Source organism: Mchenga conophoros, linkage group LG12, assembly GCF_057382185.1.
Source record: "Mchenga conophoros isolate Kocher_MC1m ecotype Shallow Benthic linkage group LG12, M_conophoros_male_GT1.1, whole genome shotgun sequence".
NCBI classification, from domain to species: Eukaryota; Metazoa; Chordata; class Actinopteri; order Cichliformes; family Cichlidae; genus Mchenga; species Mchenga conophoros.
In genome coordinates this window covers 9444932-9505879 of record NC_140537.1, presented here as the reverse complement: position 1 = coordinate 9505879, position 60948 = coordinate 9444932, and the positions used below count along the sequence as shown (strand labels likewise).

Genomic DNA, 60948 nt, shown 5'->3' with positions numbered 1-60948 from the left:
GATGAGCTGTCGAATTTGCGCTGATAGGGCGAGTCTGGGCAGGTCCGAGTTTGACTATCACTCCCTCCAGTTAATACACGACACCACGGTTCTTCAGTCACAGATGGATTTATTCTTCTGTCACACTTCTCCTCAGAAACACCATAAAATCCACCGTCAAACTGTTATTACATAAAAGTACAGAATGACCAACATAAATATTACAAATAAACATTTAAACCCAAGTTAACAAATACGCGATAAACAAACACAGTTAACGTACCTCGCTGGCTGCACGTAACCGTGAGGGAATGAGTCCGCTTCAGGAACAAAACTTAACAAAAATAATTCCCAATTTCTTCTTCTTTGCAGCTTTCTTTTACTTTAAACTGCTTATTTATTCCTTCTTCTGCCTTAGTTAACTTATTAACTTAGCTTCTTGCACATGCTTTTTACTTCCCTTTACGTCACTTAAAAAGGCCTGTGTGCAACACAGAATGAACCTTAGTTCCTACCCCAAAAGGAACAATAAATAAAGAAAATAAATAACATAAATGAACACAATAAATTAAACAAACTGACATAATTTACATTTATGGCAGTTAAAGTGGCCTATAACCGTATAATGATTCAACAATTCTTTGATTGGAAGTATAAGGTGGCATAAGATAGTATAATAATCTCACAGGTCCCAGAAGCTGAACTGTGCAATGAAGTAAGTCGGACTACATCTAATCAATATCTTTCAACCTCATGCACTAGCTGAAGCTCCTTCCCCAGCACAGAGCTGACATTCCATGTCCCACAAGACAGTTTTAAAGGCTTGGTATCCAACTGCCAAGGCCTCTACCTCTCACCACCACACAATCCATTGAACCCCTATGACACAGAGGCCTGTACTGAAACTGGACCTAAGTGCAGAACCAGGTGCGGAGTTGGCTGAATTCATTTAAACAGACTTTCTTTTCTTTGCACCAAACACAGAGTAATAACTTGGTAAAGAAACATGGCGAACTTTGCTGGATGAGGGCTTTGGGCCTGGGAGCACTAGCGAGAAGGACTGAGTGGTTGCAGGTAAGGAGTGTTCTTAAAACTCCTCCAGGTGAATGTGGATCTTAACAGAGGGAGTAGCTTATGTTGCAGGTGGAGGTACTTTGAGAAAGGAGGTGAGATTCCAGGTGGGCTGAGCAGAGAGAGATGGCTGACCTGCGTTCCAAGAGATCCTGTGATCAATGGTGGCAGGAGGGCAGGCAGGTGTGGAGCAGGAAGCTTTCCAACAGGTGGAGCGTGAACAATAGTGTCTATGACCAGGAATCTGAGGAATGAGCAAAACTGAAGATTGGAAGCGATACATGAGAATAAAGTAAGTACAAGGACTAGAGACAATAGTTTGGAGCATGAGAGCCTGTTACCAATATGGGTTAGTTGACGAACTGGTGATGAAGAGACAGCAACACAGGTCTTATGTATCAAAGGTTGATACTTAAGGCAGTTCCTTCATCATGTTTATGCAAATTCTCATGACCACTGATCAATGGCCATGTTCCTTCAGTGCGCTGGTTTCAGTCATTATGCAAAAGTACTGTTTATAAGATTGGGGAAACCTGCAGTCAGCTGAGACTGAAGAAGTCACCTGGATGAGTGACGAAACGTTTCTCCCACTGAATATGCTTCGTCCAGATGAACAGAATCAACCTTTGGAGACTCCTTAGATAACCTTACTTTCTGGTGCTTAGAAATAACCTTAAGGTTCTTTACCATACAATATAAAGGACCCTGAGGCAACTGTTGTTGTGATTTGGCACTATATAAATGAAACTGAATTGAACTCAACCTTTGCAAAATGGATGAGTTTTATTTAGTTAAGATCAGTTATTGTCTCCCACTTTCTCTCTGTGGCTGAGTTTCCTGCCCAGGCACACTGAATATGGCACTCTAAAAACAAACACAAAAATCTCTCTCTCTCTCACACACACACACACACACACACACACACACACACACACACACACACACACACACACACACACACACACACACACACATGAAACTGACAATGAAAACAGGCAATTTAACAGTGAGAGCACTGAGAAGTATGTGTTTGGCCTTGTGTTTTTTATTCAGTAGTGAGAGCAACTCTATGAAAAGGGAATATAATGAAACATATAAAGAGAGCACACTCCAACTTTGACATTTCCAGTGGGTGATGTGTGAAGCCTGTCAGGTTTAGCTTTAGCAAATTGTCTTTATTTACATTAGTACTGCTAAACAATCCATTGTAAACCAATTTTGTGAGGCTACTGGATATATACTGCAAAGGCCTCTGCAGTATATACATCCAATTATATATCCAGCAAGGCATTTTAATTGGTTTAGACAAAGTAAAGTCTTCACAGGTGATTGAAATATAGTATTCCCTGGAGGGAAAATTGAGTTTTCTCACCTAAAGCATATAACATTTTACGATGTCCTATCTTAGCAATATTTACCTTGATCAGACACATTTGGCTTCAATTGAAACATCCACTAGTCGTGCACATCATATATGCAACAAGACACAAAATGGCTTTGAGATAAAAACCCTCTCGAAATCTATATCCATCACTGTCTGTTCTGCCGTCTTTTATCACAGAATGCTCAGGGCAATGGTAACACTGTTCTTGAATTTCACAGACTCAGATTCCTATTGATCTGTTAGAGCCCATGAGCTGATACTGCAGAGATTTTGATGTTGTGGACACTGCAACATCTTACATGATGATAAGCATTGCTCTTATTGTTATTATAATAGCTGTACTGCAGGGGTAACTCTTCTGACCTGTGGTTGAACCCACTGCAGAGATCAAACTTTATTTCAAGCAGAAATAAAATTTATGAAATAATTATAGAATTTTACAGATGGTAGCACACACAGTTTTTATTTTTAAGCATTTGGGCAATGATACAGTCTTTGTAATTTTGCTTTTGTACACCATCACATATCATTTTAAATCAAACATGCAATTGAAGTGCATGTTTTATTTCAAGAACTTAAAAAAACTATTGCCATGACTATTCTGGAGTCACACACATGTATATACATTGTCCCCCATTTTTAGAGGGTCAGCAGTAATTGGACTCAAAAGCAATTTTGTGGTCAGGTAAAGTTACCTCATTATACCATAAAAAATAAGTAGAAGGAAAATCTGGAATTGATTCCAAGCGTTGAACTAGCATTTGGTAACTGTTCACTAAAGTTGTCAATTTGAGGTTAAAAGAGATGTCATTGGAACTGAGGGAAGCCACCATTAGGCCGAAAATATAGCAAGAAAATTAGGACTGAAGAAATCTATGATCTGGTGCAATCTTTGTCCTTTTCTTGGTTAGGAAAAATTCCTAACCACAACATCTAACTAGGTCAAGAACACTGTTGAGGAGGTAGGCATATCATTTGTCCACAATAAAACAACAACTTCATACCTATAAATGCACAGAGGGTTAACAACACTCAATTCAATTCAATTTTATTTATATAGCGCCAAATCACAACAAACACTCTAACATTAAAGAGCAGGGAGGCCAGATTAGATGTAAAAAATATCTAAAACAATGTCCCTAGCTCTAACAAAAAAATCTTTGGACTAATAAAACCAAGATTGACTTGTACTGGAATGATGGGAAGAAAAAAGATTGGACAAGGAAAGGAACATATGGCACAAGAATATCACATCATCTGTTAAACATGGTAGAGGCATGTTATGGGATGGACATCTATGACTGCAGATGGAACTGGGTTGTTAGTGTTTATTGATGGTGTGACTGCTAGTAGAAGTGTACAAGGCTTCACTGCCAGAGGATAAACTGACCAAAGATGCTTCATAATACAAAAGTTTTTCTCAAAGAAAAGAAATTGGATATTCTTTAATAGCCAACTCAGTCAGCTAATTTCAACTCAATAAATCATGCTGTGTAGGCAGACAGACCCACAAACAGTAAGCAGCAATGGTTACAGTAAAGACTTTGAGGAGCATCTCAAGGAAGGATGTGCTTGAGTTTTAGATTTCAAGCAGTCACCGTATAGAGTCAGTTGAATTATGATCGTAGTCACACCATGGACAGGGACAAAGTTTAACACGACCAGGCTTTCTTTGCTTTAGCTGGCTTGACAAAACCTGAAACCCAAGCAGGAGATTACAGATATCACAGCAGTGGTTATCAACTTTCTCTGTTAAGCTGTACTTTCTGGCTTCAGAAGTTCAACACGTGAATGTACGTACACAATTACCCCAATTAATGCCACCTCTTCCAATCAGAGATGTTATCAGATGATGATGATGACAAAATGCTTGTTAAAAATCTATAAAGAACATAGAAAATGTTTACAAGTAACATCACAGATTAATGCTCCAGAAAATCATTAATCTTGGGATTTAGTGCATAGAGCGGCAAAGTAAACATTTTAAGTCGAGTTAATTGTTTTAATGCTGAGTGCATTCTCAGTGCTCCTCTTTATATCTAGGATGAGGTCTACACATTAGAGCTCTGAAACTTTGAAATGGATACATTTAAACATTAAAACTTACTGTCCAATAGCCTGTTAAAGAAAATGTAGAAATTACTTTGTCAGCTGATTAAAAGTGACACTAATTTTGATTGACTAGGCATAAAGTGTGTCTTCTGTGTTTTAGTACTGGCAATTCCAGCAGTTTACAAGAGGCTTAAGAGGAGATTTGAATCAAGTATTAATATTTATACATTTTCTGCATCACTGAAATGGATACACTCACATTCTAGTAACAATGCAACACACATTTTGCACATCATTCAGTGGTTGTAGTAAGGTACAGCTTAATAACTTGCACATATAAAATGTATCCACACAGCAAAAAAAAATCTATATTGCATTTAAAACATGCTGTAAACAGACAAATCAGTGAAAACGTGCCACTTCCTTTTGCAACAGTTAAGTTCGACACAGCCCACTAAGCCATTAATATTGCTTTGTAGTACACCGTCAGAGCCAGAGGTGGTTCTGTCTAAGAAAACAAAGGACAATGTGAGCTCACAATTACAAAGTTAGCCTGACCTGGGTTTTTTGGCCATCAACATGCATTTAGTTACATCATGAAAATATTTATTAGCATCATAGATCAAAGGACTCAAGGGCAACCCAAAATGTTAATGCAGACTTTAAAACCAGTGGATGATGACACTGTGCCTACCTCCATCTTCACCTCAGCATTGAAGAACAAACTCCTACACGGGGAGAAATCTTTAAGAAAAAAGGTTTGATGTTCACTTTGTGTATACATGTTGGCTAAAAACACTGCAGGCACTTGATGACACGCCCCATTATTCACCAAGAGATGATGAAAAAGAACAACTTAGTGTTGCCATTTTTCTCTTGCAACATTTGTATGAATCAAGTAAACATGATATTGTGTAAGATTAGAATGAGAAAGCAACCACTTTTATGAGTGAATCACAGTAGTATCAGTATGTCTATTCCTATTGGAAGCAAAGGAGAAGGTAATGTTTTAACCTATACAAGTTTACTGCTTTTCTTTTCATCTAGGTAGGTAGTCACATTTGGATGCATAACTGTTTGCTTATATATCATCGTCTGAGCAAAATGGCCTCTCTGGGGTTGGTGGTTTATGTGTAGGAAACATCACAAATCACCAATTAAAGGAGCAAACGTGTCTGCTAGAATTTACATTTTTATCTTGCTAATTTGTCAAACATGTCTGAAAGGACAGCTTAATTTTTTCTTGATTATATATTGTATTAGGCAACATTTTTATGGTCATAAATGATCTATGGGTATGTACTACAAAGAAATCTTTGGGAGTTTTAGAAATGCGGGCATATAAAAGCATTGGGGCTTTGGGTATAAGATGCAGAGGACCTTCAGAAAACAAAGCACACTACTTGGATAATACAAAGCACAGACTTCATTCCTACAATGCACAGAACATAAGTTGTTACAAGGATCAGAGACTATGAAAATGCAAATATTTAATCAGCCAATTACGGCAGTGTACTTTCTGAGATTAACCTTTTAACATTGAGTGTGTCATTGGTAACCTATCTATGGTCAGTAGGGTTTAGCACGAGTTAACATCCTCCCCTATTTTTGCATGTTTGGAACACCAAGATGACAGTACTTATATATAATAATAAAAATTGCTGATCGTCCCTTCTATTCATAAATCTGGTATTTTGCACCTTGTTGTAAAGCCTCCTAAATTTACATTCATGAAGTTGATGAGGGTTAACTGTAAACTTTGGGAGTGATATGCCTACAGTGGCTCTTTCTGTGTGTTCTTTATTGTGAGGGGGCTTACTTTACCAACTGAAAGAATTGGGCCATCATCCACTCCAGTTATCTTACATGTTCTTTCAGGCATTTAAGTGTTGTTGAGCTCATCAGTGCATTCCTTCTATTTAAGAATGTACCAAACTGTTCTCAAAGGTTTGCTGTCTTCAGCCTAATGATTCACTTGCATCAAGACCTTGTTGCACCTTATACTGAGAGCAAACACGAACAGCTGTGAAAATGGAGACAGAATATAAAAGATGCACGTGACTCCTAATGGATAATTCAGGCTTTTTTTTTTTTTTTTTTACATCCCTCGAAAAAACACTTTTTGCTGCATAATCAATTGTGGTAGTATACTGAAGAAAACAAAAATTGGGTCACTGTCCAAATGTCTATGACCTTGGTTGCATCTTCTAACCAGTGCTCCCTGTTAATTTTAATTTAATTTTTACTTCAGTGTAAATAGGCTGCTGGTACTGAAGGAGTTAGACATGTTAAAGTGGCTGACTAAAGCTGAAATAGCAGATGAGAAAAAAAGAAGCCTGATAGAAGGGGAGAAAACAAAAACTTGATTTTGATTTGCTCCTCAACTGCAGAAAGCAGAACTCCACTTCTGCCTCTTCGCTTGCTCTTCAAAAGTCAAGACACTGTTAAAAATCACCTCGAGGTTTTCGCTCACTGACTTCATACTGGAGTACACACTGCTGCCGAGATGATTTAAAATACAAAATCTGCCATGACAGTGTTATCGCTCCCTCGTTCCTTAGTGAGGAAGCTGCACTAGATCAGACAGAAACTACATTAGCTGACTTGTCTCTTGGCAGCTTCACTGGCCTCTTATGCTACATTTATGTGATGCAGAATTCACACTAAAACACCAACTGGGAGTAAAAAAAGGGAAACCTATACATTGGGACATTTTTTGTAGGTACAGCTGCACCTTTTTACACAACTTGGCGTATAGTAATTAACGTCAGTCAAGGCATTAGCCACACAGTGTTCAGGGGTGTGTGACATCTAAGATTTGTGTGTTTTAAGTCCTGTAACACAAAATCCACCTATTACAAAAACAAATCTGATAAAATCTGTATAACCTAGTCATGCTGTTTTAAAGATTCTTCTCTCTAGCTCATCTTGCCTCAACCTCCATGGGCTTCCGCCCTGTAGAACATGCCCAAAACACCTCAGCTAGAAGGCACTAAGGAGACAGCGATTCTTTGATCTGGATGAATAGCTGCTGTGCTCCAAGCTCTTCCCAAATGATATAGATCACCCCATCTCTAAAGGAGAGCCCAGGTATCCTATGGATGAAGCTTATTTCCACAGTCTCATTCTTTTTTCAGGATCCATAGGTTGGATTCATAGGCCATTGAGCAGGAGTGTAGACTAATGAATAAATTGAAAGCTTTGCTTCAGATATTGCCAGGTTGATTTGAACATCACTTTTCCCTTAAGAAATGAAATAATTTAAATAATTTAAAAACTGCAGTTTTATTACTCAAATTATCATTTTCTAATAATTAAAATTTGTTTGATGAACAAAAACATGTAAGTGTGACAATTACTCAAAAATTAAAGATCAGGAAGTGGAAAAATATTTTTTCATAGCACTATACGTAGTATGGTTAAATGTAAACAAATGATTTTGTCAAAGTTTTGTTCAAAGCTTTGTAAATTAATGGTATTTTAAAGATGTTGCAAACTTTAACTAGTGCTTTAGCTTCCCAGATACATCTACAAGAGGTTGAACAAAGGACAAGAACAGCTTCCATATTCCATAAAAATATGAAATCAATTCTTTCATTATTAAAAAAAAGTCATTACATTGTCAAATACCATAAAATACTGCAAAAATAGTCCAGGTTTGTTTATTTATCTTTTTAAAAAGTGTTTGTGTTAAATACTTTTGAGCTGGTTTAAGTTTTAACAAACCAATAATGCGTAAATAATTCTTGCTTTAATTTTTCCCTTCATCTTTACATAGGGGAGATCTCTAAATAATCCCTTCAGGCTTCTTTCTGCTCCTGCACTGTAATTATTGGCTTTTGTATTGTATGCAATTTGCATAGTTTTTTTTGTGTGTGTGTGTGTGGAAATGAACTAAACTAAACTAAAATTTTTAAGTCACCAACGACAATTATGTCTCATGGGGGTGGTTCAAATGAGAACTTACCCTCAAATTAGCCTCTGCTAGTCAGGCTCAGTAAGTGATTGCATGTATTATAGCCTCGAGAGTGACTCTAATTTTATTGAAGAGTCTGTGCAAACATTTTGTTAAGGGGACTGACAATTTAGACATTAGTTGTGTAGTTATGTATTTTCACACAATTAATTTTTGAAATTATATCATTTGATAGATCCCTCTTTATTTTGACTGGCATACATGGTACACTTTTTAAATACAGATCAGAGACTGGATACACATTACTGCTGGATCCAGCGCACTCAAATGCTGGTTGGCCTTTTAGGGCCAATTGCAAAAGTAGATTTGATACATGCATCACATATTCTCATATTTAAAATTTCCACCTACTTATGTGTTTGCATTTCTGTATTTCTTAAATAAACCAAGATACACCCTTGTGACAAAAAAAGTTTTTAGTTAGAGCGTACTTAGTTTTTTACAGGTCTGCACAAAGTCCTGTGAAAAACAAAGTACACTTGTTTTTTACCTGACTAACACATTCAAAGGCTTCAAAGGCTAATATTGACAATTACATTAAGTTTATGTAGAGTCAAAATTGACAATGTTGGCTGTTGTTTTTCAAGACCTCTTCAGTTCATCCTGTCATGCAGTTAATCAATTTCTAGCCCAAATCCTGACTGATGGCAGTAATGAATGCTTGACTTTGTCAGAATTCGTGGGTTATCGTTGATCCACCAGCCACTTGAGAATTGATCCTCATATTGGCTATTGGCTGCTGAGGATACCATTTTTTATTCCTGGCTGTGTTCTTGGACAAAATTGTACGTGAACCCACTCCATTGGAATGAAAAGCAACCCATCCATCCATCCATCCATCCATCTTCATCCGCTTTATCCGGGGCTGGGTCGCGGGGGCAGCAGCCTAAGCAAAGAGGCCCAGACCTCCCTCTCCCCAGCCACCTCCTCCAGCTTATCCGGGGGAATACCAAGGCGTTCCCAGGCCAGCCGAGAGATATAATCTCTCCAGCGTGTCCTGGGTCTGCCCCGGGGCCTCCTCCCGGTGGGACATGCCTGGAACACCTCACCCAGGAGGCGCCCAGGGTCATCCTTGTCAGATGCCCGAACCACCTCAGCTGGCTCCTTTCGATGTGGAGCAGCAGCTGCTCTACTCTGAGCCCCTCCCGGATGGCCGAACTTCTCACCCTATCTCTAAGGGAGAGGCCAGCCACCCTTCGGAGGAAGCTCATTTCTGCCGCTTGTATCCGCGATCTCGTTCTTTCGGTCACTACCCACAGCTCGTGGCCATAGGTGAGGGTAGGGACGTAGATCGACCGGTAAATTGAGAGCTTCGCTTTTACACTCAGCTCCCTCTTCACCACGATGGACCGGTGCAGCGTCCGCATTACTGCAGCTGCAGCCCCAATCCATCTGTCGATCTCCAGCTCCCTTCTCCCATCACTCGCGAACAAGACCCCGAGATACTTGAACTCCTCCACTTGGGGCAGGAACTCATCCCCGACCCAGAGTGGGCACTCCACTCTTTTCCGGCTGAGAACCATGGCCTCAGATTTGGAGGTGCTGATCCTCATTCCCGCTGCTTCACACTCGGCTGCGAACCGTTCCAGTGCGAGCTGGAGGCCCTCACCCGATCAAGCCAACAGAACCACATCATCTGCAAAAATCAGAGATGAGATTCTGAGGCCACCAAAGCGAAAGCCCTCCGCCACTTGGCTGCGCCTAGAAATTCCGTCCATAAAAATTATGAACAGAACCGGAGACAAAGGGCAGCCCTGGCGGAGCCCATCACCCACCGGGAACGAGTCCGACTTATTGCCGGCAATGCGAACCAAGCTCTTGCAACGGTTGTATAGGGATCGAATGGCCCGTAGCAATGGGCCAGACACCCCATATTCCCGCAACACCTCCCACAGGACACCCCGAGGGACACGGTCGAATGCCTTCTCCAAGTCCACAAAACACATGTAGACTGGTTGGGCAAACTCCCATGCACCCTCAAGTATCCTGGAGAGGATAAAGAGCTGGTCCAGTGTTCCGCGACCAGGACGAAAACCGCATTGTTCCTCCTGTATCCGAGGTTCGACTAACGGACGAACTCTCCTTTCCAGCACCCTGGCATATATGGCGTTATTTTTGTGCCACTATTCTGAGCGGACGTAAAAAAAAAAATTGAGCGCACGTAAAAAAAAATTGCAGGTGCAAGTGTTGCATTTTGAGGAGAAATTTATTTTGAGCTTACAAAAGCTGAATTTGAGTGAACAAAATTCATTGCTGCGTGCAAAAAACGTATTTCAGTGTTTGCGCTTATCCATATACACACACAATAGCACCCCCTCTCGCTCAGTTTTTTCATTTGCGCTTGCTCGCAATGTGTTGCTTGCGCTCACAACATTCTCTGCTTCGTACGCTCAACTCTCTGTACACCGTTATAAGTGTGCCACAAAACCAACCAATCACAGACTTGGTTTCAAAAATTCTGATTGGCTCTTACGGTCTCCAATCAGCTGGCTAGCTACTGCTTTCCGGAAACACTGTCCGAAATGTAGCTAAATCCAGCTAAAATCTCTTAAACCCCAATTTGCGGATAATATCTTTAATCATTTTATTTTAAAATATATTATTTTTTAAGACTATTGTTGGTGTAGTAGAATGTAGTTGCATCATACAACCATGCCAACTGACTAATTTTTCCAAATTATACTTGAGTAGCTCTCTTTTATGTCGTCGAATACTGAATAGCAGCACGAAAAGAGCATGTCCCGGCCACATGTAAGTAATATAAAATCATTTTGTTAATTATTATTCGCTTGATAACTGACGTTAGCTAATTTGCAAACTATGCAAACTTGAAAAATGATGTACCTCATGTAGTTTGTTTTATGGGTTGTTTATTTTTGTCTGAGATACATCATTTCATTGTACTTGTCCATGTTCCTTGCTGCTTTTAACAGGACATACTGAGACAGCAAATGATGCATAGACTCCTCTCTAAACTGAAAGCTGCTTTAAACCAACAACCACTAAATCTGGATTATTTGGAGTTCTTGACTCGTCATGAGCTTGTTCTGTTTGAATCTTTCTCTCAGCAAATAGGCAGTCTGTCAGAGATTACAGAGGCTCTACAAAACGTTCATCATCTGGTTCAGTGTGAAATTAACATCAGCTCTGTGGCCATTATTGAACTGGAAACAGAAGTTGGTCTGGGACCTGGCCACCCCAAAATCGTACTAGAGAGAGAAAGACTCAAGAATTTGTTGGACATTCAGCTGCCAGTCAGCTGCATTGCTAAATGTCTTGGTGTTTCAAGAAGAACAATCTACAGGAGGATGCAAGAATTTGACTTGTCTGTGAGAGGAACATACAGCACAATGAATGACCAAGAGCTGGACAACATCATATCGGCTATCAAAAATCAGATGCCAAATGCTGGCTATCGAATGGTTCAAGGACATTTGGTTTCTATGGGTCTCCGTGTTCAGTGGTGGAGAATGATGGCCTCCATGCATCGAGTTGATGCTGTAGGGATCTTCAAACGGATCACAGAACTAGGCTGTGTTGTGCGAAGAAGCTACTCGGTGCGAGGCCCTCTCTCCCTGGTCCACATAGACACAAATCACAAGCTAATAAGGTAAAATACCCACTTATATAGCTCTAACACAAGTTGGGCAGAAAGATGCACGTTATACTTTAAATCTGCTTTAATCAACCTTATCTGATAGGTCTTTCAGTGTATTTATAATATTTTAAAAAGCACTTGATAGAGTAATATTAAGTAAAAGGAATACAGGATGTGTAACAAAACCAGCAATATTGTTAATTGTAAATTTTCTTGAGCAATTATTTACACTTTGTATATCGATATTTTCCATGATAACAAGCCTATCAACACATAATATGTTAAGTGCTCCAGAAAACTTAAAAAAAATCATGACAAGAGAACTAAAATATTTAGTCTCATTGAACTTATAAACATATAAAAATGTTGATATTATTTTCAGCACACCTGACAAGTGTCCAGTTTAAGTCAGTGGCAAGTGTGCATACTGAAAAATTTATTTTCAATGTCTTACATGTTCTGCAAATCAAGCCTTAGTGAGATTGTTTTCCCTCTGAAACAGGTACAATGTTGTGATCTTTGGTGGAGTGGATGGCTACTCAAGGAAGGTAAAAGTGTAACTGTTATGTAGAATATTTGGTAGTTTTGAAATGAGAGCTTTATTAGGTTGTTTTTTTATGAACATCAATTATTCAGCAAGCCAACATAGTGGACGATTTGCAATTATTATTTTTTTAAATTTCTAATCAGTTCTTTACCAAAAAAGGTTAAACTAAAAGGCCATTTTCATTTTTTGATAAGTACTACCAATATTGATGTATAGACTACTCAAGCTTTGAATTATGGTTATGAACATAGAACCGTACAATATTCCTTGAACACTTATTATGAAACTGCATTATTAACTGAAAAACTATACATGATCTGAAACCAGATCTTTAATTTTCCATTTGTTTTTACAGCAGGTCCTGTACTTGGATGCAGCAACTAACAACAGGGCAAAAACTGCATTCTCATTTTTCCTGAGATCAGCCCAGCTTCACGGCTTGCCATCAAGGTTTTATGCCCTGATTTAATTTATATGCTAGCAACAAGTATCATTAAAGAAAACTTTAAAAATTCCTTAAAAATGTATTTTTATCATAGGGTTAGGGCAGATCAAGGAGTAGAAAACCTGGACATTGCACATTTCATGTTTGCCACAAGAGGAACAGGGAGAGCGAGTTTCATATCTGGAAAGAGTGTCCACAATCAGAGGTTAGTCTTTTGATGTTTTTTATATTATTATTGACTGCATGGGTAGATTGTTGTAGCAGTTCTGATATTGATTTGAAGCATGAAATACCTGAAATCCAAATTCAAATGTATTTACAGAGTAGAACGACTTTGGCGTGATGTCTGGATTGCAGTCACTAGCAAGTACCATGATATTCTTCACTCACTCGAGGAGGATGGCCTGCTTGACATTTCAGATGTCATTCATCTTTTTGGTGTCCACTACATCTTTGTCCCTCGACTCCGAGCAGATCTTGTCACCTTTGTTGGAGGATGGAATAATCATCCCCTCAGGACAGAAGGTGGTCTCACTCCTGAACAGCTCTGGTGTATGGGACATCTACAAGAGCTGGACGAGGGCGAGAGACTTGAGGTACCAGCTCATAATCTGATTTTTTTTTTTTTTTTTTTTAATTTAAATGTTGAATTTCAAAATTTTAGTTAGCAGTTAACTCTGCTCTTCTGAAATTAACAAATTAAAACACTTGCAGCACATCTGGGAGATGCTTCTGGTGATTTTATACATTCTTGCTTATCAATTACCACTAATCTAAATTACAGTAAGAAGAACATGAAAACAAAGGCATTCTTTTTAAATTGTTGTATTTTAATGGAAAAAACGCTTACACAAAATAACATTCCTCCCAAAAGTACCTATTCTGGAATAATGACCATTATATATGTTTGTGGATTTGAAGGAGCTTCGGGATCCAGGCATTGACTGGGAGAGTGCTGTACTGCAAGAAGAATCTAACAGCACAGTTGTGGTTCCTGAAGTTGAATGCCCACTGGATGAGGAAACCCTGGAGGGGCTTCAGAGAACTATTAATCCCTTGGAACATTCTGAGTCACACGGTCGTGACCTGTACATACAATTCTTGCTACAGGTGTCAAACCAACAGTGACACTTAACATGGACGTGAAAGTCAACGTTCTTTTAAGTTCTCAAATACTGGATTTCTTTGCTAAAACATTCAGATTACAAGTAGACAAGCAAACAAAGCACTTGCTTATTATCTATCAACGTAGGACCCTACACAAAGTTTTGAAGTCTTGTCATTTTCATGAAACGGCTACGAACATCTTAACAGCTAATGTTTACAAACATTTTTACTCATTTAGTTTCCAAATTACAAGACAACAATGTGTTAAACTCTGTGGAATCCACCACCATATTTAACTGCTGCACTCATTATGGTTTTAAACACTGTGTAAGTGTCCAGATGCTGCACTGGAAAAGTCACAGTACAAGTGCATGCACTCACAACTGGGTAACAAATGGAGTGATCTCCCAGCCGCTCCTTACATTCATGGTCAAACTTGCATGTTATTTTGAAATGTCTCTTTTCATCAGGAAGGATGGGAACATGGGACTGGCCGGTCATCCACTGTAGCACATGGTGGACAGCAAGAGACTCTGATTTTTCACCACCTGCACCGCCTGTGTTTCCATCTGTGATGTTTGAAAATGTTTCTGAAGTCTTTTCTAAATAAAAAGCAATCTGGATTACAATGTTTTAAATTAACAACTAAGAATACTTTCTAGTGCCCTGCATGTTAAAGCAAAAATATTTAACAGATGCATACGGTATATATACAATACTATAGGTATATACAGCTAATACTATATAGTACCTGATACTTCAATCTCCTGCAAGAAATCTTGCAAAAAATTTATGATCTTCCTCTCAGTTCTCTCCCTAGATGTCCCTTTTTCACTGAAATGTGGTTGGCAGCTCATCATAATGAAATCAGCGTCTGGCTGTAAATAAGGAAATAAAGTAGATTATATTATAGATATATTGTTCATTCAAAACTAATAAATAAATACAGGATAACTACAGTACAGATAAGTGGACTGTCTTTGGATCAGACTGAAGCTGCTATGTTAATACTTACTTTGAGGATTTTCCCAGGAACAAACAAACTGTGGCAAGCTTCAGGATTTACAGCCATCAGGTTCACAAGACCATACAGTTCCATGCCCTTTCGGAGCTGCTGTAGCATTGGAATCAGTCTTGTTGTAGAGTGTAAGACAATAGCACTTAAAAAAAAAAAAAAAAAAAGAAAAACTAGTTGGGGAGGGGGGGGGTTAATGATCTCTCTGATTTTTTCTCCCTTACCGGATCATGCTTTCCTTACTATCCATCTTTATCTGGTTTGTGTATCCACAGCTGACAATTTCATCAGCCCACATCATCAGAGACTGTATGTCTGCTGCATCTTCAACCTGGAAATGTATAATGTGAAAGAGGAAATACAGAAGGTTAAAAGTGTTTAAAAACACCATACTCATAATATATCATGTGCCAGAGCTAAACCAGGTGCTCACTTTGCGGATGAGCAGGGAAGATTCCACATCTGCAACATCCTCCTTAGACAGACAGCTGAAATCAACCTCTCCTGAGCAGAGGAAATTGTAGCACCATTCTTTGAAAAAGGCAGGAGATGGGCCTCCTTGGGCGAGGCTGACTGCAATTATTTCACCAACAGTTCTGTGTAGACAAATGATTATAATTCATTTTCAGGTAACATTTACAAAAATATCGGATGCGTATTAAATGTAATACACAAAGCTCGTATGTAACCAACCTGAAGTTTTCATTATCAAGATCGGTCAGAGAATACTTGGGGTTTTTGCCCTTGTTCTCAAGTCCTTCAAAGAATCTGCTTTCAATACCTGAAATCATGTCTTTCATACAAAAAATATCCGCATTTTTAAGTTATCCATTATTTATTGACACTAGGACAAAACAGGTAATAGGCAACTCACCACTCAAAAACTCTTTCCTAAGTGCTCCTGTATCCACGCCTGCCTCTCCAATGAAAACCACCCTAAGAACACTGGTGGGAGATGCAGCTTTTTTTCTCTGCCACTGGAGAATGCCTCTGTCTGGAAGGTCTTCTCTGTCCACACACAACTTAAATTCTGTTGTGGTGTCGACTTGTTGTTCAAGGCAACGCAATACATCTTCCACGCTTAACAAAAACAGGGTAGAAAACATCCTAAGCTCTCAAAGAAAAATAATCATCTTTAGATTAAAAGAGGCTACCACATTAAACGTGATTAGAAATTATTGCAGCATGTTCTGTGCAACAACCTTTAACAATAATTTAAAGTAGTGTGATCATAAAATGTTTTATATGAAATTAAACCCCAGGTATTGTGTAAAAGATCTTACACATAATTTTAACAAATGGTTCTGCATAATAGTGTGTATATGAATTATAATAGAGCAAAAAGTACCTGTCTGTTGTGCATACTGAAGTTTGAGCTGGTGTCCCTGTAGTTTGGTCATTTTCTTCAGGCACCATGCATTGAAAGCTGATGACAAAACAAAGTTTAAAAAAAATAAAATAAAAATACATATGTTTGCGTGGACTGTTACTGATTAACATTTTTTCATAAACGGCTGAAAAAAGATTACCTATCCCCACACAGACTCGCATGGACTGTGATCTCATCTTCAGGAAAATCCTTAGTGCATATTGGACAAATAACCTACAATTCCAAAAATGGGTACATGTTAGGCATAGTGGGAAAAAGATCATTACCGATACAAAATTCATTGTAGTTACTATGGTTTTTAATAATGTGCTAGGTTTACCTTGCATTTGCTTTTCACAATGCATAACTCCGATTCCTGCTGAATCAAAAAACAGTAATTGTGATACTATATTATTTAATCAAAATTGCTCATTTTGATTTCATCAAAATTGTCTCACCTCATCATCAGTCTCATCAGGAGAGAATTTTCCTTTGCACGTATTGATGTGTACTGCAAGCATCTGCAGAGGCATAACTTCATTACACTGGTAACATATCTTCTTTGGCATCTTTGAAAAGTGCTGTGAGTCGGGAGGTAGAGGAGATGTGTCTAATGTTTCCTGAAGAGGTACTATGTAAAAAGTGGATTTGCCACCTCCTGACACAGCTTTCAGTGTTTTGACAGAATATCCTTCTGTTTCAGGTGGAATTACAGTGAGCTTTCGTCGACCACTGCCACCTTTATTGACAGAAAAATAGCATAAACAATCAAGCAGCAAAAGTATCAACTACATAATCATAATGCAGTATGAGCACGCAAGAATGCCAAAAAAATACATAAAAACTGAATTAACAACAAACCTGTTGCCTTATGTAAGAGCCATCCTCCACAAAGATATTCCATTTTTGGAAAGGTTTCTTCCAGAAGTCTAGAAATCTTAGTTAAAAACACCGTTAAGCAGAATGGAACACTAAATGGACTGTGGCATATGATTCAGGCTAAATGCGTCTGCCAATGACTGATTTTAATACTGACTACACAAACTTACCTCTGCATGGTCACCATCTTCTGGAAGAGACACTGTTTGTCTCCCCATGCCAGCTTGTAGGAGTTCAAGCTCCTCAGCTGGCAAAGGTGTGTAGGATGTGTTTTTTGACAGCAAATAAAAACTGAGGCCTGTGGTCTTACTGCCTGCCTTAACAAGCTGCTTAGTAGATGTTAAACATCTCTTTTTACCACGGCTCAAGTGTGATTTGAAATATCCTGGAAATGATCTGTGGGATGAAAATGCATGAGTTTAAAAAATGCAGTGTTGCATAACATAAGGGTTATTGTTTAATAAAGTTATTAAATATGACATCAGTCCTTAATAGCACATTTTAATTTAAAAATCAATGTTGATAAATCCACAAACCAAATAACTTTAACAGAAAAGATTGCAAAAAGTTAAAATAAAAAAAACACACAAAAAAAAGCAAAAACCTTGTCATCTCTTGCTGGATAGTCAGATTTCTAGGCTCCGGCTGCCCACTCTCTGTTGGCCTCCCTGAAGGATTTGTGGATATGTTGTTAAGCAGCAAAGACACCAGATTTCTTACTGCTGACTCAACTGCACCATTACCCTAAAAAACATGATTAGGATACACTGCCTCAGTAAGACAACTACGCTGGTAATTACCCATAAGGCTAGCTTAAACTCTACAGCTGCATCTGTAACTACAATTTCACAGCATATTAAACAGAAAGGACAGCAAATTATTAAATTCACACAAAAAAAATTAAACTCACCTGATACTGTGGTGTAGTATTATTGGAGCCATTGTTTGATTCTGCCATCTCTTCTTTAGCTGCAGAGTAAATCAAAAATCCCTCTATCTGCAAGAAGCGAGGCTGAGTGGACAGTGTTTCCGGTGTCCAGAAAGCAGTAGCTAGCGAGCTGATTGGAGACTGTAAGAGCCAATCAGAATTTTTGAAACCAAGTCTGTGATTGGTTGGTTTTGTGGCACACTTATAACGGTGTACAGAGAGTTGAGCGTACGAAGCAGAGAATGTTGTGAGCGCAAGCAACACATTGCGAGCAAGCGCAAATGAAAAAACTGAGCGAGAGGGGGTGCTATTGTGTGTGTATATGGATAAGCGCAAACACTGAAATACGTTTTTTGCACGCAGCAATGAATTTTGTTCACTCAAATTCAGCTTTTGTAAGCTCAAAATAAATTTCTCCTCAAAATGCAACACTTGCACCTGCAATTTTTTTTTACGTGCGCTCAATTTTTTTTTACGTGCGCTCAGAATAGTGGCACAAAAATAACGCCATAGGCATAGACTTTCCCAGGGAGGCTGAGGAGTGTGATCCCCCTGTAGTTGGAACACACCCTCCGGTCCCCCTTCTTAAAGATGGGGACCACCACCCCGGTCTGCCAGTCCACAGGTACTGCCCCTGATCTCCACGCAACATTGCAGAGGCGTGTCAACCAGGACAGCCCTACAACGTCCAGAGCCTTCAGGAACTCGGGGCGGACCTCATCAACACCAGGGGCTCTGCCACCAAGGAGTTGTTTAACTGCCTCAGTGACCTCGCCCCCGGAAATTGGCAGGTCATTCCCCTCATCCCCAGACTCTGCTTCCTCCTCGGAAGACGTGTCAGTGGGATTAAGGAGGTCCTCGAAGTATTCCTTCCACCGCCTGACAATTTTCTCAGTCGACGTCAGCAGCGCTCCGCCAGCACTATACACAGTGCAGGTAGAGCATCGCTTTCCCCTCCTGAGACGTCTGACGGTTTGCCAGAATCTCTTCGAGGCAGTCCGAAAGTCTTTTTCCATGGTCTCTCCGAACTCCTCCCACACCCGAGTTTTTGTTTCAGCCACTGCCCGAGCCGCATTCCGCTTGGCCTGTCGATACCTGTCGGCTGCCTCCGGAGTCCCACAGGCTAACCAAGCCCGATAGGACTCCTTCTTCAGCCTGGTGGCTCCCTTCACCTCTGGTGTCCACCATTTGCTTCGGGGATTACCACCACGGCAGGCACCAACCACCTTGCGGCCGCAGCTCAATGCAGCAGCTTCGGCAATGGAGACGCTGAACATGGTCCATTCGGACTCAATGTCCCCAGTCTCCCTCAGAATGCTGTTGAAGCTCTGCCGGAGGTGTGCGTTGAAGATCTCGCAGACTGGGGCCTCTGCTAGACGTTCCCAGCACACCCTCACTACGCGTTTAGGTGCACCAGGTCTGTCCAGCGTCCTCCCCCGCCACCTGATCCAACTCACCACCAGGTGGTGATCAGTTGACAGCTCAGCCCCTCTCTTTACCCGAGTGTCCAGAACATATGGTCGCAGGTCTGCTGATACGATTACAAAATCGATCATCGACCTACGGCCTAGAGCGTCCTGGTGCCACGTGCACTTATGGACACTCTTATGTTCGAACAGGGTGTTCGTTATGGCCAAACTGTGATTAGCACAGAAGTCCAATAACAAAGCACCGCTCGGTTTCAGATCAGGGAGGCCGTTCCTCCCAATCACGCCCCTCCAGGTCTCGCTGTCGTTACCCACGTGAGCATTGAAGTCTCCCAGCAGGACAACAGAGTCACACAATGCACCCGACCCCTATGGCGCCTCCTGCGGGTGGTGGGCCTGCGGGAGGATGGGCCCATGTCTCCTCTTCGGGCTGTGCCCGGCCGGGCCCCATGGACTAAGGCCCGGCCACCAGACGCTCGCCCTCGGGCACCCTCCCCGGGCCTGGCTCCAGGGCGGGGCCCCGGTAACCCTATCCCGGGCAGGGTAAACTGTTCCCTCGGTGTCCTTTTCATAAGGGTCTTATGAATCGCTCTTTGTCTGGTCCCTCACCCAGGGCCAGTTTGCCATGGGAGACCCTACCAGGGGGCAAAAGCCCCCAGACAACATAGCCCCTGGGATCCCTGGGACACACAAACCCCTCCACCACGATAAGGTAGCGATTCAAGGAAAAGCAACCCCACAGACGAATTGTGCCGGGATCAATACTGCCCTAGTCCTGAAGCTGAATGTCTTTAGGTGATGGTCCTAGCACTTGGTGGACTTACGTTGGTTGTTGAGTGGTTGTGAAGACTTCTACAGAACACCTGTCCTTGAGGTTCTTGATGATCTGACAATTGGCTGATTTAGGTGCAATCTTGTGCCAGAAATATCTTTCCCTGTAAAGCCCTTTTTATGCAAAGCAAAGATGCCTCCACATGTTTCCTTGCAAGTAACCATGATCAACAGAGTAAGAACATTTATTTCAAGCATCAAACATCCAGTTGCTATTCTACCTCAGTCAGCATGACAGAGTGTTCTTCAGCCTCATCCTCATCAACACTCTGACCTGCGTTAATGAGAGGATCACTCAAATGATTTCAGCAGATCTTTTTGTGAGAATGCTGAAATGTACTGGAAATGGGGTTTTTTGGGGGATTAACTTGCTTTTCACGGCGAAGAGGGACTTTGCAATTAATTGCAATTTATCTTTATAACATTCTCAAATGTTTGCTAATTCCCATCATAAAGACTGAAGCAGCAAGCTTTGTAAAAACCAAGGTTTTCTGCTTGGTAGGTGGCAGTCAGTTTAATACTCCTTGCCAAATCCAAAATATCTGAAAACAAGAGATAGGTTACTTGTCTATTATATTGGTGAACTTTGGGAAGACTATAAAAGATTAGGGTTAGTAGGTACTGATTAATTAAATAAGCATACTCCTTTTTAAAATTAAATGAAAATATGCATTTTTAGTTCATTTAAGTGACACTGTTTAAATATGTTTTTGTATTGGTAAAATTCATTTACCAGTTATGAAGACGAGAGAAAAAAAAGAAAGAGTTATTTCATGAATATTCTCATCATTCGTTTGATATTTTTTGATTACTACTCTCAACTTTTGTTCCTTTCTGAACAAAAAACTGACAAATGTTACTGCCACCTTTCATTTTGCTCATAACGACACTGTGAATGAAAGCTGACGGTAATAAAACTGCACTTGCACTTGAATCAATAACTGAGAACACTATCTATCATAAGACCGTACAATTACCCAGTACACTATGAATATGCATTAAATAAGAAATACTGCTGTCTACATAAATTACAGAAGCAGAGCAACCGAAATGATTGGTAGTTGTTGAAAACGTGAAATACTGATATAGGGGGGATTTCCTAGTTTCATTGTCCTACTATACTGACACCTGTGAGTTAATTCTTAAGCAGCTGATGTGAAAACTTTGTCACTTTGTTTTAAGACAAAGAAGTGAAGTACAAATTAGCACACCAAAGTGTCAGACTGCAGCTTTTATGATGAGACTTGAACAAGCTCTCATTGTAAGCTGGAAACAGAGACAGTTCAAAATCCCAGCAGCAGTTGCATCTTTTTTCTACACCAAAATAAACTGAAAAAATAATGAACATAAATCACAGGGTGTGCCTAAACTGCTGCACAGTCATGTTTGTGTCACTGTTCAACAACTGACTACCTGTGAGTGTGACCGCTTGAGTGCTGTGAGTATCGTGATTCAGATATGTTTGGAATGACTCAGTCATTCATTCAGTCTTTGTCTGTTACTTGGGATGAATATTAAAGCCAGTGGTGGTGCGACCCGTGATTAATCTGACTCAGAGTTTATTTGTCTTCAATATGAACTTTATTGCAGTGGTTCCGTTGTCATGACAACAACATCAACCTAGCCATTAAAAATCCAATAATTTTCTCATTGCACATCACATTGCAGTGGACAGTTAGTTGCTACCAGCTATTCCAGACTCCAGTTGCCTAGGTAACCGTGTAAAGCATTTCCCACCCTGTTGTGTGTCAGTCACTGAAGCAACTACCAATGAGAGGCAGGATACCAACCACTTGGCTTGAAGTTGAGAAATGTTTAACCCATAAAGGAATCAATTCACAATGCAGGTGTGTCAGTCACTTTCTCTTTTATTTCTAGTTGCCATGTCACTGCAAGTCACTTCTTGCATATACACAACTTAAAAGAAATCCACATAAATGGAATAAACAAGCTTTCTTTCTTTCTTTCTTTCTTTCTTTCTTTCTTCTTAAAGAGAGTTAAATATGTGTTTAAAATCTTGGATGTCATCAAGATAATCAGCAGTGTTTTTCACCTTGGAACTCTACCGTGAGTGTTATTTTTGTCAGTGTCTTCATTATTGCTGAATTACAACCATGACTGTAACTGAGGCAAGTGAGGCCTGCCTTCTTTAGATGTTGTTCTGGGTCCTTCTGTGACCTCTTGGATGAGTAGCTGATGCGCTCTGAGTGTAATGTTGGTAGGCCCGTCACACCTAGCGAGGTTCACCATTATTCCAAGTTTTCTCTATTTGTGAATAATGGCTCTCACTGTGGCTCACTATAGTCCCAAAACCTAAGAAATGACTTCTAGAATGATGGCTGTCAGTGCCTTCGATTCTCATTTGTTTTTTCAGATATTGGCATGATGTGTGGGTTTTTAAGATCTTGTTACTTCTCTTTGTCAGAGAGGGTTTTTTTTTATTAAAATGATATATTGATTCTAAAGGTCTGGCAGTAATCATGCCAGAGTGTTGCCAATGAAATTGAACTTAGCTTTCACAAATATGTGGTAATTAGGTTGGTTTCAACCTAATTACCACCGAATGGGACATCCCATTTGAGTAACAATCCGATCGTTCAGTCTGACGTCACTAGCCGTGTCTGGGCCTAAACTCTGCTGCAGGTCCATATATCAAATGATCACTGTGGCATTACTGAGAGTTAAAACACTGCTGTGCGCATGCGCCAACCAGCGTGCAGCCTGTTACAGTCGCTCCTGCTTTTTCTCTTAGTTTAGCTCTTTTTTCTTACGTATTCTTTTTTTTTCTGACTTGTATTTTCATCCGTTTATTATCTTTTACTCAATCATGTGGATTGAGAGAGTTTTTGTTCTTCTGGTGGCTGTGGAACTGTTACTTTTATCAAGGAACGGCACCGCGGCACATCTCCTACACTCACGGACTGTTTACTCCAAAGATCAGCTGATCGCCCTGATGCCGGCCAGCTCGCTGGCCAGGCCCGCAGTAGCACCAGCTGAAATTTGGAGGAAAACACATCGGGGATGCAGAGGTCAAGGACAGAAGAGAAGAAAGAAAGAGGCGGTGAGACAGCGGAGGCTCGAAGCAAGGAGGAGGTATAAACCGTGTCTGCCGTCTATCGTGATGGGAAATGTGCAATCGTTGGCAAATAAAATCGACGAGCTCTCAGCGCAGAGGGTGTAGCCTGATGTGTTTCACCGAATCATGGATGCACCAGGACATTCCTGATGAGAATGCTTCCGTGGAAGACTTCCACACTCTTCGGGCGGACAGGGACAGCATCGCTAGCGGTAAGAGGAAAGGAGGTGGGCTTGCTGTTTTAGTTAACAACCGGTGGTGTAACCCTGCCAACATAACAATCAAAGAAAAGATTTGTTGCCCGGACATTGAACTGTGTGCTGTTGGACTCAGGCGGTATTATTTACCCAGGGAATTCTCTCACGTCATCTTGGTGGCTGTTTATGTTCCTCCCTCTGCTAACCCCACAGCTGCATGTGACACTATCCACTTCTCCTCCCTCCCCCCACTTGGTAGGTCAGATCATAACCTGATTCACCTCACCCCCCGCTATGTGCCAATTGTGAGGAGGGAACCTGTGACCACCAGGACTGTTAGGAGGTGGTCAGAGGAGGCAATAGCGGAACTACAGGGCTGTTTCGAGGTGACCAACTGGGAAACACTCTGTGAGCCTCACGCCGAGGACATCAATGGGCTTACTGAGTGTATCACAGACTACATAACTTTCTGCACCGACTCCATTGTTCCAGCTCAGACTGTTCATTGTTACCCAAATAACAAGCCGTGGGTGACTAAGGACATCAAAGCCCTCCTCAACAACAAGAAGAGGGCTTTCAGAGGGGGCAATAAAGAGGAGGTGAGGAAGGTCCAGGTGTTACTAAAGGACAAGATCAGAGAGGCTAAGGACAATTACAGGAGGAAGCTGGAGTGGAAACTGAACAGCATGAGAGAGGTGTGGAGGGGCATGAAGACCATCACTGGATTCAGGCCAACCAACAGCAGGGGAGGTGAGAATAGAGCTAACGAGTTGAATCTGTTTTTCAATAGATTCGACACCACAGTGTCTGCTCCCACCCCCACAACCTCACCTGTAGTCAGCCTGGAATCCAGAGCCACACCACTGTGCCAGCCTCTCTCTTCACATGGCGCTGTTGCCTCCTGTGAGATTCCTGACACCCCTCCCCCACCCATCACCTTCACTCAATACCAGGTTGAGATGCAAATGAGGAGACTTCACTCAGGCAAGTCTGCTGGACCAGACGGAGTGAGTCCCCTCGTCCTCAAGACCTGTGCCCCCCAGCTGTGTGGAGTCTTTCATAAACTGTTTATGCTGAGTCTGAGTCTGCAGAGGGTCCCAGTGGTGTGGAAGACATCATGCCTCGTCCCTGTACCAAAGATGCCACGTCCCAGTGGCCCCCAAGATTACATGCCCGTGGCACTGACCTCCCACATCATGAAGACCCTGGAAAGGCTCATCCTGGACCAGCTGCGACCCACAGTAAGACCACACCTGGATCCCCTTCAGTTCGCTTATCAGCCTCGTCGTGGAACTGAGGACGCCATCATCTACCTGCTCAATCGTGTCTACACCCATCTGGACCAGCCGGCGAGCACTGGGAGGGTCATGTTTTTGGACTTTTCTAGTGCTCTCAATACCATCAGGCCGACCCTCCTGGGTGATAAGTTAGCAGCGATGCAGGTGGATGCTTCTCTGGTGTCCTGGATTGTTGATTACCTGACAGGAAGACCACAATATGTACGTCTCCCACAGTGTGTGTCTGACAAGGTGATCAGCAACACAGGGGCACCACAGGGGACTGTCCTCTCCCCCTTCCTCTTCACCCTCTACACCACAGACTTCAGCCACTGCACAGAGACCTGCCATCTTCAGAAATTTTCTGATGACTCTGCGGTGGTTGGATGCATCAGCAGGGATGATGAGACAGAGTACCGGGCTGTGGTCAACTCCTTTGTCACGTGGTGTGAGCAGAATCATCTGCAGCTCAACGTGGCAAAGACCAAGGAACTGATCGTGGACTTCAGGAAGACCAGGAAACACTTGACCCCTGTTTCAATCCAGGGGGTCAGTGTTGACATTGTGGAGGACTATAAATACCTTGGAGTACACATTGACAATAAACTGGATTGGGCTAAAAACACCACAGCACTTTACAGGAAGGGCCAGAGTCGTCTTTATTTTTTGAGGCGACTGAGATCCTTCAACATCTGCCAGAAAATGCTCAGGATTTTCTATGAGTTTGTTGTGGCCAGTGCGATCCTCTATGCTGTTGCATGCTGGGGGAGCAGGCTGAGGGTCGCAGATGCCAACAGACTTAATAAACTAATCCGTAAGGCCAGCAATGTTGTGGGGGTGGAGCTGGACTCCCTCAAGGTGGTGTCGGAGAGGCGGATGCTGTCCAAGATAAAGACAATGTTGGATAACACCTCCCACCCACTCCATGACATGCTGGTCAGTCACAGGAGCACGTTCAGTGAGAGACTGAGATTACCGAAAAGCACCACTGAACAACACAGGAAATCTTTCCTGCCTGTGACTGTCTCCCTGTACAACGCATCCACTTAACACACTGGTTACTGCTACAACTACACGTTTCTTTTCCAGCTATTTATTTATGAGTGACTTATGTATATATATATATATGTATATATTGTACTATTCTTAGTTAGCGTATTGTCTGTCTTGTCTTAATGTTGGTTTATGTTGGTTTATATTGGAGCACTGTAACAAAAAATAATTTCCCCCAGGGATCAATAAAGTATTCTGATTCTGATTAAGTCTTTCATCTTTAATAAAATGATCAGCGTTCTGCTCTACCAGGTGTAACAACTGAGTTTAACATCCAGGCATCCATGAAAACGGAATTTATGACATTTAACGGAGTTAGAAGTTAGCAGGGAGTTAGCTCGCTAGCTTCTATCTAAATACAATATAGCATATCCTGACTGCGGGGTTTTGGAAACAAATTAAAACATACAGCTTTCTTATCACTTCCAACATAAATGAAGACAGAAAACTAAACAGCAGTGACGTTTGTAGGGTTACTGAAGTTTGGCTAGCTGGTATATAATGATGTGCTATGTGACCGCTAGCGACACAGCTATGTTAGCATAATATAAACAAGCTAACCTTTTTTCCACTCGATAAAAGTTAACGTGAGGGTTCTCAGTGGTCAGGAACAAATGTAATCGCATGGCAGGATGCTGTAAAAGGACCAAACTTCAGCCAGGAGAACAACTGAGATAATCCATCCACAATACGAGGTTAGTCATTCATATACTGCTGCATGGGCTGGGCTGTAGTTACATCGTAAGGTTTAAAAAACTGAGCTTAAATAAATGATTAGTGGTAATAAAAGCCGAGGGAGGTCAACGGTGATCACTGACTTTTTTTAGGAGCTTTTTGAGATTAAATAGAAGAAAATACAAAGCATTAAACATGTTAACAACACAAAAGCCATATTAAATGCAGACTACTTTAGGCCCGGAAGTAGGATTCGTCACGTCATCACTTAATAATCGGATAGGATATCACTTAAATTCATATGTGTGAAGGTAGACAAGTGTATCTGTAGTCTTCTGAGTTTTGTAGTTTTTTGAGTGTTTTCCTTTTCCAAGTGCTTCCTGTGTTCCCCCTTTGTGTCCAACTATTGTCTGTGTGTGTTTGTGTGTGTGTTTGGCCTTTTGTCCACCCATCCACTTTGCTTCCTGTTTTAAAAGTTAGAACCTCACGTGGCTTTTAGTTTTCTTACTTACCCACTTTGTTCTTTTTCTTGCACTCATTAGTGTCTGATTGAGGTCACTTGCTCCTTATTAGCCTCTACTCCATGTTGTGTATTTACTGTGTGTTTATTCCTTTGGTTTTTTGTCATGCTGTTGTCTCTACTCTCCCTTATTCCAGAATCTCTGTTGTTGTTGGATTTTGAATTAGCATGTCTAATGTGGTGCTTTTTCTATTTTTAAGAAATTCCTTTTTTTCCCTAGCCATCTCTCATCGGCGTTGTGAGTCCTATTGAGAGCATTTCAGAATTTGAGAAGTGTGACATAATTATTTCCTCCACCTGTATATCATTCATTAAAATTGCATATATCCAACATGACAACATGTAATTTATTTCATCCCCTGCTGAATTTGTAAGTTTGCTCACTTACAAAGAAAATTCTATTGCAGTTTTGGTTTAATAGAGAAAGAATATATATATTAAAAGTCCAGAAATACAATCTGGTTAAGAGTTTTAAATTGATATCATTACATGAAATAAGTAGTTGATCCACAACCACGTTCCTTGTTCGTGTATTCAAGGCAGAGTCAATGTGTCAAAGCTCTAGCAGTATATCACTTGACTTGGTGCTGGCACGGCTGGCAGCCTTAACCCAATTTCCCTCGGGATGAATAAAGTATGATCAATCAATCAATCATTCTCGAGCATTCTTTGCCCTTTCCTCCATGTGTATGTAGTGCATTGTTCTCTTACATAAATCTGGGGTGGCTGTAGCTCAGGCGGTAGAGCAGGTCATCCACGGATCGGAAGGTTGGTGGTTCGATTCCTGGCTTCCCCTACATGCCAAATATCCTTGGGCAAGATACTAACCCCAAATTGCTCTCCGATGCATCCATCGGAGTATTTGTGTGTGAATGTTAGCTATGAAGCACTTAGAAAGATGTGCTTGTGGGAATGGGTGAATGCACAAGTTGTGTAAAGCGCTTTGAGTGCTCAGATTAGTAGAAAAGTGCTATATAAGAACCAGTCCATTTACCATAAATATCAATTAAGTGTTATTAAATGTTCTGGACATAACTGCAAAGTTCAAAACTTTGTCAAGACATTTGGACCTTGCTCACCCTCAAAATGCATACCTATAAAATGTTACATTGGCCAACTTAAGAGCATTAAAAAGAATATTTACAGCCGGAAAAGAAAGTTTGGGCCTCAATGGACAGTTTCTGATTTCAGACGAATGCTGAGCGAATTTATTCACAGATAGCTAGAACTGATCCCTTTCTGCTAGGTCTCTTCGCTGCATTTGTACTGCTGGAGGAGCCTTTTGGATGGATTATTAATAAATAATAAATAAATAATAATAAAATATGATAAAAACATAAATTATGGCTTAATGTGTGGTCCATTCCAGAAGAAGGACCACATAACTGTGTTTTGCACCTATATAGTTACTGAATTAAGCTGCTGATCAAACTAGGCACCTGTAAGGGATACCGTAGAACTCTTATCCTCTTATCCAAATATAAGGATTAAAAAAAAAAAAATCAAGGTGGCAGCAACAGTGCCATCGAGGCATCTTAAAGAGTAATATGCTTGTGAGGGCTGTGTTTTTTTTTTTATTATCTATTGTGATTTACAGTAATCAAAAAAATCTATTACTCATAACATCAACCCCCTGGTCTTCTTGATGAATTTTGTTTGGGATGTGTAATTTGCTTTTTCCTGTTTGTTGTTAGAGGCTCCAGTATTCACTGTGTGTAGAAATGTCCTAACCTTGTGCCTAAAAATTAACAGTAAAGCGTGTGCCAAAGTCTGGGTATATTCAGAATCTTCAGTCTGCATATTCACATATCTAGTGTGTCTATACTGAAAAAAACCATTAACCTTAGGGAGAAAGCTGTAGAGCTATTCTAAGAGAGAAATTTTGCCTAAAGGCTAAAGAAATAAATAAAATGAGAATTTTGAAAAACCGAAACAATGGTGACCAAAGAGGAAGCCAAAAAAGGCACAGCTTTCTGAAGTGTTTCCTCAGAACTGACAACTTGGGCTGCAATAACCTAGATCAGGGGTGTCAAACTCAAATACACAGTGGGCCAAAATTCAAAACTGGAACAAAGTCGCGGGCTAACGTTAATATTTATTGAAATATATTTATTCCTCCAGATATAAGAATGAATCTTTTCTTATGGACTCAAACACATTTTGCTAAATATGGAACAAGCAAAGCTTAATACTAAATATATGTATTAGCTGTAGAGCAGGGCGATATGGCCAAAAATATTTATCACGATATATATTTGAAAATTTGCGATAACGATATAACTGACGATATAATTGATGCGAGACAAAATACAACTCCACAACATTACTAGCACAAAAAGACAACCTTCCATTTATTTTCACTTAAACAAGAAGCTGGTTTTTATGTACATTAAAGCTTTATAAAAATGTAACAGTGCAAATGCAAATTCCTTGCTGAAAGTTTAACCAAAAGGCATTTCCAGTAGAAATGGGCTGACATATCCTGAGCATAACCATGTATAATATCCACTGAAGTTAAAAAGAGGTGCTTTGCAACATTAAACTGCAGTGTGCAGTACGTATTTTTCGGACCATGAGGTGCACAGGATTATATGGCACATTAAGCGAAACAAAGCAGTCAGATAAATCAAACTTTATTAAACTCATTCTTCTTGCTTCCTCCACTTCTGTACCATTGATTCATTAATGTTGAATTCTCTGGCAGCTGCTCTATTCCCATGTTGTTGCAGTATATTAATGACTAACCTCGTATTGTGGATGGATTATCTCAGTTGTTCTCCTGACTGAAGTTTGGTCCGTTTACAGCATCCTGCCATGCGATTGCATTTGTCTCTAACCATAAGGAACCGTCACGTTAACTTTTATAAGTGGAAAAGTGTTAGTGTTCGTCCTCCAGCTTCACTGTTTATGTTATGCTAACATAGCTGTGTCGCTAGCGATCACGTAGCACATCATTATATACCAGCTAGCCCAACTTCAGTAACCCTACAAACGTCACTGCTGTTTAGTCTCCTGTCTTCATTTATGTTGGAAGTGATAGAGCTATACGTTTGATTTTTTTCAGAAATCTCTCAGTCAAAACATGCAATATCATGCTTAGGTAACTAGCAAAACTAGCGAGCTAACTTCCGCTAGCTTCCTGCTAACTTCTAACTCCGTTAAATGTAATCCTTTTTGTTCTCATGGATGCCTGGAAGTTAAACTTCATAGTTACACCTGGTAAAGCAGTAAAGAATTTAGACAGTTTTTAACTCTCAGTGATGCTGCAGTGTTCGTTTGACCTGAAGAGGGGGGTTTAGGACCCAGATTACTCCCAGATTTAAGAGCATCTTAGTCCGACAAATACGACAATAACGACGGCCGCTTGCATCATCTGCAAAAAAAATGCTTTGTCATGTATCTGACGGACAAACACCAAACCAGTTCCACATCACTGAAGTTGCACCATTTTTACAAACCAATTCTGGTTCATCTGTTTCACTCAACAATCGGCCATGTGCGTATGAAAACAAAGGCACTGCGCATGCGCGTTTTACTTATATTCTATCGCGATATTTCATTTTCCTATCGTTGCCTAACATTATACCGGTATTACCGTGAACGGTATAATATGGCCCAGCCCTAATTAGCTGTATAAAACCAGTAGGCCAGCTCTGATAGTAATTTGGTATGGCTTCGCGGGCCAAATGTAATTAGGCTGTGGGCCAAATTTGGCCCGCGGGCCAGAGTTTGACACCTATGACCTAGATGGTAAATGTTGTCTCTCTTGGGGGGGGGGGGAAAGTTTGCCATCAAAAAAGAAAAACAGACCAGTAGAAAAGCAAGGAAGTCAGGGAAGAAAAAGGACCACCTGATCTGTCTTCAAAACAACAACAATTGGCTCAAGGCATTTTATATGGTAAGGTAAAGACCCTACAATTGTACAGAGAAAACCACGACAATCAGATGACCCCTACAAGCAAGCACTTGGTGACAGTGGGAAGGAAAAACTCCAGTTCTGATAACCTCCAGTCTGCAAAGTTCACCATCCAGATGATGAAGACAGCAAGGGCATCTGATTTGTTCTCTTTAAAATGCCCGACCGACTGCCCCTGCATCTCTGGACACTGTAGGTTACTTTTAGAAACCTTGACAAATATTAAGTGAGTAGTAGTGCAATTTATTAAAACTGTGTAGGCAGAATTTCATATTTTTGACTGAGGTCCTCAGGGACTCCAAAGAGGTTTGGACAAAATGGCCATATTTGATGCCCTGGGAATGATAACAGGGCCCAGCAGCCTGATAAAATATAAATCCAACTGACCAAACATAATCCTGTTTATTGGAATATTAAAATACTCAGTTTTAAATCCAGGAATAGTTTTTTTGGCTGTTGCAGTGTGTTAAAAACAGCCATCTCTGACATGAGTGCTCCAGTTCTTTTTGCAGTCTTGCTGTCAGATGATTTGTGTGAACACAGATTTCACACTTTATGACCCACTGAGAGACAGATTTGAGAAGACTCAGTGAGCCGTAGATGCAGTAATAAAAACTAGTCCACAGAGCACATACAAATATAATTTGTTCGCGTGGTTTGGAAGTCGTCTTCCTGTTTGTGAACTTTTCTGCAGTCTCAAATGTTAGAGGGAAAAAGGACTTTTTTTTTTTTCCCGAATGCATAACTCGAGAGCGGAGATGTAAGGCACAAACACAGGGCTTTATTTTCCTATTCATATCATTCATATTTTCCACATGGTGTCCCTTATAATCCTTGTGATGGCATTTTCCACAGGTAACCTGAAAGTGTCAGAGAATCTTCCCCCTGTTAATCCACTAACTCATTACTAATGCACAGCTAAACCTCAGACACAGCCCAAGTGTCTTATAGCAGCTGCTTAATTCATCTGCACATCACACTCCACCCCCTCCATTTGGGGCACGCTGACAGATATTCCCTCGTTATTTTGCATTGATTGCTGTTGTAGCAACTCAAACAATCACTCCACTTGCCTTTACTGTGGGCTCAATATAATGTTGCTGCCACGTTATTCACATTTAATTAACCTGCTCAACCCAAGACATAAATCAATATAGAGAACAAGAAATCCAGCAGCATTTGGCTTAGGCATACAGAAATCCTTCCCCAAACAGCATTGCTTTACTGATGGTTATGCAGATCAGGTTGGTTCAGAGTTGAACTGGGACTCTTGTTAGGATTGGACTCCCTCTACATGTGACTCTCAAATGACTGTTCTTGATTTCAGCACCACGTGGATTTGTTTGCTCGCTAATAGGAAGCTGTCAAAAGCCTTGCTCATGGCTGGTTGAACTTACCAGGGGGGCCAATTGAAGCGAGGGAAAGAACTCAGAAGTCATCCATGTTCTACCCTTTATCTGGATGTGGCTCCCTGGGAGAACTGTCCTCCCTCCTACCAACTTCCAGCTCCTCATGGGGGATACTGAGGTGTTCAAAAGCCAGTCAGGTGACATAAACTTTCCAGTCTGTTCTAGATCTGCCTCAGGGTTTCCTTCTCCTAGCCAAGATGTTTCTTGCATCGTCCAAAAAGCTGCATGAAATACCTCAGCTAGGAAGTGTCTAGGCAGCATTTCACCTGATTCCTTTTGATGTGGAGGGCCAACAGTGCTACTCCAAGAAAGTTAAAAGCGGTGTGACAAGTTCAATCTTCCCCTGAAAGATTCAACTTGTCACACCGCCTTTAATGGTGCATTCACGCCGAAGGTCAAGCAAAATCATGTTGGAAACCTAGACGTTCACCGAAAACAGCCAGCAACAGAAGCACAACGCAAAGCAAGAATTAAATTACAGTAATATATTTTCATAACTTCAGAACAACGTCTGCTCAATAGCATGAAACATTGTGTTTTTGGCCCTTTTTTTGGCATGGGAAGAGTGCAAGAGCTGCAAAGCATACTAGGTCTGGTTATTCGCAGATCAAGTTTTCTGCATTTGATGCTTACAAATGATCACCATACAAGCCTGGCAGTGCCTTGCTTGTTTGCCAGGCAGTCCCATCCTGGTCTGTGTCAAGTGTTCTCTGTCTGTGAGGTGCCCACACTTGAAAAAAACCAGACTTTGAATTTCACTCAATTTATTTTGACCAGTTTCAAGTTCATTCAGTCAATCAGGTAGTTAGCTAGTTAGATAGCCGTTTTGCTAGATAGGTAGGTGAAAAACCTTAAGAACCCAGACCTATTTCTACTTTCATGAAAATTACGGGGGTTGTAAGTTATATCAAATGAATCATATATAACACATTTCTGAAGTTTTTTTTGTAATAGCTCCACCCACTGCCCCAGATCTGAAATGTCACATATGCGTCACATTGGGCATACAAGGTACATTTGTTCCATATTTAGAAAGTAATTCTGTAAACACTTTCTTGCTTTTAAAAACAGAATTCTGTTCTGTGATGGGCGCCCCCTGTGTGATTTCCAAAGGATCAGGCTTGTGGCAACTTCTGCCTGGAAGCTTCTTTCTTTCAGTGGCTTTTGGACACCAAGTAGCTTGCAGTCACGACGGTAAATCAACCATGCGTTGACAACACCGAGCATGGTGGTTTGCCAGAACAGGTAGAGATACCACCTCCGTGACTTCATGTGGTACTTGTACCTTGCAATGCAGGCGTCAAGCAGGTCAATACCCCCCATGAATGTGTTGTACTCCTTCACAATGTGTGGCCTTTTGACCTCAACAAATGCCTTGCCCGATTTGCTCCAGCGACGGACTGTATCTTGAGGCTCAGTTGCACAATAGGATGAGATGAGGGTAACAGATTTGTTGTCATACCACTTCACAATAACCATGCTCTCCTCCTTAGTCACCCTGGCATCAACAGATCCTCTGCCTCTCTGGGCAAGACTTTTTTTCATCTTCAAGCTGACAACCTGCTAAGCGATTTCCACGAAGTGTTCCTACAAAGCAGATCTGTCGCTGAAGAAGTGTGAGCACAAGTGGGGCTGAGGAGAAGAAGTTATCAGCAAATCTTTGTAGTTTTGCTCAGCTGGCAGAGTTTCACACAACTTCACCACAACATCTCCTCCAATCCCAAGTAAAGTCTTCTTCCCAGTACCACCTTGATAAACAACAAAATCATGGAGCATACCAGAGGATGAGCACTGGGCCCAGATTTTCAATCCCCAGGGGTGGGGCTTTCCCTTCACATACTGCCTTCTTGGGCTGTGTGTCCCCTTGAAGGGTACCATTTGCTCATCAACAGAGTTGTACTCCTCTGGGACAATATCCAGGCATTGTTTGCGAAACATTTCAAGCCATGGACAGATCTTCCAGCACTTGTCTTCTGCATCTCTGTGTAATAAATCTGTATTGTCAGTGAAATGTAGAGATCCCAACAGGGTTTGAAATCGGTTGCGGGACATGTTATCTGCTACCATAGGACACCTGGTGTCATTTTCCCAGTATGCTCGATTTCCAGGCATTTGGCATAGACCCATCCTCAGATAGAGACCAATGAGTATTTCTAGTTCTTTAACAGTGGTATTTACATTTCTCAGGTGGTTGGATTTTTGTACACTGTATAAATTTGTTTGTTCCATTAACAACAGCAGCATATCATCTGTGATGAAGTTTTTGAAGTACTCCAGTGGAGTGTGGATCTCATCTGGAGGTTTGGCACAGGGTCCCTTGAATGTGGTCTCAGAGGTTTCGAACGTTTTCTTTCTCCAGGAGAATTTTTGTCCTTTGATAGCTGCCTTGGGCTGCCCAGTGTCCATATGGCTGTGGCTCTGTCTCTAAATCACTTGAATCACAACTGTCTGAATCACTGGATTCACTTGATTCATCACTCTCCACATCTTTGTGGGGGATGTAATTAGGGTCTCCAGAATCTTTCACATCCCTCATACTCACTCTCCTCTGCAGTGATAAACTCTAGCGCATCTTGAACACTATATTTTTTTCTTTTTATCCATTCTACCAAAGAGTGAAAATGACAAAAAAAAAAAAGCTAAAGTAAAGTTCCATCACAAATTTAGGTAATTTAATAAATTAGTTATGCTTGAATTTAGTTAAATATGACTGAGAATTAACAACAAAGAATACATTTACTTAAAATAACTGAATGAGCTAAACTGACTAAGCAAATGATCAGTTTTTGTCTTTTTGTGACAAATATGTCACAACATTTTTTTTAAGAAAATTTGGAGTTTAATGCCCGATGTGACATATTTGTCACAGCGATATTTAACAAACTGATTCTAGATCAAATTGTTTCAGAAATATTACCAAACTAGGTTACAAATGACCTATGACATCTTATCTATAGTTTAGAATTGCTGAATGAGTAAAAGCTTACCTTTGCAAAAAGAAAAGAAAGTTTTTAAAATTAGCATAGTGGTCTCATTAGCTAACCAGGTGGAACAAGACTTTGAAAATGGTGTCTTGAACACCCAGAGTGCCTCACTTGTCACATGACTGAACTAGTTTGTGCAGTAGATGTCACTTAGGGACTTTATTAGTTAAAAGTCAAAGTTAAACCATTATAAATAGTTTTTCTCTACGTGTAAAGGGGCGGTGACACCAGTGTCACTGTGGGTCCTTAAGGGTTAAACACAAAAAATAAAGAACATTTCGTTAATCATTCAGATAAATTAAATGCATTATACCGTAAAGCCATTTAACATAGACAAAAGTATTTAGTTTTAGCTAAACTATCATTTAACCCAGTTTAAGTTAGTTTTACATTCATTGGTTTTTTAATCACAGAGCTGGGTAATGTCAAACAAACAAAGATGAAATAAACTGTGGTTCTTAAATACACAAAATGTGTCTACCTTGCCTTTTATACTTTTTATAAACAATTACATTTTTAAAGTATACATTATAAAGGTGAGAAAGGTTCAAGGAGCGGTCTGGGAGTGAAACCACTACAACTAGCAAGCAAATACATTTGCCAGTACCACCACATTTTACGTCCATTTTACACGTCCATTTAAAAAAAAATGTTTGGTGTCATGTAATATTAATAGCATTATGTCCAAAACTGTAAGTGCCTGACATCTGCATTAGCATTTGACTATATTAGACTTTTAGACAGGTTTTCAGTGGAATCCTAAATCACTGAAAATGAGGTAAAAGAGAGGCATAGCAGATCCTGTGACAGTAGCCAAGTCAAAATTTCAGATAAGGCCCAGCCAAGATTGAGACATGGGAAGGGATTACCCGACGAGCTTTCTTGAGTTGTCAGTAGTGATGTGTGATACCACTGATTTCCTTTCCAATCCAATACCAAGTAATATTCAGGGTGGTATCGACGATACTGATCCGATACAGATACAAAAACTTATTTTATTTATTGTATCTCAAATTATAGCGTCATAATGATTACAGGACATCAGATTTCTTGTTCTTATCACTTAATAATGCAGAGTTCAGTAGAAATAAAAAAAACTGAAGTTGTGCGCTATTTGAACACCTTGCCTGCCTGCAGCACTAAAGGACTCCGTGAGAGACGTCTGTCTCGCCCTAGCAGCACCTGTCCCTGTCCTCCTCTTCAGTTTGCCTCAACATACGCTCATCATATTCTGTGATATGATTTACTCTGAGGTGTTTGACAAGGTTAGTGATGTTGCCACAACCATACATGCCAACCCTCCCGATTTTTCCGGGAGAATCCCAAATTTCAGTGCCCCTCCCGAAAATCTCCCGGAGCCACCATTCTCCCGATTTTCCACCTGGACAACAAAATTGAAAAACCATATCGCAGAATTCATAGCGCAGCCCAGCCAATTCCAGTCTCTAACAATGGCGGCAGATACTTAGTTTTAATATTACTCTTATTTCTCTTTCTGGGTCGCAAAAAAACTTTTAACATATTTTCAGGTGATAATGTAGCCGTGTAAACTTCAAATATCTGAGCCAACCCGACACATCGTTTTCAAACCCCCGCGGTCTTTCGCTACTCGGGTTAAACATGATATATAAGTCACTTTGATAACTTAAAAATGTTATTGTTTGGCTTTTTCAGTGTTTTATTTATTCGTGAGTAAATCGGTTTGGCTGAGATTAAAGTTATTAGATTAGATTAAATTAAATTTAACTTTATTAACCCATCGGGTGGGTTCCTCTGGGTTTTCACACAGCTGAATAAACGTCAAACAGAAAACTGATTAAACAGAAGTGTGAGACGGTCGAGAGTTTACGTCAGCACCCGGTTATATTTTAGATAGCAAGGAGCAGACGGCAGAGTTTCACTCCACCGAGGGAGCTCGTGACGTATACCCGTCTTTCTTTAGACCACGAAGTTCTCAGGTGGAAGCAGCCTCTGAATTTGGACACCCCCGCTGTTTCCGGGCCGGCCAATAATAATGGTGACATTTAACGTATTTTATCCGATAAATAAACACTGTAAAATTTATTTATCACTCCCCCCCACCCCAACAGGTTGGCAAGTATGGCCACAACACCTCACTTTTTTGCCACATGTATCGCAAACCATGTCTCAGCTGTTTGTGGAGGTAAAATATGTGAGTGCGCACGCCAGCGACTGTGAGACATTTATACAGCCGTATTTCGCACACAACTATGAAAGGCGGAAGAGGAAGTAGTTCCTTTGAATGTAGACAATCCGAATGATATAGTTTCTTTCCCCTGTGTTCCTGTTAATGATAAACTATAAATTTACCCTAAATTACTAAAATATCGATATTTTAATGTGAGAATCGATTCTAGAACATAAATGATTGGTATCGGAGGAATCGATATTTCCGGATCGATCCGCACATCACTAGTTGTCAGACAGTTGACAGTATTTCCTTTAAGTGTTGGAAGTATGCGTGCATACTTGGGAACTGTATATCTTGCACTTGGTGACAATTTCTTTAGACAGCCAACATCTGTTTGCCGTTGGAGCTTGTGGGACAGCGTGACTGAATGCCCTAGCAGTAGGTGGATACGCAATGGCCAAATTTGCTTGTGAAAGTGATGGCTACAGTATATGTCAAGTGGCAACTTTAAAAACATGAAGGTGGTGCTGAAATTCCAGTTTGTTAATGTTTTATTGCTTGAAAAAACTAGTTGACCAAAAACTTTACCAGATTACCTGCAGTTATTGTGTTACAAAATGTTGGTCAAATAGTTGTGATTCATAAAAACTAACATTAGCGTACAGGCCCAATTGCAGTGACTGATAGAGGACAGACCTGTAAAACAGGAGAAATGACTGTTGCTACAAACAGGCAGTGTTGGGAAGGTTACTTTTAAAATGTATTCCACTACAGATTACAGAAAACATGCTTCAAAATGTATTTTGTCACGTATTCCATTATGTTACTCAATGAGAGTAACGTATACTGAATACTTTGGATTACTTAATATATTATCATGCTTTTTAAAACCACATGAATGTACTATTTCTGTGTGATTTATTATTATTATTGAAGGCTACTCGTCATACCAATACCAACTAGATTTTTAAATCTTAATAAAAATGAGTAACAGTAGGGTGGACATTAGGTAAGGCTACACTTTTTGCAGCGCTTTCGTATAGAAAACTATTCCGCGCATATATAAAACAGGTCCACGACTCCGAACCGTAGTAAATGGACCTCTGGCTAATATGTCGGGTTCTGTGTCGGGCTCGTAACCAAAAACTAGCTTTACTTTGTTGTCTGGATCAACTTTGCTAGTGAGAGACAGAGAGAGGCGCTGAAAGTACAGTTGTGTACAGTCAAGTCTTAACAGCTTACTTACAACTACGCTATACTGCCCATGAGGCTTCATTCTTTAGGGCTATACCTATAACACTCTGCCTATTGCCTTCATATTAAATAATTTGTTTGAACAAGAATTTAACATTCTTTTTCTTCATGTCATTATACGAGCTGCAAGTAGAGGTGACATGAGCCGCGAGATTGAGACACGGGCATTAGAGCCTCTTAATGCGTGTTTTGTTTGGGTTTCCACTGGCGTGGAATTACTAAACATAGAGAGGGGACAGCCTAACATATGAAACAGGAAAATCCCTTTATTTCCACAAAGTAACTGTTTTCGGAATACCACATTTTTAAACGGTAACTGTAACATAATACAGTTACTCATATTTTGTATTTTAAATACATAACGCCAGCACATGTATTCCGTTACTCCCCAACACTCCAAACAGGACAGTCAGTCGTAGGCTTTGTGTATACTTTTCACTTTTATTCTTAAAGCTGTTGCAGCTTCAGATATTCTGCTGATATCCATCCACTCATACTTGCTTGCTTACTACTGCAGGGCAAATCAGTTAATGTTGAACGTGAACCAGGTAAAAAGCTACTTGCTGTCTATCATCAATATCTGAACTTAGAAAAGTTTTATATTTTGTTTCATCTCTAATTTTCACATTTTAGGATTTCAAATACAGCAACAAACAAAAGTCACAAAATACATCATATATGCTAAATTATAGGACTAGAAGCTAAATGTCATGTCCACATAACAAAGAGGCAACTTTGAGCAAGTGACATGGATTGTTTTAAAAACATTTTAGTTCTTTCAAAAGATATTCTGTTTTCTTCCATTCTATAAATATCACCAACATTTTTAGACATATAACATTTTATACCTTTTTATTGAACCATACCAAGCTTGTATAAATGAAAGTACAAACAGTAGCTGCTCATAATTGTTTTATTTACATTCATTTATGTTTGATAAATCTTGTTTGGATTGTTGTTAAATCAAACCGTTAGATTTTTCTAGTTAAACGGGAACCAGGTGCAGCAGTTCATTTAAACAGGACATGATACATGGAAATGCAGTATATAAATGAAAAATGGAGTTTATAAAAATTCTAATAAGTTTCAAAGTCATAGCCTTTGGAAAGATATTGTTTTTGGAAAAACAAGGTTGTGGCTGCACCAAATACTTTCACCAGAAGAATATTGTTTGACAGGTTGTCTCTACGAAGTATTGCCACAGCTTTGAGGAAACAGAAGCGATATTGTTTTAAACAGAGCAGGATATCTTTATATCCCAGCTTGATCATTATTTGTTGCGTGTACTGTACAGTAACATACTAGGCATACTGAGAAACACTTGCACACCTGCTCCAAACTCTGCAGTGTAAGAGCAGCATGTGAAATGAAGTCCATCAGTCTTTCCATGAAAAATTATGTTCTTAAATTTATAACCCTAAGTGTGGCAATTTGTAAGATGATTGAGGTCTATTCACCATTTGCGAGGATACTCAAATCTGGGCATTATTAGAATTGGAGATTACTTTCCTGTGACTCAACTGTAGCAGGTACAGGGATCATTGCTGCTGTGATTGAGCACGTGAATATGTCTGCATGACAGGTGACCTGCACATAGCAGCTCTCTTCACAATGAAGGGTTGGGGTAATTCATTCTGGGCATAATTCACTGCAGGTTGCTTTTAATGAGCTCAATCCATGAGATTAAATTGACTTCACAGTCAGAGCATTTACTTATTTATAATTTTTTTCTCTTAGATACATTCTAGAGGGATTAAGCTTCTTTGCAACTTAAGCTGACTGAATGTAGATAAATTGCCTGGGGAAAAAAATGTGCAGCCCTCCTCCCAAAGGCTGTTGATAGAGGATCTATCTTTCCTGCTCCCCGGCAGCTGCCAGGGAAATGAGACCTTGAGAGAGGCTTGGGGAATTTCACATTTTGTCATGTTCATTGTTTGCTCCTTCATATTTCCCTGCGTGCAAGTTAATGGCAAAGGCACATCCGGTGACAAGATAACAAGGCTGTTTAAAGATGAAAAATGAGTGCCTCTCTCTCCCCCCCACCCACCCTGTTCATATTATTAATGTTTATTTATGATATTAAGATTTTCTTTTTATTCAGTTTATGAATATCTTCCATTCATAAACTGAATAATAGCTTATCTAAGTGAAGAATATTTAAAAGCATTAATAATGATAAACACTTACCATCTGATTGCATGTGCTGATATTTGATTGATCTCCTAATCGTCTTAAATATGTAATCACCTTCTATATAGTAAATGTTTTGTATATAATAGATTTTTTCTGCAAATTCTGTAAATGCTGTGTCATGTTCATCCTATCCTTTCATAAATAATATAAATATCGTATGTGGGTCATATCTAAAAGCGAAAACATAGTCTGACAGTACAGTACAGTGACCACCATGATGTCACTGTCTCTGGAATTTGTTAGGTTTGTGTGTTTTAGTCTTTTGGTTTATATTAATAAATTTTGGTTTCGGTTTTTACTGCTGCTTAAGCTTATGAACTTTTTTATGAATATTTTAAAAACGTTTTCCTTTTTTTCATTTAAGTTTTAACTTGCTTTGCTTTATCTTCCTTGATTCATTTCAGCTGTGTTTTATTTTTGCACTTTGGTTTCTTTCTTGATTTGATCAAAACAAATATTGAATTTTTTTTTTTAATTGCATTCTAAAAAAGTAAAGCATGTTGTAAAATTTTCACTGGTGCCAAAAGGCCATTTCATGTTAACCAATACCTTTTAAATCTGAGCAAACATTTTTTACAAAAATGTAAAAAACAAAAAAACAAACAAAAAAACTTTGTTTAACTGTCTTTTGCATTTTATATTATTGTGGATGCTAAATTTTGGTTATCGTGAACCTGCATGATTTTCTTATGCTATTTTTATATTTAAACCAAAAATCTCAATTTAGGCTTCATCACTGTTCCAAAATTATTGTTTGAGACTTTTTTAAGGGTGTCTGAAAACGTGCCTAATTCGCATGTGGCTAAAAAAACAAAACACAAAACAAAAACTAAGCCTAACTCAAACCTTCTTTACTGTAACCTGGCATTTATTGAACCAGGTAAGTAATCAGGCATTCATTTATATCCACACTGGTAACTTGAAAAAAAGCCATATGCTCTGAAATGAAAATATGATTAGGGCTAAAAGTAAATATGAAAAGTTAAAAGAATAAATCATCAAAAAGCATCTATGCCTACACAGCTGTCAAGCGGTGATGAAAGTTTTACATTTTGCAAAGTAAATGAATGGATCTTCATAAACCTATACAGATAACATGTAGTAGAGTATGCAACAGTATTTACTGGCACTTGTTTCCATCTTAAAGTTCTTAAAAGTCCTTCAGTTTGACCTTTCATATCCTAAACTAATAATAATAACAATGATAATAACAATAATAATACATACATACTTACATACAATTGTGACTAAGGCATTCAGAATTCGGCCAATATGGTCTTACGACAGTTGGTACAATAGTCTAAATTTATATCTATTGATTTGTGTCAATGTTCATTTGCGGCACGAAACTAAAAACATCAGATAACCACATTTTTATCTTGTGGCTTTGTTTTAGCATCAGCCTAAATATTCACATGAATTTGGATTTACATGTGGTTCTGGAGGAACAATGTAATTAAGCTGCATAAGAGAGTTATATATCTAAGTTATTTGCTGCTCCACCACTTGATATTGCTTCCTTAATTTTCAGTGTAAACCAAACAATATAATTTTTTCAGTACGTGCTGAGTTTCGTGGAAAGATTGAATGTCCATATTCGCATACAACAACCATCTATTGATTCTATTTTGTAACTGCTTTTGCCGGGCTGGTTGGGCAGTTGCTTAAAAAAAGCAATCCCAAGTTGTCTATTTTTTCCTGTCGAGGTTTTGTGGTATTGCTGACAAAGTGCAGCAGCTCAGACTCTGACTACCTCCCATCAGGTTCCATTGACAGTTTGAGTCGATAGAGGATGTTAGAAGGTAGGGGTAAATATTCTATGACATCTGTCATGTATCAAATATGAGGAGGCCAAGAAAGGAGTCAATACAGAAAAAGGAATTTCTTATGTTCTGGAGAGTCTTTATCTTTAAGGCTTCCCTTGTCCCATCAAAAGAAGAACCGCACTTGTGCTGATGCACTTTTGATGTAATGCACTTTCATTTGGCTCTTGATGTGTCTCTTAGTTAGACAGGTGAGACAACCCCCAGCTGGAAGTACACACTTTGAAATGTAGAGCTTCTTTCACAGACGTTAATTAAATCTAGCCTTTGAGTAAAATGTCTTTCTCTGGAGACTAGCACTCAGTGGGACTAGGATGGGACTTAATCTAAACTTCACTGTTGCACTGAAAAGGATGCTACATGCTGTCTAATTAAGATCAGGTACTGAGTACAATTTCAGAGCTGGGATTTGGATATTAAGGATTTATAGAGCCATTAGATCAGTTAAAGTCTCCCAATGTTTAATAATAGGCAGTATACCTAACACACCTCTGCATTTTTCAAAATATACTTGAGGTGATTTGTTTTTTTATGCATATAAAATATGCATAATCCATACACTTCAATATAAGTGGTCCACTAATGCAGAATATTCTACATAACGTTTCATTGTTGATAATATCTGCTTCAGTCTCCCTGTTAGATTTGTGGACCTCTCAAATTTGCCACCATGGTTGGGTTTGGCAGAGACTGACCTAAAATCTCATTATGGGTCTGGGGTTGCTGGCTGCTAGCCAAAAGGGCAAATTTGATATGTTATTTTTTACTTTCAGTCATTCAATGGTTATTGAAAAAACTGTATATGCAAGTAACAATATAATTGCTAAATTAATGTGTTATGCCCAACACAGGTTTTTACAGTTGCTATGTGGTGTGCTTGCATTTAGTGTTTGGCCACAGGATAATTCAAGTTGCCAATACAAATGGTATACATATAGTGAAGGCACCTGTGCCTATTCTATGTATTATTTTTTTTACTAAAATACAACAACAGGTTGATGTTTAAAGTCTTTAGCCCAATCAAATAAAAGCATTTTCTAATGTTATTTTAATTACTTTTATTACATCATTATAGCTTAAAGATGAAATCACTTTACCACTGGCTGTGTTTCAATGCCTTGTAAACATTTGGTAGTTCTTTTAAGCTAACCCATCCCCCACCCTCCCCCAGGCCACTGTTCTAATGGGGATGGATTCCCAATGATTTCCCTGACTAAGCTTACTTGCCATAACAACTTGCCATAACAACTTTATTTTTTTCAATTATTCAATTAATAATAAAGACTCAAAAGACACAAATGGTGTTTTGCAATAACATGTTAAAACGACTCGTTATCAACTCTAAACAGGAGTTTAGAGCACTGTATCGGGGCTATACTCAGTCCAATCCAGATTTAAAATTCCTTGCTCTGTTCTCCTGCAATGGATTGTACAAAAGAAAATGAATAAATAAACAAATAAAGGATGGTAATGGAGCAGTTTCAGGTAGAGAGTAATTATCTTTTTTGCTGAGTATTTAAAGGTGACATTATTAAATTCTCACTGTTGAAATGAAAACTATAAATCGTGATCATATTCCTGCACGTGTAGTGATCAGCTTAACATTCCTGTTTGTCAAACAAATTCAAGTGCAGGCCTAACAGTCTCTGATTAACATGCACCCAGCTGTATCTAACTACACGAGTAAAGCAAGCATTTGTGCGTGTGCATAATGTCCACAATGGAGACACTGTGAACCTGATTGTTCCCATAGGTGCAGTACATCCCTTTTACATAATTGCATTGTGTATCAACTCCCCGCAATGAGCTATGCTGTCTGCACATATCTGTGAGTAATTAAACCCTAACAAATATTATACCCTTATATACAAAAGCAATTTGCAAGTATTATTAGCTCTTCAGTGGAGAGTTTTGAGCTTTTAAAGACTGCTGGAAGACATTTTCCTATAATAGGAGTGTAAGATGAAACATCATTATGTTGAGCACACAAGCTCACTTCTACAGGGAGTGCAGAATTATTAGGCAAATGAGTATTTTGTCCACATCATCCTCTTGATGCATGTTGTCTTACTCCAAGCTGTATAGGCTCGAAAGCCTACTACCAATTAAGCATATTAGGTGATGTGCATCTCTGTAATGAGAAGGGGTGTGGTCTAATGACATCAACACCCTATATCAGGTGTGCATAATTATTAGGCAACGTCCTTTCCTTTGGCAAAATGGGTCAAAAGAAGGACTTGACAGGCTCAGAAAAGTCAAAAATAGTGAGATATCTTGCAGAGGGATGCAGTGTAGCTCCCGTCAGCCACCACGCGGACAAGTTCTTGTTTACAGATGATTTATTCAATGTTCGGCGACAAGATCACTCAGCGTCGTCATCATCATCATCATCATCATCATCATCATCATCATCATCGTGAGAACTACCCAAACAAAACAATTACAATAAGCAACATGTTTACAATAACTCTTATCACAGTAAATCCAAACAACAAAGGTATAGACACATAAATGCCTTTTTATGGCACTTTCATTGAAACTGAAATTAACAGAGGCACCCTGAACACACCTCATTGCCTGCTGTAGCCAAACGGGAGAAAGTCCGTTCTTCGCGCAAGCCGCTACTCCTCTCAACGGTAAGTCCACAATTGGGTTTAATTTAACTTAACTTAACTTATGTGTTCTTTAAAACTTAAGTCCAGTTTAAAGCAGTAGGACGATGCAGCTGAACTCACAGAGCGCCATGCTTCTCTGCTCTAGTGTCACCACAAACTCAGTCCGTGCTGCACGTTACTTCCGCTACCACCAATTACAAAACAAAGTTCCACAATTAAAGGAAACTTACAAATATAAACACAAGAAAAACATTGGAACACTTCACTGTTAGTTACACTCCCACCAAATCACCTGTGATTTTCCCATAAAACTTAACATGTATGGATATAACAAGAAATCACATTTAATATTAATTGAACTGGTGGATTGGCAAAGTGACTCTTCAGTTAGCCTCCAGTAGAGTTACAGTCTTTTGAATGGGTCTCTCCAGATGGGTTGGTTTTGTGGTGCGCCTTCCTCTAGCATCTAGAGTTGAGTCACTGATCAACAACCTCACACTTCTCACCTTTCCATCCTGTCCCAGATAGACATCTATGATCCTTCCCATCTTCCATTGACTACGTGGAGCAGAATCATCCTTGAGAAGTACAATATCATTGACTTTCGCATTTCGTCTTGCTCTGTTCCATTTCAAATTCAAATTCAAATTTTATTTGTCATGTACACAGTCATACACAGTACGATATGTAGTGAAATGCTTGGACAACTGCTCGTGACCTAAAGAAAACAAAAAAGGAAAAGGCTATGAATAAGATAGGAAATAAATATGAAAAATTAAAAAGGGTAAATTTAACTAGGAAGGAATAAAATATAAATTAAGGTTAAAAATGAAATAACTGTACAACACAAATTAGAATGAAGGGTAAATTTAACTGGGAAGAATAAGATAAAGATAAATATATAAATTAAAGTTGAAAATAAAATAACTGTACAACAAAATACACAATACACAATATAGAACTATATAAGAATGTATGAAGAAATCTAAATCTAAATAAATATATACACAATAACAGCAGCTGTACAAGTATTAACCGGAAATGAAGAATATAGTGGCCAGTGTTGTGCAAAACCAAAGTCCAGAAAGTCCAGTGTGTGTGTAAGAACTGTATGTGTGGGTCAGTACTGTGTGGTGGTGTGATTGAGAGACCGTATCGCCTGCGGGAAGAAGCTCCTCCTCAGTCTCTCTGTGTTGGTCTTCAGGGAGCGGAATCGCTTTCCTGACCTCAGCAGAGAGAACAGTCTGTTGTTGGGATGGCTGAGGTCCTTCACGATCTTCCTGGCCTTGGTCCAGCACCGCCTGCTGTAGATTGAGTGCAGGTCAGGGAGCTCGGAGCGGATGGTGCGCTCAGCTGACCGCACAACCCTCTGTAGAGGGTTTTTGTCTGCTCTGAAGATTCAACAGATATTCCCTTTTCCACCGTTCCCAGAAGCTGTTGGCTAAGAACTGTACTCTGCGCCATCGTTTTTGCAGGTACACATCTTCCTTGATAAACTTTCCAGGAGGTGGGGGAATAATGCTTGACTTCATTGTCAGAATGTGGTTAGGTGTCAAGGGTTCTGGACCAGATGGATTGTGCAAATGCTCTGTTGTTAATGGCCTGCTGTTCACAATTGCCATAACTTCGTAGAGGAAGGTTCTTAACGAACTGCTGTTGAGCCTTTTAACTGCTTGGTCGAGAACGGATGCCAGAACATTACGCACGGTGCGTATTTGGCGTTCCCAAACCCCACCTTTATGACTTGCAGATGGTGTGTTCATGACAAACTCACATCCAATTTTCTTGAGGTTCTCTCCATCCATCTCTTTCATGGAGGTTTTGTAGTCCTGGTAATATCTGCTGTTTCTCCTTAATTTCCTTTCTAAGTGCTTAAGACGATGGATAGCACACACCATATTGTCTGGCAAGCTCGGCCTTTCTCGTTTAAATGGAAGAGGCATCTCAATATGACCATCTTCTTTGTGTTTGATTCCTTGTTTCAATTTCGACAAAAACTGGAGGTCATCTTGAGAGAAGTGATTGTCCTCAGCAACTCTCTCATTAAAGTCACATTCAAGCGCTTTAATTATGTCAGATGAGATGACTTCCTTGATCTGTGTTCTGCATACATAGTGAACTTCCTGTTTGGGACTTGATGGAAGCTGAAGTTCCGGTGTCACTTGCCTTGTGATGACTTGATGACTCACTCCAATAGTGTCTCCACAGTCTACGTATGGGCTGCCATGTCCAATAATGCTCCATCCCAAGTCTGTTCTCTGTGCAAATGGTTGATTTTCTTCACCGCACACCACATCTCTAGGAAGAAGTGCCTGAGAACAGTTGTAGCCAATTAGTAGACCAACATCACACCCTTGACGAGGAGCAATCTTATCTGCAATCTGCTCAAGATGGGGCCATGCCATTGCTGTCTCTGGTGTGGGTATGTGGTCTCTGATCGCCGGAATGAACTTTCTTGTGTAGGTTGTAGGAAGAGTTATTTTCTTCTCCGAGTTGAATCCTCTAACTTGCAACCTAGAAATCCTTTGGCAAGCTACAACTTTGTTTGTAGAGGCCATAGTAGATAACTTTAGCTTGACCTGTTCCCCCTTTGCATTTAGAGAATCTGCTGCCTCCTCAAGAATGAAAGTTGTGTCACTTTGCGTATCAAGGAGAGCATACACAAGTGTTTCTCTGTCAGGCTCTTTCATTATTGAAACCCACACAGGAATGATTGTAGATGTCTGAATGTTTGTGTTGTCATGCTGAACTCTGTTGGATGTTGCTTCACTTATTACTATAGCTTCCCTTTCTTCTAGATGTTCATTGCTTTGTTCTCTGTGTCTAGCTTCCTGCCTTATTCCTTCAGTCTTTCGTGTCTTCTGTTCTTCTCTTCGATCATCGTGTAAGCAAGTTGGATGCCTTTTCTGGCATGTACTGCAAGTGCTTCTGTACTTACAGTCTCTCGAGTGATGTCCAGGCTTTAAGCAACCAAAGCATAGCTTATTATCTTGAAAAACCTGTGTCGTTCCAATATTGGTCGTTCCAAAAATTTTCTACATTTGTACAGACTGTGGCCTGGTCTTTCACAAAACAGGCAACTGCTGGTAGCAATCTTCTCATCAGTGTTTGTTGTTAGAACTTTAGCTGCAGGAGTCTGGTTTCGTTGTGGCTTGGCCCTTTCTCCATCGCACTGTTTCAAGGCATGGAGTGAAGTCACAGGATTGCATGCGATCCTGGCTTCCCTTATGAGAAACTGCACAAACTGGCTAAAGCTTGGAAATCTGCCAGTCTCCTCCTCTATCGTCAACACTTTCCTATTCCACCTTGATGTCAACCAATCGGGGAGCTTGGAGAGGATTTTTTGATTCTCATTGCAATCATTAAGAACCTCTAGCCCTTTAATCTGGCTTTTCGCAGCTTCACAGCTCCGTAGAAAGTCCACAAATTCCTGAAGTTCCAGACTGTCCTTGGAGCCAATTCTGGGCCATGCACTGAGTTTGTCTCTGAAGGCTTTGGCAATAAGGAAGGAGTTTCCAAATCTCTCGTCTAATACTTCCCATGCTGCCTTATAAGCAGCCTCAGTGCCTAACAGGAAATAGTTTTCAACAGCCTTCTTAGCTGGTCCACTAACGTACTTGCACAAATAGTAGATTTTCTCAGAGGCTGGTATGTTTTTTCTTTCGATTAAAGTTTGAAAGGCAGCCTTCCAGTTCTTATATTTTAGCGGGTCACTACTGAATGTTGTCGGCTCTGGCATAGGAAGACGACTGGCACTAATAGAATCTGCTAATACCATGGCAAGTGCTGCGATGCCACCATCATGCTGTGGATGTATAACAGCTTGTTGTGGTAAGTGTAACTCTGGTGAGTTACGTATGTGACTTGTGTGCTAAAATCGGTCCCCTTCACTTTGGCTTTCAGTTTTACATTCATGCAGTAACTGCTTAATTTCTTCTTCTGAATCTTCATCTTGCTCATACACTTGCATGGTTGCCTTAGCCACCCTTAACTGTTTGAGTGCTTCCAATCGTTCCAGTTCCTTGCGTTTGTCTTCCAAAAGCTTTCGCCTGGCAGCATTTTCAACCTCAAGTTTTGCTTGTAACTGTGCTTCTTCTTCCTCCATTCTTAAACGTCGTCTGCAGGCTTCAGCTGTTTGTTCTGCAATCTGTCTTTTATCTTCAGCCTCCAGCTGCAGAAGCTCTGCTTGCTGACACTGTTGTTCATGTAGGATTTCCAGTGTTGCTTGGGCTGCAGCCATTTTAGCAGCAGCTTCTTGTCTGCTCATGGATGACGCACTGGAGGACTTAGAAGCGACTCTTGCTGCAACGTGTGACTGTTTGTATTGACTGGAAACCTGTGAGTGCTTACTGACACCATATGATTTCTTAGACATTAAAAAGGATTCATCTACATTAAACTGTGGTTTGACTGGTGCCTTTCCTCTCAAACGTCTTTGTGCAGTCTTAATAACAGTTCTTGTTACCTCCTCGCAGGTATCAATTCTGCGGCGTGCATTGTTATCAGGAATGTCCACCTAACGCCAGTTTTCATATGCTGCGTTTAGTTCGCTGGAAGCAGTATTAATGTTGTTTATTATTGCTTGCAGCTCTTCATCTGAACAATTGTCAGAAATTGAATGGTTAGCATCCTTTGCTAGAACCTTCCACTTTTCGTACTTGATCTTAAAACTTTGCTCCAACTCCTTAATCCTTTGGTTTAACATTCCTCTTCCCTTTTCAGTTAAGGTTCTTGACCTCTGGCTTTTACGAGGTGGGTTTTGAATTTTTTGTTGTGCAAACTTACTTGTTGATGGATGAACATCTGATGTTACTCGAACTTCTTGTGGACCATCTGTATTTTGCAGAGGAGAACTGGACAGTGGAGGGTTTTGCTGAGGCCTGGTCACAGTCTCTGCCTCAGGATTGTCACTCAGTTTAGAGAGACTTGTGACTGACATGTTAGGCTAAGTAAAGGAATCTGATAACATAAAATAACACTGCCTTATAGCTTGTAACAAACTTGGTTACTTCCTTTAGATAAAACCTTGCATAAAATCCACGACTGCTTTAGTAGCTTATTCTTATAACCCTTAAACACATGTCTGAAATCACAAACAACCCTTAAAGAAACAAATTTTTCAAACTCATGATCAATTGTAAACTTGAACCTTCTTGCTTGCAGCTACAATGAAGCCACTTCAGGACACCGTTATTAACACTTTAAAGCATCCAAACTTGCAAATGGTCTTCAAGTTAATTTTCTGCAGCACACTTGAGAAGATCAATATGTCCTTTCTTTGAATTGTTAGGATGAGCAAACCCGTTCTTGGCTTCTGGTAGGAGCTTGGGGACCCTTGTAGACACGCTATGAGATGACTTATGTTCCTTTCTTTCTCGCCCACTCACAAGGAGCAGTTGAGTTCTCACTGTAGCTCCCGTCAGCCACCACGCGGACAAGTTCTTGTTTACAGATGATTTATTCAATGTTCGGCGACAAGATCACTCAGCGTCGTCATCATCATCATCATCATCATCATCATCATCATCGTGAGAACTACCCAAACAAAACAATTACAATAAGCAACATGTTTACAATAACTCTTATCACAGTAAATCCAAACAACAAAGGTATAGACACATAAATGCCTTTTTATGGCACTTTCATTGAAACTGAAATTAACAGAGGCACCCTGAACACACCTCATTGCCTGCTGTAGCCAAACGGGAGAAAGTCCGTTCTTCGCGCAAGCCGCTACTCCTCTCAACGGTAAGTCCACAATTGGGTTTAATTTAACTTAACTTAACTTATGTGTTCTTTAAAACTTAAGTCCAGTTTAAAGCAGTAGGACGATGCAGCTGAACTCACAGAGCGCCATGCTTCTCTGCTCTAGTGTCACCACAAACTCAGTCCGTGCTGCACGTTACTTCCGCTACCACCAATTACAAAACAAAGTTCCACAATTAAAGGAAACTTACAAATATAAACACAAGAAAAACATTGGAACACTTCACTGTTAGTTACATGCAGCAGTCTCAAAATTGCAAAGCTTCTGAAGCGTGATCATCGAACAATCAAGCGTTTCATTCAAAATAGTCAACAGGGTCGCAAGAAGCGTGTGGAAAAGCCAAGGTGCAAAATAACTGCCCATGAACTGAGAAAAGTCAAGCATGCAGCTGCCAAGATTCCACTTGCCACCAGTTTGGCCATATTTCAGAGCTGCAACATCACTGGAGTGCCCAAAAGCACAAGGTGTGCAATACTCAGAGACATGGCCGAGGTAAGAAAGGCTGAAAGACGACCACCACTGAACAAGACACACAAGCTGAAACGTCAAGACTGGGCCAAGAAATATCCCAAGACTGCTGCTGCGGAGTCGGGGCGGTCTGCCTCTCCCCACCGCAGGGAAAAGGGTAACACCACCTGGGTCTGGGTGCAGTTCCCCCCTCCAGGGGCAAGGGTACCTAGACCCGGTTCGTAGAGTACGCTTAGGGAGTGTGATCGTGTGTACAGCGTCTCTTTATGTCTGTCTCCATGTTGGTTGAGTGTGGAGTAAGTGCATATGAGAGCATGAGGGTGGGGATGGATGTTTGTGTCTGTGTGTGCCTGTATGTCTGTGTCTATATGTCAGGTTGGGTATCAGACGCCACCTCTCTGGGGACATCTCAGGCCCTCCAAGGTTTGGAGGCCTATCTCCACCCACCACTTCCCCTGCCAGTGGCGGATTCCCTCAGGTGTCGGTGTGTTGGTGGTTCTTTGTGTCTGGGGGTGGGCGTCCGGGTACACACCGGCTCACTCCTTGGCGGCTGCTTATCGGGGCCTGGAGCCTGGGGCTCGCTCGGGCCACTTCGGAGGTGGGGTGCCCCCGGCCTCTCGGCCTGGGGCTCGGTCACTCAGGCACAGCTGGCTGCCTGCGGAGCTCACGGGCGCGTCACTGCAACTCCCCCTGGCTTCTGCTCCGCGGCTGCTGAGTGAGCCCTCATCTGGGACTCTCCTCAGCTCTTACTGGGACAGTTGCGCGGCTGCCCCTCTGTTGGTCTTCCTTGGTCTCTTGTGTTCTGGGGACCTCTGGATGTCTGGAGTTTTGATCTCCTCCATACTAGAGATGGCACGATACCACTTTTTTATGTCCGATACCGATATCATAAATTTGGATATCTGCCGATACCGATATGAATCCGATATAGTGTTTTTTAATCAACAAAACTGTTTTTTAAATATCTTGCTGCATTTTGGATAAGTTCATACTCAAGTTTAAAACAACAACTACACTAAAGCTATTCTGTTATACCTGTATGCAAAAAAAAAAATTTCATAGTTCAGCAATACTGATCAATCTAATAAACTTAAACCTACACCATCCTCCCTATTCTGGTATTTTAAAGAGTACTTAGCATAAATATTAAGCAACCTAACTAATAGGGTTCCAACTCCCAGCAACAACAAAAATAAATAAATAAAAAATAGGGAACCACCCCTCACGCTCCACCTCATGATGCTTAATCGACGTAATCAACCTTAATTTGATGCAGTGTGGAAAAAAAAATGCACAGAAATCAATTATTTTTCAAGAAATATTAAATAGATTCAACATCTTTCTTCAACAAAATTGCAGACTGCACAGATGGTACCTTCCCAAAGGAAAAAGTACTATAGCTTACTAGGGTATATATATTAGACTTAATAGTTACTATATACAGTAATTGACTTCTATTCATTTTACATCAAATTAAAACTTTGGGTGTCAGATAATTATTTATTAAAAGCTAGACATTTTAAATGAGAATAAGAAAGAAAAGTATGTCTTTGTGCCCCCTTTTCCCTGTTAATGCCCTATCGGCCCCCCTGGCTAAACTTTGCTAGATCCGCCCCTGCACAGTTACCAGCGTCAGCTACGTAGAAAAAGATCCTGGAGTAGAAAGTAATATTAAATACATTCTAACAACAGCTGATCAAGCTTAAACGTGCTGCTGTTGTTTATCCGCTGGTTTCCTCTTTCTGGTGCAAAGTGGGCCAAAAGCAAACTAGAGACACGGACTCGTGACAGAAAAGCCGATCAGCTGATCGTTAAGCAGTTTCATGATTGAAGTAGCAGCAGGAGAGGCAGTCGCTTGTTAAGCTTAACGCAGGAATGCTTTACAAACATTCAGAGATGGACTTACACACTTGCTTTACTTCTCTCGGGATAACTTTGTCGGAGATGAAATGCCGGGTTGCTAGCGAAGCTCCAAATGCTATCCAGACCACCCACAGGCCACAGCCGCTCTATCACGTGATGCATACTGCTCTGACGTGCTAACGTTCTGAGGTGAGTTACGGCGTGTTGCAAGTTTTGTGAGGTGCTTTCGTGATATTTAATGGATCGGATTACATTTTTTTATTTTTCTCCAATATCCGATCCAGTAATTTAGGTCAGTATCGGACCGATACCGATACGTAATATCGGATCGGTCCATCTCTACTCCATACCTGCTTCATACCCTGGAGGACGGGGCTGTGGCTCCCCACACTCCCTAGCAGATCGTTACATGGAGAAACCTTTGGAATGCAAGCATGCTGATCCACACAGGTATGCACACAGGTGTACACACGGGTATTCACAGACGCGGACTACAACTTTCTTGGCTGCTGCCTCAAAGCACATTGTACGCTGTCTATCTTGCGTGCTGCACAATATCGTTTATTATTTAGTATCTACTGATATCTACTGCTAGCTAGTTTATTGTGATGGTGCCGTTTTTTTTATTATGTTGCTCTTTGTTGTTTGCTTTCTCTTCTGTTTTTTTTCTCCATACAGGTGACCCAGGTGTTTTGTTTTTTTTGTTTGTTTTTCTTTCTTTCTTCTCCCCCTTCTCACCGTCTCTTCTCCCCTTTGGTTTTCTTTCTCTCCCTCTCTTTCTTTCATTCTCTCTCCCGGTCCTATCCCCCAGTCATGTCTGTCCCGTTTGTAGCAACTGAAAATAAAATAAATTCATAATTATAATAAAGGTCAGTCAAATGGACCAATATGGCAAGGCCATGATGATCCACTTGGTAAAATAAATCCGCTTGGCATCTTTCTTGGCCTTAAGACAACAATTCTGATGACTAAAGATCCAAACGGGACACAAAAAAAGAAAAAAAAATCTCAAGACTGATTTTTCTAAGGTTTTATGGACTGATGAAATGAGAGTGAGTCTTGATGGGCCAGATGGATGGGCCCGTGGCTGGATTGGTAAAGGGCAGAGAGCTCCAGTCCGACTCAGACGCCAGCAAGGTGGAGGTGGAGTACTGGTTTGGGCTGGTATCATCAAAGATGAGCTTGTGGGGCCTTTTCGGGTTGAGGATGGAGTCAAGCTCAACTCCCAGTCCTACTGCCAGTTTCTGGAAGACACCTTCTTCAAGCAGTGGTACAGGAAGAAGTCTGCATCCTTCAAGAAAAACATGATTTTCATGGAGGACAATGCTCCATCACACGTGTCCAAGTACTCCACAGCGTGGCTGGCAAGAAAGGGTATAAAAGAAGAAAAACTAATGACATGGCCTCCTTGTTCACCTGATCTGAACCCCATTGAGAATCTGTGGTCCATCATCAAATGTGAGATTTACAAGGAAGGAAAACAGTACACCTCTCTGAACAGTGTCTGGGAGGCTGTGGTTGCTGCTGCACGCAATGTTGATGGTGAACAGATCAAAACACTGACAGATTCCATGGATGGCAGGCTTTTGAGTGTCCTTGCAAAGAAAGGTGGCTATATTGGTCGCTGATTTGTTTTTGTTTTGTTTTTGAATGTCACAAATGTATATTTGTGAATGTGGAGATGTTATATTGGTTTCACTGGTAAAAATAAATAATTGAAATGGGTATATATTTGTTTTTTGATAAGTTGCCTAATAATTATGCACAGTAATAGTCACCTGCACACACAGATATCCCCCTAAAATAGCTAAAACTAAAAACAAACTAAAAACTACTTCCAAAAACATTCAGCTTTGATATTAATGTGTTTTTTGGGTTCATTGAGAACATGGTTGTTGTTCAATAATAAAATTATTCCTCAAAAATACAACTTGCCTAATAATTCTGCACTCCCTGTATAGTGCAACATGTTAATAATGTGACACAGCTGTTTTAACTTTGTAGAGATTTAGGGAAAGGACATGTCTTTGGATAAAATTATTGTTGCGTCCACTTCAGTTGAATTACAGATAGAAATGAAAATCATGTGTATTTGGATAAATATAACATTGTTTTGCTTCTACGGTAAATTGTTTTTACTTGTTTGAACAAATAATTGCATAATTTTTCATGAATAGTACGAGACTGTGTCACAAACTATAACCTTGAGTGAGCTCTAAAAAAGCTTTGTTTTCCCAGTATTATGGGGAAATGAAGAGGACATTGATTAAGTTGACACTGAATGAGGAAGATAAGATAGAGGAAAAAAGAAAGAGGACAGAACTTTAGTAGTTGGTGCGTTAAAAGGCTGTGAAACACCTTACTGGCCTTGTGGATTTAGAATACTTGTTATGTTTTATGCTCTTTCCCTTGCTTGCTGATGGGCTGTGTTATCTATGCCAGTAAAGTACACCAAAACACAAGCCAACATTTCAAGGCACTTCCTTAATCTTATCTAAGTAACATAGCTTTTACATCTATTTTGATTGTACTATCGTCAGATGAAGCCACTTTGAGCATGACAACCATCATTTTTTGCTTACATGAAGCCCACTGCCATCCATCCCCACAAAGACACTTTCAAACATGCACATTCTTGCCGCCTGTGTTTCTGACTCAATACTTTACAGAAGGTAAAGTTTCTCAAGCACCTCATTAATTTGTTTGCCACATTGTTAGGATACATTTTTCTTGTCCCAACAAATGACACACTGGTCAGGTTCAGGTGAAATCGTAGAAGAGGCAGCTTTGGAGGTAATTCCAGGATGAACCGGGATGTTCGACTCCTCCTCAACACCGCCTTTAGGTCAGGAGTTGCACACGCCTACAGTACAGCCAGGGCTAATCTAAAGAAGGGCATCAAAAAAGCCAAACACCATTACAAAAAGAAGGTAGAAGAACACTTCTCCAACTCCAACCCCCGACGCATGTGGCAAGGACTCCAGACCATCATAGACTACAGGACCACCAAACCCTCCCCCGCATCCTCTGATGTTTCCTTCCTCAACGAGCTCAACAACTTCCAATCCTGGTGAACTTCTATCATTGCAACATCGAGAGCATCCTGACCAACTGTATAACAGTCTGGTACGGGAACTGCTCTGCCTCGGACCGGAAGGCGTTGCAGAGGGTCGTGAAAACTGCCCAGCGCATCGCCGGAGCACCACTTCCTGTTATAAAAGACATCTACAGGAAGCGGTGTCTGAAAAGGGCTGGGAAAATCATCAGAGACCCCAGTCACCCATCACATGGACTCTTCACCCTCCTGCCCTCTGGGAGGCGCTACAGGAGCCTCCGGACTAAGACCACCAGGTACCGGAACAGCTTCTTCCCCACAGCCGTCAGACTCCTGAACTCTGCCTCCTGACATCTGACCCACGTTAACTCATGGACTGGACATACACACACCCACAATGGACAACTGTACCCTCAAACACACAATAATAAGATGGACTGAACCACCACTCACAACCACTAGCACTTTATATAGTCTCTGTAGAAATTATCCACATATGGTAAATGGTAAATGGCCTGTATTTGTATAGCACTTTTCTAGTCCCTAAGGACCCCAAAGCGCTTTACACAACCTGTCATCCACCCATTCACACACACATTCACACACACACATATCTCACTTATCTTAACTGCACTACTGTATAGTTCTGTGTAAATAATCATTCTGTACATACGATAATTTTTAACCCTACAACTGTTTACAACTTGCATAGTTCCCATTTCTGTATAACTGTATATCTCAGATTTCTGTAAAGTTATTTATTTCATATTCTGTATAGTTTTTCATATTTATATCCTGTTCATAGCCTGTACATACTTATAGTTATAGAATATTCACAACATACTTCATACCGTGTACATTATAACATACCATAATAGACCCATTTTTGTAATATACTTACATATCTATATTATTGCTAATATATATTGTAATATATCTATATCACTAAAGCACTTCTGGATGGATGCAAACTGCATTTCGTTGCCCTGTACCTGTGCATGTGCAATGACAATAAAGTTGAATTCTATTCTATTCTATTCTATTCTATTCTAATTCAACCTGATTTTTCTTTGTTTGTTTGTTTTTCCTGTATCTTTAAGTTGTTTTATATTTTTCAGGGCATTTGATGTGCAAAGTTACAGTCCTAATGTCCTAAATCCCAAAGAACGTCTGGACTTGCCAAGTATACTTTATATATCATTATACTGAGCTTCTTATTATAGTTAGTGTGCCTCAATGCAAGCACTGAACTATGTTGACACCTAGCTACAGTGTAAAAACTGTGACTAGAGGTTACTTAACCCTTTAAGACCTACCATAGAACCAAGTCCGCCAGAGCTTATATTATATTTTTACATGGTGTGGAGCCATTTTTGGGAGCATTTCAAGTTGCTATACATCAATACAACAATTATAGCCCAGATTTTAATAATATGTATTCATTAAGTGCATAGTAATTACATAAATTGCAAAAAAGTGCAATAAACTACAAAAAAAGTTGAAAATCGTTTTTGCTTTTTTAACATATATTTCTAGTTAGAGAAATTTAAGAGGCTTATCCCTCAAAACTGTAAATACAAAAAAGTTGCACAAAATATTTTCCTACCACAGGAAATTTATTTTGAGTGTCTTCATAGTTTTATTTTTGAAATACACCAATTTTTATACACTGCAGGAAAAACGAAAATAAATATTATAGTGCAAATTTGCAAAAAAGCAGCATATGCATCAAAATAAACTATTTCCAGCAGTGCAATATGAGTCCTAAGCATCCCAGAAATGACACAGAAAGTCATAAAGTCAAACATAACTTTTAAAAAGACCAGCATAGGCCCTGAGGCCCTGATGGTAAAAAAGACTACATTTCCGCGAAAATGACGTCACTTCCGGTTTCGGGCAGGTAATGGCGGACATGCAAAAGTTCGCGCTGACGTCTATTCCAACGTAGGAAGTGTTATGAACAGCTGATCGGATCAGCAAAGCGTGTTTCTGGAATATTATGTTTTTGTTCCTGCAAGCGCTTTTTATGCAGTTTTTGCAAAGCTTTATGTGGAAGGAAACCGTGACCGAGGACAAGCTGATGGCATAAGATGTAAGTACAACTCCTCCGGTTTCATATGCAAAAAAAATTATTGCGCTAGCTTACATGGTTGCAGAGCTACCGGGATTTAAAAATAGTTATGCAAAACAGAGCGTGCCCGCTCCGACCGGCTCTAAAGGGTTAAAAAACCTATGGCAACAAAGTGACACTTAATTTACAAAAGCAGATTTTAATTTCCAGCGATTTCTGTAAAATGTATATGAAATGCTAATTAAATTTAAACAAAAAACAAAAGTAGATATTAATAAAATTCAATTGTAAATATGTGTTGGATTTAGGGAGAAAATCTCAAATTGAAGGTTAAAATTGCCTAATTGTAACAAAAAATAAATTCGTTTGAAATAAATCTCTGAGAAAAATTACTTCGAATTCACTAACAATCTGGCAAAGGTTTAGTAAGAAATTACTAAAATATCCATTACAAAGAAATGAAATTTTTGTCAATTTTTTTATTAACTTTATAAAAAATGAATGAAATTAATTTAACTTCTTTTCTGAGTAAAATTAATCAATTTCAGAAAGAGAACATTCAAACAGTAATTGGTTTTATTGTGGAATATAAAACGTATAAAAAATGTCTCATATAATATTTATCTGCTTAATTTACGTTGTATGCACTGAAAATCTTCACTAGTGCTTGCCCCAAAATAATAGGAAGAATAGTCCATAATTGAAAATACAGTTTCAGCCAACTTCTCGAGAATATCAGCCTTTTCTTTGGAGGTGGGCAGAAGATTTCCTTTCTTTTTATACTCTCAGTGGCTCTTTCCAGTTACATTTCAGTTTCGTATGCAGACTGTGGAATGGGGAACAGCTTCGGCCAGGGCTCACAACGTTCTCTGAACTTCTGCCTTTTGAGAATAATGGTGTCCTGAGAAGATGTGGTTGCAGCAGAGTCTGCATTGAATACAACTGGATTGGATGATGAGTCATAGTCAGTTGGCAATTGATCAGAGGGGCTGCCGAAAACTGGCAGAATGACCAGGGTGATGCCAACAACCTTCACAGCGTATTTGTGTTTTATCTGGTCACTTCTGCGAATAGTGAAGTAATCCTGAAATTCTGGGTCAAAACAGTGAAGACTGAAGTCGTTTGAAATCCCAAAGGTGTTCTTCACAACACTTTGCAGCTCCTCTACTGTTGGTGGGATCCCTGATGGAAGAACCAACTTCTCGATTTGGTTATGAATAATTACACAGAACTTTGCCTCCATCTTGTTCAACCTAGAATAAAATGTAAATGGGCAGAGTTAAGTTAGATTAAGTAGGGTCAACTTGGTCATTTTCTGCTGCTTTCAAAACTAGTAGTTTAATTTAATACAATCATCCATCACAACCTATTTAAAATGCGTAGTCTACATACTGATCAGCTGAATTTAATTTGAGGGATCTTCCAACAACTGAAAAGAACACAACATTAATAACAATCGCACTCTCTGAAGTAAAAATTTTACACACACAAATTGTTAAAGACAAATTAGAATTAATGCTAACATTTTTAAAGGTGAGGTTCACATATAAAACAATGAAACTCTTTATTAGATTAAAAAGGGGATAGACCCTATTTTCTGATCGTGACAGATCATAACATGAAATAACACTATTTATGTATTTATATACTGTATATATCTTCCCATACTTGAAAAGAGGTTCTTTAATCTACACAATGTCATCTCTGTATCCAAACACCATTGGGTGTTAAACATAGAAATTACGAAAGACTTATGTTAGATTAAAAACGTATTACTATATTATTTCCTGAATGTACCTTTGTCTTGAAGATCGTTCTACAGAAACATAAACATCGTGACTGAGCATGGGTCTCACTGATACACGACCAAGTTTAACTGAAAACTCGCATCATCCCTCTATGTGAGCTGTGCCTGCACTAAAGTCACAGGGCTCTGACAGCATGAAAATGAAAACCAGTTATGTCGCTCGAC

General features: G+C 40.1%; 2 protein-coding genes across 3 annotated transcripts; one reads left to right on the top strand and one right to left on the bottom strand.

The window, feature by feature from the left end:
• The first annotated feature begins 11413 nt into the window (after positions 1 to 11413).
• LOC146562121 (uncharacterized) lies at positions 11414 to 14256 on the top strand. Its single transcript, XM_085293599.1, has 6 exons — positions 11414 to 12072; positions 12563 to 12608; positions 12966 to 13057; positions 13147 to 13257; positions 13375 to 13648; positions 13974 to 14256. Exons 1-6 carry the CDS (start codon positions 11414 to 11416, stop codon positions 14178 to 14180), a joined length of 1389 nt encoding a protein of 462 aa, XP_085149725.1. The 3' UTR covers positions 14181 to 14256.
• Positions 14257 to 14423: 167 nt separating this feature from the next.
• On the bottom strand, positions 14424 to 18409 carry LOC146562120 (uncharacterized). Of its 2 annotated transcripts, XM_085293597.1 has the most exons (15): positions 18333 to 18409; positions 18027 to 18166; positions 17593 to 17818; positions 17405 to 17480; positions 17002 to 17282; positions 16884 to 16922; positions 16704 to 16777; positions 16523 to 16600; positions 16049 to 16254; positions 15868 to 15967; positions 15608 to 15770; positions 15399 to 15505; positions 15175 to 15319; positions 14911 to 15037; positions 14424 to 14761 (listed from the first exon to the last, which is right to left on the bottom strand). In XM_085293597.1, the coding sequence occupies exons 1-15, from the start codon at positions 18378 to 18380 to the stop codon at positions 14424 to 14426; spliced, it is 2148 nt and encodes a 715-aa protein (XP_085149723.1). In that variant the 5' UTR covers positions 18381 to 18409. The 2 variants fall into 2 exon arrangements, with proteins under 2 accessions (XP_085149723.1, XP_085149724.1); XM_085293598.1 differs by lacking the exon at positions 18333 to 18409 and having other exon boundaries at positions 16884 to 16919; positions 17405 to 18315.
• Between the last annotated feature and the right edge of the window lie 42539 nt (positions 18410 to 60948).

Excerpts from the sequence above, each read along its gene's own strand:
- LOC146562121 (XM_085293599.1), top strand. The coding sequence starts at position 11,414 with ATGATGCATAGACTCCTCTCTAAACTGAAAGCTGCTTTAAACCAACAA. Across the intron at positions 12,609-12,965 it reads TGGATGGCTACTCAAGGAAG|GTCCTGTACTTGGATGCAGC; the intron begins GTAAAAGTGTAA and ends TTTTTACAGCAG. Across the intron at positions 13,649-13,973 it reads ACGAGGGCGAGAGACTTGAG|GAGCTTCGGGATCCAGGCAT; the intron begins GTACCAGCTCAT and ends GTGGATTTGAAG.
- LOC146562120 (XM_085293597.1), bottom strand. The coding sequence starts at position 18,380 with ATGGCAGAATCAAACAATGGCTCCAATAATACTACACCACAGTATCAG. Across the intron at positions 16,255-16,522 it reads TCAGTATGCACAACAGACAG|CGTGGAAGATGTATTGCGTT; the intron begins GTACTTTTTGCT and ends GTTTTTGTTAAG. Across the intron at positions 14,762-14,910 it reads GCAGGAGATTGAAGTATCAG|AAAAGACTTCAGAAACATTT; the intron begins GTACTATATAGT and ends CTTTTTATTTAG.